A 60,789-nucleotide genomic window follows, 5' to 3' on the forward strand; every position below is an offset into this window, starting at 1 on the left:
GAACGATTTTCTCATTGGCCAGAAAACCAAATAACGACGAGTCGAGTCACCGGAGGAGTCTGTTTCGCAACAACGATGAAATAACAGTCTCCATTCGGTTCCAGTAAAAGCTCAACTTGCCTGGAACAGAAAGCAACAGTAGAGCTGCTGGCGATTTTCCGCGCGGGAAGCGAACACGATCATGACAGCACAGACACTTTGGAAAATTCGGCACTTTCCCACACCGCAGTCAATTCCCCAGGAAGCAAACTCATTTTGCTTCTGTTTTAAACAGAAATGAGGCAAGAATTGAAACAGCATTTAAACCAGCTGTTCCGCAGAAATGGCAGCGGTGGGATACGAACCCACGCCTCTGTTGAGACTGGAGTCTTCATCCAGCGCCTTAGACCGCTCGGCCACACTACCAACACGCTCGACAATCCATTTTCTTGCACTTCCAATTGTGTTCCTGCATAACAACAGATGCAAACTCACGTGAAAAGGGTTCCATGATCCCTCTCCGACTCGCACAGCTGCTGGGATGTGCGCGTCTACAATATCAATTTCTCAGCAGTTAACGATAGCCCATCAATCCAGACAAAAATCACTGGTAAGCTGAGTCTATCTTCTCAGACTGCATTCAGCTACAAATGTATCTGTGAGTGCGTGAGAATATATGATCGGTTATGATTGGGTCAAATTACCATGAGCTACTTGACATTACTGCAGTTTCGATTCTTGCTTTGCTCAATGATTTCACCCATTGTTCGAAACAGGACAACTTTCACGGTGACACGGAACATGAAACACACCGGACTACAGGGAAAATGCACAAAGCTGAGCAGGCCGTGTCCCAAATCATACCGTGCAGCATAGTTTCAGTCACTGTGTCTGTTTTGCAGAATAAGGTTCCCAAAGAATGTTCCACCCTAAAACCGGAGGTAGCATTACAATCCGAGAATGACAGATTACATTGTGAGGAAGGTCTGACCTCGGGGCCGGTTCGAGATGCCACTTTCCTTGCCTTTTACCTTAACCGTGCAATTTGCTGCAGAGATTATCACACCTGGACATGAGCCTCATCGATACCAACTGAGTTGGAAACCTGTGTGGGAATCGATGAGAAAAAGTGACTCAATAAAGTTTAACAAGTTCCATGGTGCTTTTTAGAAATGCAGTTTCTGTTCACCTCAATCCAAAAGGCAGTTTCTGAACATAGTAACAGAAGTCAAAAGGTAATTACCTCACCCCACCCCCACTCCGGAAGAGGTGCTAACTGCCCTTGATTGCTTTTTGTTCACGATGTGAAGAGCTCTCACGCCTGAGTCACCGTCACGTCTCTGGTTGCAGAATGAATCACAAAGAAGGACTTTCTCCAGAGCCGCAACTGCCTCACTTCCCCACTCGCCCTCCCCGTTTACATTTTCCTGCTCGTCAGTGATTTAAAGAAAACCAAATGGATGCGATGTCATTCTGTAGCCTCTCTGTCGATTCCTCCGTTTCAGTTCCAACGTGGCTTAGATCTCGGGGCGCACCTTAATACTAGCGACGCTATGAAAGCACAGGTCCAGAGGTTCCTCTGAGAGTGTAATTTCTTTCATTGCTGTTGCTGATTGAATGAGCCACTGACGTGGGAACTGCTCCAAAACATGTTTCAGGACCTCTGGTGCCAATTCTCGCACGTTGAATAACGACAGACACCTTCCAAATGAGGTCTTTCAGAGACGACTTTGGGATACATTTGACAGACAGACTAGTTGAGGAATCCGTGGTGCACTGTGACACCAGCACATCAGCTTCTTCTCTGTCTTTGAACCGGGCCGCCTGCGCAAGGAATGCGAATGCGGTAATGCTTTTCGTGGAAGGATCAGAAGGGGGTAACTACACTCTCAAACAGAATGGGATATGATCAGAACCAGGTTGGAGAAAAACTTTACAATGCTTTGCACAGTAATTAAATGGAATTGCATTGCATTGCACTGCACTACGAGAGATGATTTGTTCAAGCAAACTCGAAGGCAGGTTTGAAGTTGGGAAATCAAGCAAGAAAGCTGCGTTCTTGTCCATGTAAAAGGCTGCAGTTGAAGAGCAAAACAGTTCCTGCCCAGTTTCAAACCGGGGACCTTTCGCGTGTAAGGCGAACGTGATGACCACTACACTACAGAAACAAGCCGCAGTCGCTCTCGCTGCAGCTCAGTGGCATCCAGCACTGAAAGTTGAAGCCATTCTACCTTTCACCTTTCTGTTTCCGTTAGCTCGTTGTTTAATGGGACTTGTTTAATTTTGGCTTTGTGGTGAGCATGGACGAGATACACCGAAGTATCTGTTTCCACGCGGTGTACCCCAATAACGTTGTGTTGCTTACACCTGCTTTAAAGAATTACGTTTTTGCGGAGCTTACCGTCGCAGTCTGTGGCAAAATCATTTAGTCTGTTCGACTGCTCACGGGAAAGGTAGCATTGTGAAACACTGCAGAAACGAACGACTTCCTTACTTTTGCTCCGACTGACCATACTCGGTGAAAGTTTCCCAGATTCTCAGTTGAGGATTTTTGCAGCTGGAAGTTACCTCAGAAACCCTGTTAATTAGTAATGTATTGAGCGAATCGCAAAACAGAAAGCATTTAACACGGAACACAAACAAAACTGGAAAACCAAATGCATTTTCAGACACAGCGAGCATGAATGCTAAATGTGAGAGTGTCGGGGGGCATGAGCCATAAAGTAATCAAACAACTAACAACAGGGCAATTCCAAACTACTCTTTCAAACATACTGGAGCCTGAGTACACCACCACTTCCCAGACAATGCTGCAAAGAGACAAAGAAAGAACATAATAAGAATGGGCCATAAAAAGTGAATTTCACCAATCACAGTCTCGATTAGATTACCTTTCCCTTCCGATGACTGCAGGACGGAAATGAAGGAAGTGGGAGAAATTTAATAACATATGACATCGAAATACATTGGAACGATTTTCTCATTGGCCAGAAAACCAAATAACGACGAGTCGAGTCACCGGAGGAGTCTGTTTCGCAACAACGATGAAATAACAGTCTCCATTCGGTTCCAGTAAAAGCTCAACTTGCCTGGAACAGAAAGCAACAGTAGAGCTGCTGGCGATTTTCCGCGCGGGAAGCGAACACGATCATGACAGCACAGACACTTTGGAAAATTCGGCACTTTCCCACACCGCAGTCAATTCCCCGGGAAGCAAACTCATCTTGCTTCTGTTTTAAACAGAAATGAGGCAGGGATTGAAACAGCATTTAAACCAGCTGTTCCGTTGGAGCTGTTCAGCAGAAATGGCAGCGGTGGGATACGAACCCACGCCTCTGTCGAGACTGGAGTTTTAATCCAGCGCCTTAGACCGCTCGGCCACACTACCAACACGCTCGACAATCCATTTTCTTGCACTTCCAATTGTGTTCCTGCATAACAACAGATGCAAACTCACGTGAAAAGGGTTCCATGATCCCTCTCCGACTCGCACAGCTGCTGGGATGTGCGCGTCTACAATATCAATTTCTCAGCAGTTAACGATAGCCCATCAATCCAGACAAAAATCACTGGTAAGCTGAGTCTATCTTCTCAGACTGCATTCAGCTACAAATGTATCTGTGAGTGCGTGAGAATATATGATCGGTTATGATTGGGTCAAATTACCATGAGCTACTTGACATTACTGCAGTTTCGATTCTTGCTTTGCTCAATGATTTCACCCATTGTTCGAAACAGGACAACTTTCACGGTTACACGGAACATGAAACCCACCGGACTACAGGGAAAATGCACAAAGCTGAGCAGGCCGTGTCCCAAATCATACCGTGCAGCATAGTTTCAGTCACTGTGTCTGTTTTGCAGAATAAGGTTCCCAAAGAATGTTCCACCCTAAAACCGGAGGTAGCATTACAATCCGAGAATGACAGATTACATTGTGAGGAAGGTCTGACCTCGGGGCCGGTTCGAGATGCCACTTTCCTTGCCTTTTACCTTAACCGTGCAATTTGCTGCAGAGATTATCACACCTGGACATGAGCCTCATCGATACCAACTGAGTTGGAAACCTGTGTGGGAATCGATGAGAAAAAGTGACTCAATAAAGTTTAACAAGTTCCATGGTGCTTTTTAGAAATGCAGTTTCTGTTCACCTCAATCCAAAAGGCAGTTTCTGAACATAGTAACAGAAGTCAAAAGGTAATTACCTCACCCCACCCCCACTCCGGAAGAGGTGCTAACTGCCCTTGATTGCTTTTTGTTCACGATGTGAAGAGCTCTCACGCCTGAGTCACCGTCACGTCTCTGGTTGCAGAATGAATCACAAAGAAGGACTTTCTCCAGAGCCGCAACTGCCTCACTTCCCCACTCGCCCTCCCCGTTTACATTTTCCTGCTCGTCAGTGATTTAAAGAAAACCAAATGGATGCGATGTCATTCTGTAGCCTCTCTGTCGATTCCTCCGTTTCAGTTCCAACGTGGCTTAGATCTCGGGGCGCACCTTAATACTAGCGACGCTATGAAAGCACAGGTCCAGAGGTTCCTCTGAGAGTGTAATTTCTTTCATTGCTGTTGCTGATTGATTGAGCCAGTGACGTGGGAACTGCTCCAAAACATGATTCAGGACATCTGGTGCCAATTCTCGCACGTTGAATAACGACAGACACCTTCCAAATGAGGTCTTTCAGAGACGACTTTGGGATACATTTGACAGACAGACTATTTGAGGAATCCGTGGTAATGCTTTTCGTGGAAGGATCAGAAGGGGGTAACTACACTCTCAAACAGAATGGGATATGATCAGAACCAGGTTGGAGAAAAACTTTACAATGCTTTGCACAGTAATTAAATGGAATTGCATTGCATTGCACTGCACTACGAGAGATGATTTGTTCAAGCAAACTCGAAGGCAGGTTTGAAGTTGGGAAATCAAGCAAGAAAGCTGCGTTCTTGTCCATGTAAAAGGCTGCAGTTGAAGAGCAAAACAGTTCCTGCCCAGTTTCAAACCGGGGACCTTTCGCGTGTAAGGCGAACGTGATGACCACTACACTACAGAAACAAGCCGCAGTCGCTCTCGCTGCAGCTCAGTGGCATCCAGCACTGAAAGTTGAAGCCATTCTACCTTTCACCTTTCTGTTTCCGTTAGCTCGTTGTTTAATGGGACTTGTTTAATTTTGGCTTTGTGGTGAGCATGGACGAGATACACCGAAGTATCTGTTTCCACGCGGTGTACCCCAATAACGTTGTGTTGCTTACACCTGCTTTAAAGAATTACGTTTTTGCGGAGCTTACCGTCGCAGTCTGTGGCAAAATCATTTAGTCTGTTCGACTGCTCACGGGAAAGGTAGCATTGTGAAACACTGCAGAAACGAACGACTTCCTTACTTTTGCTCCGACTGACCATACTCGGTGAAAGTTTCCCAGATTCTCAGTTGAGGATTTTTGCAGCTGGAAGTTACCTCAGAAACCCTGTTAATTAGTAATGTATTGAGCGAATCGCAAAACAGAAAGCATTTAACACGGAACACAAACAAAACTGGAAAACCAAATGCATTTTCAGACACAGCGAGCATGAATGCTAAATGTGAGAGTGTCGGGGGGCATGAGCCATAAAGTAATCAAACAACTAACAACAGGGCAATTCCAAACTACTCTTTCAAACATACTGGAGCCTGAGTACACCACCACTTCCCAGACAATGCTGCAAAGAGACAAAGAAAGAACATAATAAGAATGGGCCATAAAAAGTGAATTTCACCAATCACAGTCTCGATTAGATTACCTTTCCCTTCCGATGACTGCAGGACGGAAATGAAGGAAGTGGGAGAAATTTAATAACATATGACATCGAAATACATTGGAACGATTTTCTCATTGGCCAGAAAACCAAATAACGACGAGTCGAGTCACCGGAGGAGTCTGTTTCGCAACAACGATGAAATAACAGTCTCCATTCGGTTCCAGTAAAAGCTCAACTTGCCTGGAACAGAAAGCAACAGTAGAGCTGCTGGCGATTTTCCGCGCGGGAAGCGAACACGATCATGACAGCACAGACACTTTGGAAAATTCGGCACTTTCCCACACCGCAGTCAATTCCCCAGGAAGCAAACTCATTTTGCTTCTGTTTTAAACAGAAATGAGGCAAGAATTGAAACAGCATTTAAACCAGCTGTTCCGCAGAAATGGCAGCGGTGGGATACGAACCCACGCCTCTGTTGAGACTGGAGTCTTCATCCAGCGCCTTAGACCGCTCGGCCACACTACCAACACGCTCGACAATCCATTTTCTTGCACTTCCAATTGTGTTCCTGCATAACAACAGATGCAAACTCACGTGAAAAGGGTTCCATGATCCCTCTCCGACTCGCACAGCTGCTGGGATGTGCGCGTCTACAATATCAATTTCTCAGCAGTTAACGATAGCCCATCAATCCAGACAAAAATCACTGGTAAGCTGAGTCTATCTTCTCAGACTGCATTCAGCTACAAATGTATCTGTGAGTGCGTGAGAATATATGATCGGTTATGATTGGGTCAAATTACCATGAGCTACTTGACATTACTGCAGTTTCGATTCTTGCTTTGCTCAATGATTTCACCCATTGTTCGAAACAGGACAACTTTCACGGTGACACGGAACATGAAACACACCGGACTACAGGGAAAATGCACAAAGCTGAGCAGGCCGTGTCCCAAATCATACCGTGCAGCATAGTTTCAGTCACTGTGTCTGTTTTGCAGAATAAGGTTCCCAAAGAATGTTCCACCCTAAAACCGGAGGTAGCATTACAATCCGAGAATGACAGATTACATTGTGAGGAAGGTCTGACCTCGGGGCCGGTTCGAGATGCCACTTTCCTTGCCTTTTACCTTAACCGTGCAATTTGCTGCAGAGATTATCACACCTGGACATGAGCCTCATCGATACCAACTGAGTTGGAAACCTGTGTGGGAATCGATGAGAAAAAGTGACTCAATAAAGTTTAACAAGTTCCATGGTGCTTTTTAGAAATGCAGTTTCTGTTCACCTCAATCCAAAAGGCAGTTTCTGAACATAGTAACAGAAGTCAAAAGGTAATTACCTCACCCCACCCCCACTCCGGAAGAGGTGCTAACTGCCCTTGATTGCTTTTTGTTCACGATGTGAAGAGCTCTCACGCCTGAGTCACCGTCACGTCTCTGGTTGCAGAATGAATCACAAAGAAGGACTTTCTCCAGAGCCGCAACTGCCTCACTTCCCCACTCGCCCTCCCCGTTTACATTTTCCTGCTCGTCAGTGATTTAAAGAAAACCAAATGGATGCGATGTCATTCTGTAGCCTCTCTGTCGATTCCTCCGTTTCAGTTCCAACGTGGCTTAGATCTCGGGGCGCACCTTAATACTAGCGACGCTATGAAAGCACAGGTCCAGAGGTTCCTCTGAGAGTGTAATTTCTTTCATTGCTGTTGCTGATTGAATGAGCCACTGACGTGGGAACTGCTCCAAAACATGATTCAGGACCTCTGGTGCCAATTCTCGCACGTTGAATAACGACAGACACCTTCCAAATGAGGTCTTTCAGAGACGACTTTGGGATACATTTGACAGACAGACTAGTTGAGGAATCCGTGGTGCACTGTGACACCAGCACATCAGCTTCTTCTCTGTCTTTGAACCGGGCCGCCTGCGCAAGGAATGCGAATGCGGTAATGCTTTTCGTGGAAGGATCAGAAGGGGGTAACTACACTCTCAAACAGAATGGGATATGATCAGAACCAGGTTGGAGAAAAACTTTACAATGCTTTGCACAGTAATTAAATGGAATTGCATTGCATTGCACTGCACTACGAGAGATGATTTGTTCAAGCAAACTCGAAGGCAGGTTTGAAGTTGGGAAATCAAGCAAGAAAGCTGCGTTCTTGTCCATGTAAAAGGCTGCAGTTGAAGAGCAAAACAGTTCCTGCCCAGTTTCAAACCGGGGACCTTTCGCGTGTAAGGCGAACGTGATGACCACTACACTACAGAAACAAGCCGCAGTCGCTCTCGCTGCAGCTCAGTGGCATCCAGCACTGAAAGTTGAAGCCATTCTACCTTTCACCTTTCTGTTTCCGTTAGCTCGTTGTTTAATGGGACTTGTTTAATTTTGGCTTTGTGGTGAGCATGGACGAGATACACCGAAGTATCTGTTTCCACGCGGTGTACCCCAATAACGTTGTGTTGCTTACACCTGCTTTAAAGAATTACGTTTTTGCGGAGCTTACCGTCGCAGTCTGTGGCAAAATCATTTAGTCTGTTCGACTGCTCACGGGAAAGGTAGCATTGTGAAACACTGCAGAAACGAACGACTTCCTTACTTTTGCTCCGACTGACCATACTCGGTGAAAGTTTCCCAGATTCTCAGTTGAGGATTTTTGCAGCTGGAAGTTACCTCAGAAACCCTGTTAATTAGTAATGTATTGAGCGAATCGCAAAACAGAAAGCATTTAACACGGAACACAAACAAAACTGGAAAACCAAATGCATTTTCAGACACAGCGAGCATGAATGCTAAATGTGAGAGTGTCGGGGGGCATGAGCCATAAAGTAATCAAACAACTAACAACAGGGCAATTCCAAACTACTCTTTCAAACATACTGGAGCCTGAGTACACCACCACTTCCCAGACAATGCTGCAAAGAGACAAAGAAAGAACATAATAAGAATGGGCCATAAAAAGTGAATTTCACCAATCACAGTCTCGATTAGATTACCTTTCCCTTCCGATGACTGCAGGACGGAAATGAAGGAAGTGGGAGAAATTTAATAACATATGACATCGAAATACATTGGAACGATTTTCTCATTGGCCAGAAAACCAAATAACGACGAGTCGAGTCACCGGAGGAGTCTGTTTCGCAACAACGATGAAATAACAGTCTCCATTCGGTTCCAGTAAAAGCTCAACTTGCCTGGAACAGAAAGCAACAGTAGAGCTGCTGGCGATTTTCCGCGCGGGAAGCGAACACGATCATGACAGCACAGACACTTTGGAAAATTCGGCACTTTCCCACACCGCAGTCAATTCCCCAGGAAGCAAACTCATTTTGCTTCTGTTTTAAACAGAAATGAGGCAAGAATTGAAACAGCATTTAAACCAGCTGTTCCGCAGAAATGGCAGCGGTGGGATACGAACCCACGCCTCTGTTGAGACTGGAGTCTTCATCCAGCGCCTTAGACCGCTCGGCCACACTACCAACACGCTCGACAATCCATTTTCTTGCACTTCCAATTGTGTTCCTGCATAACAACAGATGCAAACTCACGTGAAAAGGGTTCCATGATCCCTCTCCGACTCGCACAGCTGCTGGGATGTGCGCGTCTACAATATCAATTTCTCAGCAGTTAACGATAGCCCATCAATCCAGACAAAAATCACTGGTAAGCTGAGTCTATCTTCTCAGACTGCATTCAGCTACAAATGTATCTGTGAGTGCGTGAGAATATATGATCGGTTATGATTGGGTCAAATTACCATGAGCTACTTGACATTACTGCAGTTTCGATTCTTGCTTTGCTCAATGATTTCACCCATTGTTCGAAACAGGACAACTTTCACGGTGACACGGAACATGAAACACACCGGACTACAGGGAAAATGCACAAAGCTGAGCAGGCCGTGTCCCAAATCATACCGTGCAGCATAGTTTCAGTCACTGTGTCTGTTTTGCAGAATAAGGTTCCCAAAGAATGTTCCACCCTAAAACCGGAGGTAGCATTACAATCCGAGAATGACAGATTACATTGTGAGGAAGGTCTGACCTCGGGGCCGGTTCGAGATGCCACTTTCCTTGCCTTTTACCTTAACCGTGCAATTTGCTGCAGAGATTATCACACCTGGACATGAGCCTCATCGATACCAACTGAGTTGGAAACCTGTGTGGGAATCGATGAGAAAAAGTGACTCAATAAAGTTTAACAAGTTCCATGGTGCTTTTTAGAAATGCAGTTTCTGTTCACCTCAATCCAAAAGGCAGTTTCTGAACATAGTAACAGAAGTCAAAAGGTAATTACCTCACCCCACCCCCACTCCGGAAGAGGTGCTAACTGCCCTTGATTGCTTTTTGTTCACGATGTGAAGAGCTCTCACGCCTGAGTCACCGTCACGTCTCTGGTTGCAGAATGAATCACAAAGAAGGACTTTCTCCAGAGCCGCAACTGCCTCACTTCCCCACTCGCCCTCCCCGTTTACATTTTCCTGCTCGTCAGTGATTTAAAGAAAACCAAATGGATGCGATGTCATTCTGTAGCCTCTCTGTCGATTCCTCCGTTTCAGTTCCAACGTGGCTTAGATCTCGGGGCGCACCTTAATACTAGCGACGCTATGAAAGCACAGGTCCAGAGGTTCCTCTGAGAGTGTAATTTCTTTCATTGCTGTTGCTGATTGAATGAGCCACTGACGTGGGAACTGCTCCAAAACATGATTCAGGACCTCTGGTGCCAATTCTCGCACGTTGAATAACGACAGACACCTTCCAAATGAGGTCTTTCAGAGACGACTTTGGGATACATTTGACAGACAGACTAGTTGAGGAATCCGTGGTGCACTGTGACACCAGCACATCAGCTTCTTCTCTGTCTTTGAACCGGGCCGCCTGCGCAAGGAATGCGAATGCGGTAATGCTTTTCGTGGAAGGATCAGAAGGGGGTAACTACACTCTCAAACAGAATGGCATATGATCAGAACCAGGTTGGAGAAAAACTTTACAATGCTTTGCACAGTAATTAAATGGAATTGCATTGCATTGCACTGCACTACGAGAGAAGATTTGTTCAAGCAAACTCGAAGGCAGGTTTGAAGTTGGGAAATCAAGCAAGAAAGCTGCGTTCTTGTCCATGTAAAAGGCTGCAGTTGAAGAGCAAAACAGTTTCTGCCCAGTTTCGAACCGGGGACCTTTCGCGTGTAAGGCGAACGTGATGACCACTACACTACACAAACAAGCCGCAGTCGCCCTCACTGCAGCTCAGTGGCATCCAGCACTGAAAGTTGAAGCCATTCTACCTTTCACCTTTCTGTTTCCGTTAGCTCGTTGTTTAAAGGGACTTGTTTAATTTTGGCTTTGTGGTGAGCATGGACGAGATACACCGAAGTATCTGTTTCCACGCGGTGTACCCCAATAACGTTGTGTTGCTTACACCTGCTTTAAAGAATTACGTTTTTGCGGAGCTTACCGTCGCAGTCTGTGGCAAAATCATTTAGTCTGTTGGACTGCTCACGGGAAAGGTAGCATTGTGAAACACTGCAGAAACGAACGACTTCCTTACTTTTGCTCCGACTGACCATACTCGGTGAAAGTTTCCCAGATTCTCAGTTGAGGATTTTTGCAGCTGGAAGTTACCTCAGAAACCCTGTTAATTCGTAATGTATTGAGCGAATCGCAAAACAGAAAGCATTTAACACGGAACACAAACAAAACGGGAGAACCAAATGCATTTTCAGACACAGCGAGCATGAATGCTAAATGTGAGAGTGTCGGGGGGGCATGAGCCATAAAGTAATCACACAACTAACAACAGGGCAATTCCAAACTACTCTTTCAAACATACTGGAGCCTGAGTGCACCACCACTTCCCAGACAATGCTGCAAAGAGACAAAGAAAGAACATAATAAGAATGGGCCATAAAAAGTGAATTTCACCAATCACAGTCTCGATTAGATTATCTTTCCCTTCCGATGACTGCAGGACGGAAATGAAGGAAGTGGGAGAAATTTAATAACATATGACATCGAAATACATTGGAACGATTTTCTCATTGGCCAGAAAACCAAATAACGACGAGTCGAGTCACCGGAGGAGTCTGTTTCGCAACAACGATGAAATAACAGTCTCCATTCGGTTCCAGTAAAAGCTCAACTTGCCTGGAACAGAAAGCAACAGTAGAGCTGCTGGCGATTTTCCGCGCGGGAAGCGAACACGATCATGACAGCACAGACACTTTGGAAAATTCGGCATTTGCCCACACCGCAGTCAATTCCCCGGGAAGCAAACTCATTTTTCTTCTGTTTTAAACAGAAATGAGGCAGGGATTGAAACAGCATTTAAACCAGCTGTTCCATTGGAGCTGTTCAGCAGAAATGGCAGCGGTGGGATACGAACCCACGCCTCTGTCGAGACTGGAGCCTTAATCCAGCGCCTTAGACCGCGCGGCCACACTACCAACACGCTCGAGAGCCCATTTTCTTGCACTTCCAATTGTGTTCCTGCATAACAACAGATGCAAACTCACGTGAAAAGGGTTCCATGATCCCTCTCCGACTCGCACAACTGCTGGGATGTGCGCGTCTACAATATCAATTTCTCAGCAGTTAACGATAGCCCATCAATCCAGACAAAAATCACTGGTAAGCTGAGTCTATCTTCTCAGACTGCATTCAGCTACAAATGTATCTGTGAGTGCGTGAGAATATATGATCGGTTATGATTGGGTCAAATTACCATGAGCTACTTGACATTACTGCAGTTTCGATTCTTGCTTTGCTCAATGATTTCACCCATTGTTGGAAACAGGACAACTTTCACGGTGACACGGAACATGAAACACACCGGACTACAGGGAAAATGCACAAAGCTGAGCAGGCCGTGTCCCAAATCATACCGTGCAGCATAGTTTCAGTCACTGTGTCTGTTTTGCAGAATAAGGTTCCCAAAGAATGTTCCACCCTAAAACCGGAGGTAGCATTACAATCCGAGAATGACAGATTACATTGTGAGGAAGGTCTGACCTCGGGGCCGGTTCGAGATGCCACTTTCCTTGCCTTTTACCTTAACCGTGCAATTTGCTGCAGAGATTATCACACCTGGACATGAGCCTCATCGATACCAACTGAGTTGGAAACCTGTGTGGGAATCGATGAGAAAAAGTGACTCAATAAAGTTTAACAAGTTCCATGGTGCTTTTTAGAAATGCAGTTTCTGTTCACCTCAATCCAAAAGGCAGTTTCTGAACATAGTAACAGAAGTCAAAAGGTAATTACCTCACCCCACCCCCACTCCGGAAGAGGTGCTAACTGCCCTTGATTGCTTTTTGTTCACGATGTGAAGAGCTCTCACGCCTGAGTCACCGTCACGTCTCTGGTTGCAGAATGAATCACAAAGAAGGACTTTCTCCAGAGCCGCAACTGCCTCACTTCCCCACACGCCCTCCCCGTTTACATTTTCCTGCTCGTCAGTGATTTAAAGAAAACCAAATGGATGCGATGTCATTCTGTAGCCTCTCTGTCGATTCCTCCGTTTCAGTTCCAACGTGGCTTAGATCTCGGGGCGCACCTTAATACTAGCGACGCTATGAAAGCACAGGTCCAGAGGTTCCTCTGAGAGTGTAATTTCTTTCATTGCTGTTGCTGATTGAATGAGCCACTGACGTGGGAACTGCTCCAAAACATGATTCAGGACATCTGGTGCCAATTCTCGCACGTTGAATAACGACAGACACCTTCCAAATGAGGTCTTTCAGAGACGACTTTGGGATACATTTGACAGACAGACTATTTGAGGAATCCGTGGTAATGCTTTTCGTGGAAGGATCAGAAGGGGGTAACTACACTCTCAAACAGAATGGGATATGATCAGAACCAGGTTGGAGAAAAACTTTACAATGCTTTGCACAGTAATTAAATGGAATTGCATTGCATTGCACTGCACTACGAGAGATGATTTGTTCATGCAAACTCGAAGGCAGGTTTGAAGTTGGGAAATCAAGCAAGAAAGCTGCGTTCTTGTCCATGTAAAAGGCTGCAGTTGAAGAGCGAAACAGTTCCTGCCCAGTTTCGAACCGGGGACCTTTCGCGTGTAAGGCGAACGTGATTACCACTACACTACAGAAACAAGCCGCAGTCGCTCTCGCTGCAGCTCAGTGGCATCCAGCACTGAAAGTTGAAGCCATTCTACCTTTCACCTTTCTGTTTCCGTTAGCTCGTTGTTTAATGGGACTTGTTTAATTTTGGCTTTGTGGTGAGCATGGACGAGATACACCGAAGTATCTGTTTCCACGCGGTGTACCCCAATAACGTTGTGTTGCTTACACCTGCTTTAAAGAATTACGTTTTTGCGGAGCTTACCGTCGCAGTCTGTGGCAAAATCATTTAGTCTGTTCGACTGCTCACGGGAAAGGTAGCATTGTGAAACACTGCAGAAACGAACGACTTCCTTACTTTTGCTCCGACTGACCATACTCCGTGAAAGTTTCCCAGATTCTCAGTTGAGGATTTTTGCAGCTGGAAGTTACCTCAGAAACCCTGTTAATTAGTAATGTATTGAGCGAATCGCAAAACAGAAAGCATTTAACACGGAACACAAACAAAACTGGAAAACCAAATGCATTTTCAGACACAGCGAGCATGAATGCTAAATGTGAGAGTGTCGGGGGGCATGAGCCATAAAGTAATCAAACAACTAACAACAGGGCAATTCCAAACTACTCTTTCAAACATACTGGAGCCTGAGTACACCACCACTTCCCAGACAATGCTGCAAAGAGACAAAGAAAGAACATAATAAGAATGGGCCATAAAAAGTGAATTTCACCAATCACAGTCTCGATTAGATTACCTTTCCCTTCCGATGACTGCAGGACGGAAATGAAGGAAGTGGGAGAAATTTAATAACATATGACATCGAAATACATTGGAACGATTTTCTCATTGGCCAGAAAACCAAATAACGACGAGTCGAGTCACCGGAGGAGTCTGTTTCGCAACAACGATGAAATAACAGTCTCCATTCGGTTCCAGTAAAAGCTCAACTTGCCTGGAACAGAAAGCAACAGTAGAGCTGCTGGCGATTTTCCGCGCGGGAAGCGAACACGATCATGACAGCACAGACACTTTGGAAAATTCGGCACTTTCCCACACCGCAGTCAATTCCCCAGGAAGCAAACTCATTTTTCTTCTGTTTTAAACAGAAATGAGGCAGGGATTGAAACAGCATTTAAACCAGCTGTTCCGTTGGAGCTGTTCAGCAGAAATGGCAGCGGTGGGATACGAACCCACGCCTCTGTCGAGACCTGAGCTTTAATCCAGCGCCTTAGACCGCTCGGGCACACTACCAACACGCTAGAGCGTCCATTTTCTTGCACTTCCAATTGTGTTCCTGCATAACAACAGATGCAAACTCACGTGAAAAGGGTTCCATGATCCCTCTCCGACTCGCACAACTGCTGGGATGTGCGCGTCTACAATATCAATTTCTCAGCAGTTAACGATAGCCCATCAATCCAGACAAAAATCACTGGTAAGCTGAGTCTATCTTCTCAGACTGCATTCAGCTACAAATGTATCTGTGAGTGCGTGAGAATATATGATCGGTTATGATTGGGTCAAATTACCATGAGCTACTTGACATTACTGCAGTTTCGATTCTTGCTTTGCTCAATGATTTCACCCATTGTTGGAAACAGGACAACTTTCACGGTGACACGGAACATGAAACACACCGGACTACAGGGAAAATGCACAAAGCTGAGCAGGCCGTGTCCCAAATCATACCGTGCAGCATAGTTTCAGTCACTGTGTCTGTTTTGCAGAATAAGGTTCCCAAAGAATGTTCCACCCTAAAACCGGAGGTAGCATTACAATCCGAGAATGACAGATTACATTGTGAGGAAGGTCTGACCTCGGGGCCGGTTCGAGATGCCACTTTCCTTGCCTTTTACCTTAACCGTGCAATTTGCTGCAGAGATTATCACACCTGGACATGAGCCTCATCGATACCAACTGAGTTGGAAACCTGTGTGGGAATCGATGAGAAAAAGTGACTCAATAAAGTTTAACAAGTTCCATGGTGCTTTTTAGAAATGCAGTTTCTGTTCACCTCAATCCAAAAGGCAGTTTCTGAACATAGTAACAGAAGTCAAAAGGTAATTACCTCACCCCACCCCCACTCCGGAAGAGGTGCTAACTGCCCTTGATTGCTTTTTGTTCACGATGTGAAGAGCTCTCACGCCTGAGTCACCGTCACGTCTCTGGTTGCAGAATGAATCACAAAGAAGGACTTTCTCCAGAGCCGCAACTGCCTCACTTCCCCACACGCCCTCCCCGTTTACATTTTCCTGCTCGTCAGTGATTTAAAGAAAACCAAATGGATGCGATGTCATTCTGTAGCCTCTCTGTCGATTCCTCCGTTTCAGTTCCAACGTGGCTTAGATCTCGGGGCGCACCTTAATACTAGCGACGCTATGAAAGCACAGGTCCAGAGGTTCCTCTGAGAGTGTAATTTCTTTCATTGCTGTTGCTGATTGAATGAGCCACTGACGTGGGAACTGCTCCAAAACATGATTCAGGACCTCTGGTGCCAATTCTCGCACGTTGAATAACGACAGACACCTTCCAAATGAGGTCTTTCAGAGACGACTTTGGGATACATTTGACAGACAGACTAGTTGAGGAATCCGTGGTGCACTGTGACACCAGCACATCAGCTTCTTCTCTGTCTTTGAACCGGGCCACCTGCGCAAGGAATGCGAATGCGGTAATGCTTTTCGTGGAAGGATCAGAAGGGGGTAACTACACTCTCAAACCGAATGGCATATGATCAGAACCAGGTTGGAGAAAAACTTTACAATGCTTTGCACAGTAATTAAATGGAATTGCATTGCATTGCACTGCACTACGAGAGAAGATTTGTTCAAGCAAACTCGAAGGCAGGTTTGAAGTTGGGAAATCAAGCAAGAAAGCTGCGTTCTTGTCCATGTAAAAGGCTGCAGTTGAAGAGCAAAACAGTTCCTGCCCAGTTTCAAACCGGGGACCTTTCGCGTGTAAGGCGAACGTGATGACCACTACACTACAGAAACAAGCCGCAGTCGCCCTCACTGCAGCTCAGTGGCATCCAGCACTGAAAGTTGAAGCCATTCTACCTTTCACCTTTCTGTTTCCGTTAGCTCGTTGTTTAATGGGACTTGTTTAATTTTGGCTTAGTGGTGAGCATGGACGAGATACACCGAAGTATCTGTTTCCACGCGGTGTACCCCAATAACGTTGTGTTGCTTACACCTGCTTTAAAGAATTACGTTTTTGCGGAGCTTACCGTCGCAGTCTGTGGCAAAATCATTTAGTCTGTTGGACTGCTCACGGGAAAGGTAGCATTGTGAAACACTGCAGAAACGAACGACTTCCTTACTTTTGCTCCGACTGACCATACTCGGTGAAAGTTTCCCAGATTCTCAGTTGAGGATTTTTGCAGCTGGAAGTTACCTCAGAAACCCTGTTAATTCGTAATGTATTGAGCGAATCGCAAAACAGAAAGCATTTAACACGGAACACAAACAAAACGGGAGAACCAAATGCATTTTCAGACACAGCGAGCATGAATGCTAAATGTGAGAGTGTCGGGGGGGCATGAGCCATAAAGTAATCACACAACTAACAACAGGGCAATTCCAAACTACTCTTTCAAACATACTGGAGCCTGAGTGCACCACCACTTCCCAGACAATGCTGCAAAGAGACAAAGAAAGAACATAATAAGAATGGGCCATAAAAAGTGAATTTCACCAATCACAGTCTCGATTAGATTATCTTTCCCTTCCGATGACTGCAGGACGGAAATGAAGGAAGTGGGAGAAATTTAATAACATATGACATCGAAATACATTGGAACGATTTTCTCATTGGCCAGAAAACCAAATAACGACGAGTCGAGTCACCGGAGGAGTCTGTTTCGCAACAACGATGAAATAACAGTCTCCATTCGGTTCCAGTAAAAGCTCAACTTGCCTGGAACAGAAAGCAACAGTAGAGCTGCTGGCGATTTTCCGCGCGGGAAGCGAACACGATCATGACAGCACAGACACTTTGGAAAATTCGGCATTTGCCCACACCGCAGTCAATTCCCCGGGAAGCAAACTCATTTTTCTTCAGTTTTAAACAGAAATGAGGCAGGGATTGAAACAGCATTTAAACCAGCTGTTCCATTGGAGCTGTTCAGCAGAAATGGCAGCGGTGGGATACGAACCCACGCCTCTGTCGAGACTGGAGCCTTAATCCAGCGCCTTAGACCGCGCGGCCACAATACCAACACGCTCGAGAGCCCATTTTCTTGCACTTCCAATTGTGTTCCTGCATAACAACAGATGCAAACTCACGTGAAAAGGGTTCCATGATCCCTCTCCGACTCGCACAACTGCTGGGATGTGCGCGTCTACAATATCAATTTCTCAGCAGTTAACGATAGCCCATCAATCCAGACAAAAATCACTGGTAAGCTGAGTCTATCTTCTCAGACTGCATTCAGCTACAAATGTATCTGTGAGTGCGTGAGAATATATGATCGGTTATGATTGGGTCAAATTACCATGAGCTACTTGACATTACTGCAGTTTCGATTCTTGCTTTGCTCAATGATTTCACCCATTGTTGGAAACAGGACAACTTTCACGGTGACACGGAACATGAAACACACCGGACTACAGGGAAAATGCACAAAGCTGAGCAGGCCGTGTCCCAAATCATACCGTGCAGCATAGTTTCAGTCACTGTGTCTGTTTTGCAGAATAAGGTTCCCAAAGAATGTTCCACCCTAAAACCGGAGGTAGCATTACAATCCGAGAATGACAGATTACATTGTGAGGAAGGTCTGACCTCGGGGCCGGTTCGAGATGCCACTTTCCTTGCCTTTTACCTTAACCGTGCAATTTGCTGCAGAGATTATCACACCTGGACATGAGCCTCATCGATACCAACTGAGTTGGAAACCTGTGTGGGAATCGATGAGAAAAAGTGACTCAATAAAGTTTAACAAGTTCCATGGTGCTTTTTAGAAATGCAGTTTCTGTTCACCTCAATTCAAAAGGCAGTTTCTGAACATAGTAACAGAAGTCAAAAGGTAATTACCTCACCCCACCCCCACTCCGGAAGAGGTGCTAACTGCCCTTGATTGCTTTTTGTTCACGATGTGAAGAGCTCTCACGCCTGAGTCACCGTCACGTCTCTGGTTGCAGAATGAATCACAAAGAAGGACTTTCTCCAGAGCCGCAACTGCCTCACTTCCCCACACGCCCTCCCCGTTTACATTTTCCTGCTCGTCAGTGATTTAAAGAAAACCAAATGGATGCGATGTCATTCTGTAGCCTCTCTGTCGATTCCTCCGTTTCAGTTCCAACGTGGCTTAGATCTCGGGGCGCACCTTAATACTAGCGACGCTATGAAAGCACAGGTCCAGAGGTTCCTCTGAGAGTGTAATTTCTTTCATTGCTGTTGCTGATTGAATGAGCCACTGACGTGGGAACTGCTCCAAAACATGATTCAGGACATCTGGTGCCAATTCTCGCACGTTGAATAACGACAGACACCTTCCAAATGAGGTCTTTCAGAGACGACTTTGGGATACATTTGACAGACAGACTATTTGAGGAATCCGTGGTAATGCTTTTCGTGGAAGGATCAGAAGGGGGTAACTACACTCTCAAACAGAATGGGATATGATCAGAACCAGGTTGGAGAAAAACTTTACAATGCTTTGCACAGTAATTAAATGGAATTGCATTGCATTGCACTGCACTACGAGAGATGATTTGTTCAAGCAAACTCGAAGGCAGGTTTGAAGTTGGGAAATCAAGCAAGAAAGCTGCGTTCTTGTCCATGTAAAAGGCTGCAGTTGAAGAGCAAAACAGTTCCTGCCCAGTTTCGAACCGGGGACCTTTCGCGTGTAAGGCGAACGTGATTACCACTACACTACAGAAACAAGCCGCAGTCGCTCTCGCTGCAGCTCAGTGGCATCCAGCACTGAAAGTTGAAGCCATTCTACCTTTCACCTTTCTGTTTCCGTTAGCTCGTTGTTTAATGGGACTTGTTTAATTTTGGCTTTGTGGTGAGCATGGACGAGATACACCGAAGTATCTGTTTCCACGCGGTGTACCCCAATAACGTTGTGTTGCTTACACCTGCTTTAAAGAATTACGTTTTTGCGGAGCTTACCGTCGCAGTCTGTGGCAAAATCATTTAGTCTGTTCGACTGCTCACGGGAAAGGTAGCATTGTGAAACACTGCAGAAACGAACGACTTCCTTACTTTTGCTCCGACTGACCATACTCCGTGAAAGTTTCCCAGATTCTCAGTTGAGGATTTTTGCAGCTGGAAGTTACCTCAGAAACCCTGTTAATTAGTAATGTATTGAGCGAATCGCAAAACAGAAAGCATTTAACACGGAACACAAACAAAACTGGAAAACCAAATGCATTTTCAGACACAGCGAGCATGAATGCTAAATGTGAGAGTGTCGGGGGGCATGAGCCATAAAGTAATCAAACAACTAACAACAGGGCAATTCCAAACTACTCTTTCAAACATACTGGAGCCTGAGTACACCACCACTTCCCAGACAATGCTGCAAAGAGACAAAGAAAGAACATAATAAGAATGGGCCATAAAAAGTGAATTTCACCAATCACAGTCTCGATTAGATTACCTTTCCCTTCCGATGACTGCAGGACGGAAATGAAGGAAGTGGGAGAAATTTAATAACATATGACATCGAAATACATTGGAACGATTTTCTCATTGGCCAGAAAACCAAATAACGACGAGTCGAGTCACCGGAGGAGTCTGTTTCGCAACAACGATGAAATAACAGTCTCCATTCGGTTCCAGTAAAAGCTCAACTTGCCTGGAACAGAAAGCAACAGTAGAGCTGCTGGCGATTTTCCGCGCGGGAAGCGAACACGATCATGACAGCACAGACACTTTGGAAAATTCGGCACTTTCCCACACCGCAGTCAATTCCCCAGGAAGCAAACTCATTTTTCTTCTGTTTTAAACAGAAATGAGGCAGGGATTGAAACAGCATTTAAACCAGCTGTTCCGTTGGAGCTGTTCAGCAGAAATGGCAGCGGTGGGATACGAACCCACGCCTCTGTCGAGACCTGAGCCTTAATCCAGCGCCTTAGACCGCTCGGGCACACTACCAACACGCTAGAGCGTCCATTTTCTTGCACTTCCAATTGTGTTCCTGCATAACAACAGATGCAAACTCACGTGAAAAGGGTTCCATGATCCCTCTCCGACTCGCACAACTGCTGGGATGTGCGCGTCTACAATATCAATTTCTCAGCAGTTAACGATAGCCCATCAATCCAGACAAAAATCACTGGTAAGCTGAGTCTATCTTCTCAGACTGCATTCAGCTACAAATGTATCTGTGAGTGCGTGAGAATATATGATCGGTTATGATTGGGTCAAATTACCATGAGCTACTTGACATTACTGCAGTTTCGATTCTTGCTTTGCTCAATGATTTCACCCATTGTTGGAAACAGGACAACTTTCACGGTGACACGGAACATGAAACACACCGGACTACAGGGAAAATGCACAAAGCTGAGCAGGCCGTGTCCCAAATCATACCGTGCAGCATAGTTTCAGTCACTGTGTCTGTTTTGCAGAATAAGGTTCCCAAAGAATGTTCCACCCTAAAACCGGAGGTAGCATTACAATCCGAGAATGACAGATTACATTGTGAGGAAGGTCTGACCTCGGGGCCGGTTCGAGATGCCACTTTCCTTGCCTTTTACCTTAACCGTGCAATTTGCTGCAGAGATTATCACACCTGGACATGAGCCTCATCGATACCAACTGAGTTGGAAACCTGTGTGGGAATCGATGAGAAAAAGTGACTCAATAAAGTTTAACAAGTTCCATGGTGCTTTTTAGAAATGCAGTTTCTGTTCACCTCAATCCAAAAGGCAGTTTCTGAACATAGTAACAGAAGTCAAAAGGTAATTACCTCACCCCACCCCCACTCCGGAAGAGGTGCTAACTGCCCTTGATTGCTTTTTGTTCACGATGTGAAGAGCTCTCACGCCTGAGTCACCGTCACGTCTCTGGTTGCAGAATGAATCACAAAGAAGGACTTTCTCCAGAGCCGCAACTGCCTCACTTCCCCACTCGCCCTCCCCGTTTACATTTTCCTGCTCGTCAGTGATTTAAAGAAAACCAAATGGATGCGATGTCATTCTGTAGCCTCTCTGTCGATTCCTCCGTTTCAGTTCCAACGTGGCTTAGATCTCGGGGCGCACCTTAATACTAGCGACGCTATGAAAGCACAGGTCCAGAGGTTCCTCTGAGAGTGTAATTTCTTTCATTGCTGTTGCTGATTGAATGAGCCACTGACGTGGGAACTGCTCCAAAACATGATTCAGGACCTCTGGTGCCAATTCTCGCACGTTGAATAACGACAGACACCTTCCAAATGAGGTCTTTCAGAGACGACTTTGGGATACATTTGACAGACAGACTAGTTGAGGAATCCGTGGTGCACTGTGACACCAGCACATCAGCTTCTTCTCTGTCTTTGAACCGGGCCGCCTGCGCAAGGAATGCGAATGCGGTAATGCTTTTCGTGGAAGGATCAGAAGGGGGTAACTACACTCTCAAACCGAATGGCATATGATCAGAACCAGGTTGGAGAAAAACTTTACAATGCTTTGCACAGTAATTAAATGGAATTGCATTGCATTGCACTGCACTACGAGAGAAGATTTGTTCAAGCAAACTCGAAGGCAGGTTTGAAGTTGGGAAATCATCAAGAAAGCTGCGTTCTTGTCCATGTAAAAGGCTGCAGTTGAAGAGCAAAACAGTTCCTGCCCAGTTTCAAACCGGGGACCTTTCGCGTGTAAGGCGAACGTGATGACCACTACACTACAGAAACAAGCCGCAGTCGCCCTCACTGCAGCTCAGTGGCATCCAGCACTGAAAGTTGAAGCCATTCTACCTTTCACCTTTCTGTTTCCGTTAGCTCGTTGTTTAATGGGACTTGTTTAATTTTGGCTTAGTGGTGAGCATGGACGAGATACACCGAAGTATCTGTTTCCACGCGGTGTACCCCAATAACGTTGTGTTGCTTACACCTGCTTTAAAGAATTACGTTTTTGCGGAGCTTACCGTCGCAGTCTGTGGCAAAATCATTTAGTCTGTTGGACTGCTCACGGGAAAGGTAGCATTGTGAAACACTGCAGAAACGAACGACTTCCTTACTTTTGCTCCGACTGACCATACTCCGTGAAAGTTTCCCAGATTCTCAGTTGAGGATTTTTGCAGCTGGAAGTTACCTCAGAAACCCTGTTAATTCGTAATGTATTGAGCGAATCGCAAAACAGAAAGCATTTAACACGGAACACAAACAAAACTGGAGAACCAAATGCATTTTCAGACACAGCGAGCATGAATGCTAAATGTGAGAGTGTCGGGGGGGCATGAGCCATAAAGTAATCACACAACTAACAACAGGGCAATTCCAAACTACTCTTTCAAACATACTGGAGCCTGAGTGCACCACCACTTCCCAGACAATGCTGCAAAGAGACAAAGAAAGAACATAATAAGAATGGGCCATAAAAAGTGAATTTCACCAATCACAGTCTCGATTAGATTATCTTTCCCTTCCGATGACTGCAGGACGGAAACGAAGGAAGTGGGAGAAATTTAATAACATATGACATCGAAATACATTGGAACGATTTTCTCATTGGCCAGAAAACCAAATAACGACGAGTCGAGTCACCGGAGGAGTCTGTTTCGCAACAACGATGAAATAACAGTCTCCATTCGGTTCCAGTAAAAGCTCAACTTGCCTGGAACAGAAAGCAACAGTAGAGCTGCTGGCGATTTTCCGCGCGGGAAGCGAACACGATCATGACAGCACAGACACTTTGGAAAATTCGGCATTTGCCCACACCGCAGTCAATTCCCCGGGAAGCAAACTCATTTTTCTTCTGTTTTAAACAGAAATGAGGCAGGGATTGAAACAGCATTTAAACCAGCTGTTCCGTTGGAGCTGTTCAGCAGAAATGGCAGCGGTGGGATACGAACCCACGCCTCTGTCGAGACTGGAGCCTTAATCCAGCGCCTTAGACCGCTCGGCCACACTACCAACACGCTCGAGAGCCCATTTTCTTGCACTTCCAATTGTGTTCCTGCATAACAACAGATGCAAACTCACGTGAAAAGGGTTCCATGATCCCTCTCCGACTCGCACAACTGCTGGGATGTGCGCGTCTACAATATCAATTTCTCAGCAGTTAACGATAGCCCATCAATCCAGACAAAAATCACTGGTAAGCTGAGTCTATCTTCTCAGACTGCATTCAGCTACAAATGTATCTGTGAGTGCGTGAGAATATATGATCGGTTATGATTGGGTCAAATTACCATGAGCTACTTGACATTACTGCAGTTTCGATTCTTGCTTTGCTCAATGATTTCACCCATTGTTGGAAACAGGACAACTTTCACGGTGACACGGAACATGAAACACACCGGACTACAGGGAAAATGCACAAAGCTGAGCAGGCCGTGTCCCAAATCATACCGTGCAGCATAGTTTCAGTCACTGTGTCTGTTTTGCAGAATAAGGTTCCCAAAGAATGTTCCACCCTAAAACCGGAGGTAGCATTACAATCCGAGAATGACAGATTACATTGTGAGGAAGGTCTGACCTCGGGGCCGGTTCGAGATGCCACTTTCCTTGCCTTTTACCTTAACCGTGCAATTTGCTGCAGAGATTATCACACCTGGACATGAGCCTCATCGATACCAACTGAGTTGGAAACCTGTGTGGGAATCGATGAGAAAAAGTGACTCAATAAAGTTTAACAAGTTCCATGGTGCTTTTTAGAAATGCAGTTTCTGTTCACCTCAATCCAAAAGGCAGTTTCTGAACATAGTAACAGAAGTCAAAAGGTAATTACCTCACCCCACCCCCACTCCGGAAGAGGTGCTAACTGCCCTTGATTGCTTTTTGTTCACGATGTGAAGAGCTCTCACGCCTGAGTCACCGTCACGTCTCTGGTTGCAGAATGAATCACAAAGAAGGACTTTCTCCAGAGCCGCAACTGCCTCACTTCCCCACTCGCCCTCCCCGTTTACATTTTCCTGCTCGTCAGTGATTTAAAGAAAACCAAATGGATGCGATGTCATTCTGTAGCCTCTCTGTCGATTCCTCCGTTTCAGTTCCAACGTGGCTTAGATCTCGGGGCGCACCTTAATACTAGCGACGCTATGAAAGCACAGGTCCAGAGGTTCCTCTGAGAGTGTAATTTCTTTCATTGCTGTTGCTGATTGAATGAGCCACTGACGTGGGAACTGCTCCAAAACATGATTCAGGACCTCTGGTGCCAATTCTCGCACGTTGAATAACGACAGACACCTTCCAAATGAGGTCTTTCAGAGACGACTTTGGGATACATTTGACAGACAGACTAGTTGAGGAATCCGTGGTGCACTGTGACACCAGCACATCAGCTTCTTCCCTGTCTTTGATCCGGGCCACCTGCGCAATCAATGCGAATGCGGTAATGCTTTTCGTGGAAGGATCAGAAGGGGGTAACTACACTCTCAAACAGAATGGCATATGATCAGAACCAGGTTGGAGAAAAACTTTACAATGCTTTGCACAGTAATTAAATGGAATTGCATTGCATTGCACTGCACTACGAGAGAAGATTTGTTCAAGCAAACTCGAAGGCAGGTTTGAAGTTGGGAAATCAAGCAAGAAAGCTGCGTTCTTGTCCATGTAAAAGGCTGCAGTTGAAGAACAAAGCAGTTTCTGCCCAGTTTCAAACTGGGGACTTTTCGCGTATAAGGCGAACGTGATGACCACGACACGACAAAAACAAGCCTCGGTCGCCCCCGCTGCAGCTCAGTGGCATCCAGCACTGAAAGTTGAAGCCATTCTACCTTTCACCTTTCTGTTTCCGTTAGCTCGTTGTTTAATGGGACTTGTTTAATTTTGGCTATGTGGTGAGCATGGACGAGATACACCAAAGTATCTGTTTCCACGCGGTGTACCCCAATAACGTTGTGTTGCTTACACCTGCTTTAAAGAATTACGTTTTTGCGGAGCTTACCGTCGCAGTCTGTGGCAAAATCATTTAGTCTGTTGGACTGCTCACGGGAAAGGTAGCATTGTGAAACACTGCAGAAACGAACGACTTCCTTACTTTTGCTCCGACTGACCATACTCCGTGAAAGTTTCCCAGATTCTCAGTTGAGGATTTTTGCAGCTGGAAGTTACCTCAGAAACCCTGTTAATTCGTAATGTATTGAGCGAATCGCAAAACAGAAAGCATTTAACACGGAACACAAACAAAACTGGAAAACCAAATGCATTTTCAGACACAGCGAGCATGAATGCTAAATGTGAGAGTGTCGGGGGGCATGAGCCATAAAGTAATCACACAACTAACAACAGGGCAATTCCAAACTACTCTTTCAAACATACTGGAGCCTGAGTGCACCACCACTTCCCAGACAATGCTGCAAAGAGACAAAGAAAGAACATAATAAGAATGGGCCATAAAAAGTGAATTTCACCAATCACAGTCTCGATTAGATTACCTTTCCCTTCCGATGACTGCAGGACGGAAATGAAGGAAGTGGGAGAAATTCAATAACATATGACATCGAAATACATATGAACGATTTTCTCATTGGCCAGAAAACCAAATAACGACGAGTCGAGTCACCGGAGGAGTCTGTTTCGCAACAACGATGAAATAACAGTCTCCATTCGGTTCCAGTAAAAGCTCAACTTGCCTGGAACAGAAAGCAACAGTAGAGCTGCTGGCGATTTTCCGCGCGGGAAGCGAACACGATCATGACAGCAGAGACACTTTGGAAAATTTGGCACTTTCCCACACCGCAGTCAATTCCCTGGGAAGCAAACTCATTTTTCTTCTGTTTTTAACAGAAATGAGGCAGGGATTGAAACAGCATTTAAACCAGCTGTTCCGTTGGAGCTGTTCAGCAGAAATGGCAGCGGTGGGATTCGAACCCACGCCTCTGTTGAGACTGGAGCCTTAATCCAGCGCCTTAGACCGCTCGGCCACACTACCAACACGCCCGAGATTCCATTTTCTTGCACTTCCAATTGTGTTCCTGCATAACAACAGATGCAAACTCACGTGAAAAGGGTTCCATGATCCCTCTCCGACTCGCACAGCTGCTGGGATGTGCGCGTCTACAATATCAATTTCTCAGCAGTTAACGATAGCCCATCAATCCAGACAAAAATCACTGGTAAGCTGAGTCTATCTTCTCAGACTGGATTCAGCTACAAATGTATCTGTGAGTGCGTGAGAATATATGATCGGTTATGATTGGGTCAAATTACCATGAGCTACTTGACATTACTGCAGTTTCGATTCTTGCTTTGCTCAATGATTTCACCCATTGTTCGAAACAGGACAACTTTCACGGTGACACGGAACATGAAACGCACCGGACTACAGGGAAAATGCACAAAGCTGAGCAGGCCGTGTCCCAAATCATACCGTGCAGCATAGTTTCAGTCACTGTGTCTGTTTTGCAGAATAAGGTTCCCAAAGAATGTTCCACCCTAAAACCGGAGGTAGCATTACAATCCGAGAATGACAGATTACATTGTGAGGAAGGTCTGACCTCGGGGCCGGTTCGAGATGCCACTTTCCTTGCCTTTTACCTTAACCGTGCAATTTGCTGCAGAGATTATCACACCTGGACATGAGCCTCATCGATACCAACTGAGTTGGAAACCTGTGTGGGAATCGATGAGAAAAAGCGACTCAATAAAGTTTAACAAGTTCCATGGTGCTTTTTAGAAATGCAGTTTCTGTTCACCTCAATCCAAAAGGCAGTTTCTGAACATAGTAACAGAAGTCAAAAGGTAATTACCTCACCCCACCCCCACTCCGGAAGAGGTGCTAACTGCCCTTGATTGCTTTTTGTTCACGATGTGAAGAGCTCTCACGCCTGAGTCACCGTCACGTCTCTGGTTGCAGAATGAATCACAAAGAAGGACTTTCTCCAGAGCCGCAACTGCCTCACTTCCCCACTCGCCCTACCCGTTTACATTTTCCTGCTCGTCAGTGATTTAAAGAAAACCAAATGGATGCGATGTCATTCTGTAGCCTCTCTGTCGATTCCTCCGTTTCAGTTCCAACGTGGCTTAGATCTCGGGGCGCACCTTAATACTAGCGACGCTATGAAAGCACAGGTCCAGAGGTTCCTCTGAGAGTGTAATTTCTTTCATTGCTGTTGCTGATTGAATGAGCCACTGACGTGCGAACTGCTCCAAAACATGTTTCAGGACCTCTGGTGCCAATTCTCGCACGTTGAATAACGACAGACACCTTCCAAATGAGGTCTTTCAGAGACGACTTTGGGATACATTTGACAGACAGACTAGTTGAAGAATCCGTGGTGCACTGTGACACCAGCACATCAGCTTCTTCTCTGTCTTTGAACCGGGCCGCCTGCGCAAGGAATGCGAATGCGGTAATGCTTTTCGTGGAAGGATCAGAAGGGGGTAACTACACTCTCAAACAGAATGGCATATGATCAGAACCAGGTTGGAGAAAAACTTTACAATGCTTTGCACAGTAATTAAATGGAATTGCATTGCATTGCACTGCACTACGAGAGAAGATTTGTTCAAGCAAACTCGAAGGCAGGTTTGAAGTTGGGAAATCAAGCAAGAAAGCTGCGTTCTTGTCCATGTAAAAGGCTGCAGTTGAAGAACAAAGCAGTTTCTGCCCAGTTTCAAACTGGGGACTTTTCGCGTATAAGGCGAACGTGATGACCACGACACGACAAAAACAAGCCTCGGTCGCCCCCGCTGCAGCTCAGTGGCATCCAGCACTGAAAGTTGAAGCCATTCTACCTTTCACCTTTCTGTTTCCGTTAGCTCGTTGTTTAATGGGACTTGTTTAATTTTGGCTATGTGGTGAGCATGGACGAGATACACCAAAGTATCTGTTTCCACGCGGTGTACCCCAATAACGTTGTGTTGCTTACACCTGCTTTAAAGAATTACGTTTTTGCGGAGCTTACCGTCGCAGTCTGTGGCAAAATCATTTAGTCTGTTGGACTGCTCACGGGAAAGGTAGCATTGTGAAACACTGCAGAAACGAACGACTTCCTTACTTTTGCTCCGACTGACCATACTCCGTGAAAGTTTCCCAGATTCTCAGTTGAGGATTTTTGCAGCTGGAAGTTACCTCAGAAACCCTGTTAATTCGTAATGTATTGAGCGAATCGCAAAACAGAAAGCATTTAACACGGAACACAAACAAAACTGGAAAACCAAATGCATTTTCAGACACAGCGAGCATGAATGCTAAATGTGAGAGTGTCGGGGGGCATGAGCCATAAAGTAATCACACAACTAACAACAGGGCAATTCCAAACTACTCTTTCAAACAGACTGGAGCCTGAGTGCACCACCACTTCCCAGACAATGCTGCAAAGAGACAAAGAAAGAACATAAGAATGGGCCATAAAAAGTGAATTTCACCAATCACAGTCTCGATTAGATTACCTTTCCCTTCCGATGACTGCAGGACGGAAATGAAGGAAGTGGGAGAAATTCAATAACATATGACATCGAAATACATATGAACGATTTTCTCATTGGCCAGAAAACCAAATAACGACGAGTCGAGTCACCGGAGGAGTCTGTTTCGCAACAACGATGAAATAACAGTCTCCATTCGGTTCCAGTAAAAGCTCAACTTGCCTGGAACAGAAAGCAACAGTCGAGCTGCTGGCGATTTTCCGCGCGGGAAGCGAACACGATCATGACAGCAGAGGCACTTTGGAAAATGTGGCACTTTCCCACACCGCAGTCAATTCCCCGGGAAGCAAACTCATTTTTCTTCTGTTTTAAACAGAAATGAGGCAGGGATTGAAGCAGCATTTAAACCAAAAAAATGGTTTGGCGCTGTTCAGCAGAAATGGCAGCGGTGGGATTCGAACCCACGCCTCTGTCGAGACTGGAGCCTTAATCCAGCGCCTTAGACCGCTCGGCCACACTACCAGCACGCCAACGTCCATTTTCTTGCACTTCCAATTGTGTTCCTGCATAACAACAGATTTAAACTGACGTGAAAAGGGTTGAATGATCCCTCTCCGACTCGCACAGCTGCTGGGATGTGCCCGTCGACAATATCAATTTCTCAGCAGTTAACGATAGCCCATCAATCCAGACAAAAATCACCGGTAAACTGAGTCTATCTTCTCAGACTGGATTCAGCTACAAATGTATCTGTGAGTGCGTGAGAATATATGATCGGTTATGATTGGGTCAAATTACCATGAGCTACTTGACATTACTGCAATTTCGATTCTTGCTTTGCTAAATGATTTCACCCATTGCTCGAAACAGGACAACTTTCACGTTTACACGGAACATGAAACACACCTGACTACAGGGAAAATGCACAAAGCTGAGCAGGCCGTGTCCCAAATCATACCGTGCAGCATAGTTTCAGTCACTGTGTCTGTTTTGCAGAATAAGGTTCCCAAAGAATGTTCCACCCTAAAACCGGAGGTAGCATTACAATCCGAGAACGACAGATTACATTGTGAGGAAGGTCTGACCTCGGGGCCGGTTCGAGATGTCACTTTCCTTGCTTTTTACCTTAACCGTGCAATTTGCTGCAGAGATTATCACACCTGGACATGAGCCTCATCGATACCAAAAGAGTTGGAAACCTGTGTGTGAATCGATTAAAAAAAGCGACTCAGTTGAGGATTTTTGCAGCTGGAAGTTACCTCAGAAACCCTGTTAATTCGTAATGTATTGAGCGAATCGCAAAACAGAAAGCATTTAACACGGAACACAAACAAAACTGGAAAACCAAATGCATTTTCAGACACAGCGAGCATGAATGCTAAATGTGAGAGTGTCGGGGGGCATGAGCCATAAAGTAATCACACAACTAACAACAGGGCAATTCCAAACTACTCTTTCAAACATACTGGAGCCTGAGTGCACCACCACTTCCCAGACAATGCTGCAAAGAGACAAAGAAAGAACATAATAAGAATGGGCCATAAAAAGTGAATTTCACCAATCACAGTCTCGATTAGATTACCTTTCCCTTCCGATGACTGCAGGACGGAAATGAAGGAAGTGGGAGAAATTCAATAACATATGACATCGAAATACATATGAACGATTTTCTCATTGGCCAGAAAACCAAATAACGACGAGTCGAGTCACCGGAGGAGTCTGTTTCGCAACAACGATGAAATAACAGTCTCCATTCGGTTCCAGTAAAAGCTCAACTTGCCTGGAACAGAAAGCAACAGTAGAGCTGCTGGCGATTTTCCGCGCGGGAAGCGAACACGATCATGACAGCAGAGACACTTTGGAAAATTTGGCACTTTCCCACACCGCAGTCAATTCCCTGGGAAGCAAACTCATTTTTCTTCTGTTTTTAACAGAAATGAGGCAGGGATTGAAACAGCATTTAAACCAGCTGTTCCGTTGGAGCTGTTCAGCAGAAATGGCAGCGGTGGGATTCGAACCCACGCCTCTGTTGAGACTGGAGCCTTAATCCAGCGCCTTAGACCGCTCGGCCACACTACCAACACGCCCGAGATTCCATTTTCTTGCACTTCCAATTGTGTTCCTGCATAACAACAGATGCAAACTCACGTGAAAAGGGTTCCATGATCCCTCTCCGACTCGCACAGCTGCTGGGATGTGCGCGTCTACAATATCAATTTCTCAGCAGTTAACGATAGCCCATCAATCCAGACAAAAATCACTGGTAAGCTGAGTCTATCTTCTCAGACTGGATTCAGCTACAAATGTATCTGTGAGTGCGTGAGAATATATGATCGGTTATGATTGGGTCAAATTACCATGAGCTACTTGACATTACTGCAGTTTCGATTCTTGCTTTGCTCAATGATTTCACCCATTGTTCGAAACAGGACAACTTTCACGGTGACACGGAACATGAAACACACCGGACTACAGGGAAAATGCACAAAGCTGAGCAGGCCGTGTCCCAAATCATACCGTGCAGCATAGTTTCAGTCACTGTGTCTGTTTTGCAGAATAAGGTTCCCAAAGAATGTTCCACCCTAAAACCGGAGGTAGCATTACAATCCGAGAATGACAGATTACATTGTGAGGAAGGTCTGACCTCGGGGCCGGTTCGAGATGCCACTTTCCTTGCCTTTTACCTTAACCGTGCAATTTGCTGCAGAGATTATCACACCTGGACATGAGCCTCATCGATACCAACTGAGTTGGAAACCTGTGTGGGAATCGATGAGAAAAAGCGACTCAATAAAGTTTAACAAGTTCCATGGTGCTTTTTAGAAATGCAGTTTCTGTTCACCTCAATCCAAAAGGCAGTTTCTGAACATAGTAACAGAAGTCAAAAGGTAATTACCTCACCCCACCCCCACTCCGGAAGAGGTGCTAACTGCCCTTGATTGCTTTTTGTTCACGATGTGAAGAGCTCTCACGCCTGAGTCACCGTCACGTCTCTGGTTGCAGAATGAATCACAAAGAAGGACTTTCTCCAGAGCCGCAACTGCCTCACTTCCCCACTCGCCCTACCCGTTTACATTTTCCTGCTCGTCAGTGATTTAAAGAAAACCAAATGGATGCGATGTCATTCTGTAGCCTCTCTGTCGATTCCTCCGTTTCAGTTCCAACGTGGCTTAGATCTCGGGGCGCACCTTAATACTAGCGACGCTATGAAAGCACAGGTCCAGAGGTTCCTCTGAGAGTGTAATTTCTTTCATTGCTGTTGCTGATTGAATGAGCCACTGACGTGCGAACTGCTCCAAAACATGTTTCAGGACCTCTGGTGCCAATTCTCGCACGTTGAATAACGACAGACACCTTCCAAATGAGGTCTTTCAGAGACGACTTTGGGATACATTTGACAGACAGACTAGTTGAGGAATCCGTGGTGCACTGTGACACCAGCACATCAGCTTCTTCTCTGTCTTTGAACCGGGCCGCCTGCGCAAGGAATGCGAATGCGGTAATGCTTTTCGTGGAAGGATCAGAAGGGGGTAACTACACTCTCAAACAGAATGGCATATGATCAGAACCAGGTTGGAGAAAAACTTTACAATGCTTTGCACAGTAATTAAATGGAATTGCATTGCATTGCACTGCACTACGAGAGAAGATTTGTTCAAGCAAACTCGAAGGCAGGTTTGAAGTTGGGAAATCAAGCAAGAAAGCTGCGTTCTTGTGCATGTAAAAGGCTGCAGTTGAAGAACAAAGCAGTTTCTGCCCAGTTTCAAACTGGGGACTTTTCGCGTATAAGGCGAACGTGATGACCACGACACGACAGAAACAAGCCTCGGTCGCCCCCGCTGCAGCTCAGTGGCATCCAGCACTGAAAGTTGAAGCCATTCTACCTTTCACCTTTCTGTTTCCGTTAGCTCGTTGTTTAATGGGACTTGTTTAATTTTGGCTATGTGGTGAGCATGGACGAGATACACCGAAGTATCTGTTTCCACGCGGTGTACCCCAATAACGTTGTGTTGCTTACACCTGCTTTAAAGAATTACGTTTTTGCGGAGCTTACCGTCGCAGTCTGTGGCAAAATCATTTAGTCTGTTGGACTGCTCACGGGAAAGGTAGCATTGTGAAACACTGCAGAAACGAACGACTTCCTTACTTTTGCTCCGACTGACCATACTCCGTGAAAGTTTCCCAGATTCTCAGTTGAGGATTTTTGCAGCTGGAAGTTACCTCAGAAACCCTGTTAATTCGTAATGTATTGAGCGAATCGCAAAACAGAAAGCATTTAACACGGAACACAAACAAAACTGGAAAACCAAATGCATTTTCAGACACAGCGAGCATGAATGCTAAATGTGAGAGTGTCGGGGGGCATGAGCCATAAAGTAATCACACAACTAACAACAGGGCAATTCCAAACTACTCTTTCAAACATACTGGAGCCTGAGTGCACCACCACTTCCCAGACAATGCTGCAAAGAGACAAAGAAAGAACATAATAAGAATGGGCCATAAAAAGTGAATTTCACCAATCACAGTCTCGATTAGATTACCTTTCCCTTCCGATGACTGCAGGACGGAAATGAAGGAAGTGGGAGAAATTCAATAACATATGACATCGAAATACATATGAACGATTTTCTCATTGGCCAGAAAACCAAATAACGACGAGTCGAGTCACCGGAGGAGTCTGTTTCGCAACAACGATGAAATAACAGTCTCCATTCGGTTCCAGTAAAAGCTCAACTTGCCTGGAACAGAAAGCAACAGTCGAGCTGCTGGCGATTTTCCGCGCGGGAAGCGAACACGATCATGACAGCAGAGGCACTTTGGAAAATGTGGCACTTGCCCACACCGCAGTCAATTCCCCGGGAAGCAAACTCATTTTTCTTCTGTTTTTAACAGAAATGAGGCCGGGATTGAAACAGCATTTAAACCAGCCGTTCCGTTGGAGCTGTTCAGCAGAAATGGCAGCAGAGGGATTCGAACCCACGCCTCTGTCGAGACTGCAGCCTTAATCCAGCGCCTTAGACCGCACGGCCACACTACCAGCACGTCCGCGACTTCATTTTCTTGCACTTCCAATTGTGTTCCTGCATAACAACAGATTCAAACTGACGTGAAAAGGGTTGAATGATCCCTCTCCGACTCGCACAGCTGCTGGGATGTGCCCGTCTACAATATCAATTTCTCAGCAGTTAACGATAGCCCATCAATCCAGACAAAAATCACCGGTAAACTGAGTCTATCTTCTCAGACTGGATTCAGCTACAAATGTATCTGTGAGTGCGTGAGAATATATGATCGGTTATGATTGGGTCAAATTACCATGAGCTACTTGACATTACTGCAATTTCGATTCTTGCTTTGCTAAATGATTTCATCCATTGCTCGAAACAGGACAACTTTCACGTTTACACGGAACATGAAACACACCGGACTACAGGGAAAATGCACAAAGCTGAGCAGGCCGTGTCCCAAATCATACCGTGCAGCATAGTTTCAGTCACTGTGTCTGTTTTGCAGAATAAGGTTCCCAAAGAATGTTCCACCCTAAAACCGGAGGTAGCATTACAATCCGAGAACGACAGATTACATTGTGAGGAAGGTCTGACCTCGGGGCCGGGTCGAGATGTCACTTTCCTTGCTTTTTACCTTAACCGTGCAATTTGCTGCAGAGATGATCACACCTGGACATGAGCCTCATCGATACCAAAAGAGTTGGAAACCTGTGTGTGAATCGATTAAAAAAAGCGACTCAATAAAGTTTAACAAGTTCCATGTTGCTTTTTAGAAATGCAGTTTCTGTTCACCTCAATCCAAAAGGCAGTTTCTGAACATGGTAACAGAAGTCAAAAGGTAATTACCTCACCCCACCCCCACTCCGGAAGAGGTGCTAACTGCCCTTGATTGCTTTTTGTTCACGATGTGAAGAGCTCTCACGCCTGAGTCACCGTCACGTCTCTGGTAGCTGAGTGAATCACAAAGAAGGACGTTCTCCAGAGCTGCAACTGCCTCACTTCCCCACTCGCCCTCCCCGTTTCCATTTTCCTGCTCGTCAGTGATTTAAAGAAAACCAAATGGATGCGATGTCATTCTGTAGCCTCTCTGTCGATTCCTCCGTTTCAGTTCCAACGTGGCTTAGATCTCGGGGCGCACCTTAATACTAGCGACTTAATGGGACTTGTGTAATTTTTGGCGATGTGGTGAGCATGGACGAGATACACCGAAGTGTCTGTTTCCACGCGGTGTACCCCAATAACGTTGTGTTGCTTACACCTGCTTTAAAGAATTACGTTTTTGCGGAGCTTACCGTCGCAGTCTGTGGCAAAATCATTTAGTCTGTTCGACTGCTCACGGGAAAGGTAGCATTGTGAAACACTGCAGAAACGAACGACTTCCTTACTTTTGCTCCGACTGACCATACTCCGTGAAAGTTTCCCAGATTCTCAGTTGAGGATTTTTGCAGCTGGAAGTTACCTCGGAAACCCTGTTAATTCGTAATGTATTGAGCGAATCGCAAAACAGAAAGCACTTAACACGGAACACAAACAAAACTGGAAAACCAAATGCATTTTCAGACACAGCGAGCATGAATGCTAAATGTGAGACAGTCCGGGGGCATGAGCCATAAAGTAATCACACAACTAAGAACAGGGCAATTCCAAAATTCTCTTTCAAACATACTGGAGCCTGAGTGCACCACCACTTGCCAGACAATGCTGCAAAGAGACAAAGAAAGAACATAATAAGAATGGACCATAAAAAGTGAATTTCACCAATCACAGTCTCGATTAGATTACCTTTCCCTTCCGATGACTCCAGGACGGAAATGACTGAAGTGGGAGAAATTCAATAACATATGACATCGAAATACATTGGAACGATTTTCTCATTGGCCAGAAAACCAAATAACGACGAGTCGAGTCACCGGAGGAGTCTGTTTCGCAACAACGATGAAATAACAGTCTCCATTCGGTTCCAGTAAAAGCTCAACTTGCCTGGAACAGAAAGCAACAGTAGAGCTGCTGGCGATTTTCCGTGCGGGAAGCGAACACGATCACGACAGCACAGACACTTTGGAAAATTCGGCACTTTTCCACACCGCAGTCAATTCCCCGGGAAGCAAACTCATTTTTCTTCTGTTTTAAACAGAAATGAGGCAGGGATTGAAGCAGCATTTAAACCAAAAAAATGGTTTGGAGCTGTTCAGCAGAAATGGCAGCGGTGGGATTCGAACCCACGCCTCTGTCGAGACTGGAGCCTTAATCCAGCGCCTTAGACCGCTCGGCCACACTACCAGCGCGTCCGCAAGTCCATTTTCTTGCACTTCCAATTGTGCTCCTGCATAACAACAGATGCAAACTCACGTGAAAAGGGTTGAATGATCCCTCTCCGACTCGCACAGCTGCTGGGATGTGCCCGTCTACAATATCAATTTCTCAGCAGTTAACGATAGCCCATCAATCCAGACAAAAATCACTGGTAAACTGAGTCTATCTTCTCAGACTGGATTCAGCTACAAATGTATCTGTGAGTGCGTGAGAATATATGATCGGTTATGATTGGGTCAAATTACCATGAGCTACTTGACATTACTGCAATTTCGATTCTTGCTTTGCTAAATGATTTCACCCATTGCTCGAAACAGGACAACTTTCACGTTTACACGGAACATGAAACACACCGGACTACAGGGAAAATGCACAAAGCTGAGCAGGCCGTGTCCCAAATCATACCGTGCAGCATAGTTTCAGTCACTGTGTCTGTTTTGCAGAATAAGGTTCCCAAAGAATGTTCCACCCTAAAACCGGAGGTAGCATTACAATCCGAGAACGACAGATTACATTGTGAGGAAGGTCTGACCTCGGGGCCGGTTCGAGATGTCACTTTCCTTGCTTTTTACCTTAACCGTGCAATTTGCTGCAGAGATTATCACACCTGGACATGAGCCTCATCGATACCAAAAGAGTTGGAAACCTGTGTGTGAATCGATTAAAAAAAGCGACTCAATAAAGTTTAACATGTTCCATGTTGCTTTTTAGAAATGCAGTTTTTGTTCACCTCAATCCAAAAGGCAGTTTCTGAACATGGTAACAGAAGTCAAAAGGTAATTACCTCACCCCACCCCCACTCCGGAAGAGGTGCTAACTGACCTTGATTGCTTTTTGTTCACGATGTGAAGAGCTCTCACGCCTCAGTCACCGTCACGTCTCTGGTTGCTGAGTGAATCACAAAGAAGGACGTTCTCCAGAGCTGCAACTGCCTCACTTCCCCACTCGCCCTACCCGTTTCCATTTTCCTGCTCGTCAGTGATTTAAAGAAAACCAAATGGATGCGATTTCATTCTGTCGCCTCTCTGTCGATTTCTCCGTTTCAGTTCCAACGTGGCTTAGATCTCGGGGCGCACCTTAATACTAGCGACGCTATGAAAGCACAGGTCCAGAGGTTCCTCTGAGAGTGGAATTTCTTTCATTGCTGTTCCTGATTGAATGAGCCACTAACGTGCGAACTGCTCCAAAACATGATTCAGGACTTCTGGTGCCAATTCTCGCACGTTGAATAACGACAGACACCTTCCAAATGAGGTCTTTCAGAGACGACTTTGGGATACATTTGACAGACAGACTAGTTGAGGAATCCGTGGTGCACTGTGACACCAGCACATCAGCTTCTTCCCTGTCTTTGAACCGGGCCGCCTGCGCAAGGAATGCGAATGCGGTAATGCTTTTCGTGGAAGGATCAGAAGGGGGTAACTACACTCTCAAACAGAATGGCATATGATAGGAAACAGGTTGGAGAAAAACTTTACAATGCTTTGCACAGTAATTAAATGGAATTGCATTGCACTACGAGAGAAGATTTGTTCAAGCAAACTCGAAGGCAGGTTTGCACATGGGAAAGGAAGCAAGAAAGCTTCGTTCTTGTCGATGTCAAAGGCTGCAGTTGAAGAGCAAAGCAGTTTCTGCCCAGTTTCGAACTGGGGACCTTTCGCGTGTAAGGCGAACGTGATGACCACGACACTACAGAAACAAGCCTCGGTCGCCCCCGCTGCAGCTCAGTGGCATCCAGCACTGAAAGTTGAAGCCATTCTACCTTTCACCTTTCTGTTTCCGTTAGCTCGTTGTTTAATGGGACTTGTTTAATTTTGGCGATGTGGTGAGCATGGACGAGATACACCGAAGTGTCTGTTTCCACGCGGTGTACCCCAATAACGTTGTGTTGCTTACACCTGCTTTAAAGAATTACGTTTTTGCGGTGCTTACCGTCGCAGTCTGTGGCAAAATCATTTAGTCTGTTCGACTGCTCACGGGAAAGGTAGCATTGTGAAACACTGCAGAAACGAACGACTTCCTTACTTTTGCTCCGACTGACCATACTCCGTGAAAGTTTCCCAGATTCTCAGTTGAGGATTTTTGCAGCTGGAAGTTACCTCAGAAACCCTGTTAATTCGTAATGTATTGAGCGAATCGCAAAACAGAAAGCATTTAACACGGAACACAAACAAAACTGGAAAACCAAATGCATTTTCAGACACAGCGAGCATGAATGCTAAATGTGAGAGTGTCGGGGGGGGCATGAGCCATAAAGTAATCACACAACTAACAACAGGGCAATTCCAAACTACTCTTTCAAACATACTGGAGCCTGAGTGCACCACCACTTCCCAGACAATGCTGCAAAGAGACAAAGAAAGAACATAATAAGAATGGGCCATAAAAAGTGAATTTCACCAATCACAGTCTCGATTGGATTACCTTTCCCTTCCGATGACTCCAGGACGGAAATGACTGAAGTGGGAGAAATTCAATAACATATGACATCGAAATACATTGGAACGATTTTCTCATTGGCCAGAAAACCAAATAACGACGAGTCGAGTCACCGTAGGACTCTGTTTCACAACAACGATGAAATAACAGTCTCCATTCGGTTCCAGTAAAAGCTCAACTTGCCTGGAACAAAAAGCAACAGCAGAGCTGCTGGCGATTTTCCGTGCGGGAAGCGAACACGATCACGACAGCACAGACACTTTGGAAAATTCGGCACTTTTCCACACCGCAGTCAATTGCCCGGGAAGCAAACTCATTTTTCTTCTGTTTTAAACAGAAATGAGGCAGGGATTGAAGCAGCTTTTAAACCAAAAAAATGGTTTGGAGCTGTTCAGCAGAAATGGCAGCGGTGGGATTCGAACCCACGCCTCTGTCGAGACTGCAGCCTTAATCCAGCGCCTTAGACCGCACGGCCACACTACCAGCACGTCCGCGACTTCATTTTCTTGCACTTCCAATTGTGTTCCTGCATAACAACAGATTCAAACTGACGTGAAAAGGGTTGAATGATCCCTCTCCGACTCGCACAGCTGCTGGGATGTGCCCGTCTACAATATCAATTTCTCAGCAGTTAACGATAGCCCATCAATCCAGACAAAAATCACCGGTAAACTGAGTCTATCTTCTCAGACTGGATTCAGCTACAAATGTATCTGTGAGTGCGTGAGAATATATGATCGGTTATGATTGGGTCAAATTACCATGAGCTACTTGACATTACTGCAATTTCGATTCTTGCTTTGCTAAATGATTTCATCCATTGCTCGAAACAGGACAACTTTCACGTTTACACGGAACATGAAACACACCGGACTACAGGGAAAATGCACAAAGCTGAGCAGGCCGTGTCCCAAATCATACCGTGCAGCATAGTTTCAGTCACTGTGTCTGTTTTGCAGAATAAGGTTCCCAAAGAATGTTCCACCCTAAAACCGGAGGTAGCATTACAATCCGAGAACGACAGATTACATTGTGAGGAAGGTCTGACCTCGGGGCCGGTTCGAGTTGTCACTTTCCTTGCTTTTTAACTTAACCGTGCAATTTGCTGCAGAGATTATCACACCTGGACATGAGCCTCATCGATACCAAAAGAGTTGGAAACCTGTGTGTGAATCGATTAAAAAAAGCGACTCAATAAAGTTTAACAAGTTCCATGTTGCTTTTTAGAAATGCAGTTTCTGTTCACCTCAATCCAAAAGGCAGTTTCTGAACATGGTAACAGAAGTCAAAAGGTAATTACCTCACCCCACCCCCACTCCGGAAGAGGTGCTAACTGCCCTTGATTGCTTTTTGTTCACGATGTGAAGAGCTCTCACGCCTGAGTCACCGTCACGTCTCTGGTTGCTGAGTGAATCACAAAGAAGGACGTTCTCCAGAGCTGCAACTGCCTCACTTCCCCACACGCCCTCCCCGTTTCCATTTTCCTGCTCGTCAGTGATTTAAAGAAAACCAAATGGATGCGATGTCATTCTGTCGCCTCTCTGTCGATTCCTCCGTTTCAGTTCCAACGTGGCTTAGATCTCGGGGCGCACCTTAATACTAGCGAATTAATGGGACTTGTGTAATTTTTGGCGATGTGGTGAGCATGGACGAGATACACCGAAGTGTCTGTTTCCACGCGGTGTACCCCAATAACGTTGTGTTGCTTACACCTGCTTTAAAGAATTACGTTTTTGCGGAGCTTACCGTCGCAGTCTGTGGCAAAATCATTTAGTCTGTTCGACTGCTCACGGGAAAGGTAGCATTGTGAAACACTGCAGAAACGAACGACTTCCTTACTTTTGCTCCGACTGACCATACTCCGTGAAAGTTTCCCAGATTCTCAGTTGAGGATTTTTGCAGCTGGAAGTTACCTCGGAAACCCTGTTAATTCGTAATGTATTGAGCGAATCGCAAAACAGAAAGCACTTAACACGGAACACAAACAAAACTGGAAAACCAAATGCATTTTCAGACACAGCGAGCATGAATGCTAAATGTGAGACAGTCCGGGGGCATGAGCCATAAAGTAATCACACAACTAAGAACAGGGCAATTCCAAAATACTCTTTCAAACATACTGGAGCCTGAGTGCACCACCACTTCCCAGACAATGCTGCAAAGAGACAAAGAAAGAACATAATAAGAATGGGCCATAAAAAGTGAATTTCACCAATCACAGTCTCGATTAGATTACCTTTCCCTTCCGATGACTCCAGGACGGAAATGACTGAAGTGGGAGAAATTCAATAACATATGACATCGAAATACATTGGAACGATTTTCTCATTGGCCAGAAAACCAAATAACGACGAGTCGAGTCACCGTAGGACTCTGTTTCACAACAACGATGAAATAACAGTCTCCATTCGGTTCCAGTAAAAGCTCAACTTGCCTGGAACAGAAAGCAACAGTAGAGCTGCTGGCGATTTTCCGTGCGGGAAGCGAACACGATCACGACAGCACAGATACTTTGGAAAATTCGGCACTTTTCTACACCGCAGTCAATTCCCCGGGAAGCAAACTCATTTTTCTTCTGTTTTAAACAGAAATGAGGCAGGGATTGAAGCAGCATTTAAACCAAAAAAATGGTTTGGCGCTGTTCAGCAGAAATGGCAGCGGTGGGATTCGAACCCACGCCTCTGTCGAGACTGGAGCCTTAATCCAGCGCCGTAGACCGCTCGGCCACACTACCAGCACGCCAACGTCCATTTTCTTGCACTTCCAATTGTGTTCCTGCATAACAACAGATTTAAACTGACGTGAAAAGGGTTGAATGATCCCTCTCCGACTCGCACAGCTGCTGGGATGTGCCCGTCGACAATATCAATTTCTCAGCAGTTAACGATAGCCCATCAATCCAGACAAAAATCACCGGTAAACTGAGTCTATCTTCTCAGACTGGATTCAGCTACAAATGTATCTGTGAGTGCGTGAGAATATATGATCGGTTATGATTGGGTCAAATTACCATGAGCTACTTGACATTACTGCAATTTCGATTCTTGCTTTGCTAAATGATTTCACCCATTGCTCGAAACAGGACAACTTTCACGTTTACACGGAACATGAAACACACCTGACTACAGGGAAAATGCACAAAGCTGAGCAGGCCGTGTCCCAAATCATACCGTGCAGCATAGTTTCAGTCACTGTGTCTGTTTTGCAGAATAAGGTTCCCAAAGAATGTTCCACCCTAAAACCGGAGGTAGCATTACAATCCGAGAACGACAGATTACATTGTGAGGAAGGTCTGACCTCGGGGCCGGTTCGAGATGTCACTTTCCTTGCTTTTTACCTTAACCGTGCAATTTGCTGCAGAGATTATCACACCTGGACATGAGCCTCATCGATACCAAAAGAGTTGGAAACCTGTGTGTGAATCGATTAAAAAAAGCGACTCAGTTGAGGATTTTTGCAGCTGGAAGTTACCTCAGAAACCCTGTTAATTCGTAATGTATTGAGCGAATCGCAAAACAGAAAGCATTTAACACGGAACACAAACAAAACTGGAAAACCAAATGCATTTTCAGACACAGCGAGCATGAATGCTAAATGTGAGAGTGTCGGGGGGCATGAGCCATAAAGTAATCACACAACTAACAACAGGGTAATTCCAAACTACTCTTTCAAACATACTGGAGCCTGAGTGCACCACCACTTCCCAGACAATGCTGCAAAGAGACAAAGAAAGAACATAATAAGAATGGGCCATAAAAAGTGAATTTCACCAATCACAGTCTCGATTAGATTACCTTTCCCTTCCGATGACTGCAGGACGGAAATGAAGGAAGTGGGAGAAATTCAATAACATATGACATCGAAATACATATGAACGATTTTCTCATTGGCCAGAAAACCAAATAACGACGAGTCGAGTCACCGGAGGAGTCTGTTTCGCAACAACGATGAAATAACAGTCTCCATTCGGTTCCAGTAAAAGCTCAACTTGCCTGGAACAGAAAGCAACAGTAGAGCTGCTGGCGATTTTCCGCGCGGGAAGCGAACACGATCATGACAGCAGAGACACTTTGGAAAATTTGGCACTTTCCCACACCGCAGTCAATTCCCTGGGAAGCAAACTCATTTTTCTTCTGTTTTTAACAGAAATGAGGCAGGGATTGAAACAACATTTAAACCAGCTGTTCCGTTGGAGCTGTTCAGCAGAAATGGCAGCGGTGGGATTCGAACCCACGCCTCTGTTAAGACTGGAGCCTTAAACCAGCGCCTTAGACCGCTCGGCCACACTACCAACACGCCCGATATTCCATTTTCTTGCACTTCCAATTGTGTTCCTGCATAACAACAGATGCAAACTCACGTGAAAAGGGTTCCATGATCCCTCTCCGACTCGCACAGCTGCTGGGATGTGCGCGTCTACAATATCAATTTCTCAGCAGTTAACGATAGCCCATCAATCCAGACAAAAATCACTGGTAAGCTGAGTCTATCTTCTCAGACTGGATTCAGCTACAAATGTATCTGTGAGTGCGTGAGAATATATGATCGGTTATGATTGGGTCAAATTACCATGAGCTACTTGACATTACTGCAGTTTCGATTCTTGCTTTGCTCAATGATTTCACCCATTGTTCGAAACAGGACAACTTTCACGGTGACACGGAACATGAAACACACCGGACTACAGGGAAAATGCACAAAGCTGAGCAGGCCGTGTCCCAAATCATACCGTGCAGCATAGTTTCAGTCACTGTGTCTGTTTTGCAGAATAAGGTTCCCAAAGAATGTTCCACCCTAAAACCGGAGGTAGCATTACAATCCGAGAATGACAGATTACATTGTGAGGAAGGTCTGACCTCGGGGCCGGTTCGAGATGCCACTTTCCTTGCCTTTTACCTTAACCGTGCAATTTGCTGCAGAGATTATCACACCTGGACATGAGCCTCATCGATACCAACTGAGTTGGAAACCTGTGTGGGAATCGATGAGAAAAAGCGACTCAATAAAGTTTAACAAGTTCCATGGTGCTTTTTAGAAATGCAGTTTCTGTTCACCTCAATCCAAAAGGCAGTTTCTGAACATAGTAACAGAAGTCAAAAGGTAATTACCTCACCCCACCCCCACTCCGGAAGAGGTGCTAACTGCCCTTGATTGCTTTTTGTTCACGATGTGAAGAGCTCTCACGCCTGAGTCACCGTCACGTCTCTGGTTGCAGAATGAATCACAAAGAAGGACTTTCTCCAGAGCCGCAACTGCCTCACTTCCCCACTCGCCCTACCCGTTTACATTTTCCTGCTCGTCAGTGATTTAAAGAAAACCAAATGGATGCGATGTCATTCTGTAGCCTCTCTGTCGATTCCTCCGTTTCAGTTCCAACGTGGCTTAGATCTCGGGGCGCACCTTAATACTAGCGACGCTATGAAAGCACAGGTCCAGAGGTTCCTCTGAGAGTGTAATTTCTTTCATTGCTGTTGCTGATTGAATGAGCCACTGACGTGCGAACTGCTCCAAAACATGTTTCAGGACCTCTGGTGCCAATTCTCGCACGTTGAATAACGACAGACACCTTCCAAATGAGGTCTTTCAGAGACGACTTTGGGATACATTTGACAGACAGACTAGTTGAGGAATCCGTGGTGCACTGTGACACCAGCACATCAGCTTCTTCTCTGTCTTTGAACCGGGCCGCCTGCGCAAGGAATGCGAATGCGGTAATGCTTTTCGTGGAAGGATCAGAAGGGGGTAACTACACTCTCAAACAGAATGGCATATGATCAGAACCAGGTTGGAGAAAAACTTTACAATGCTTTGCACAGTAATTAAATGGAATTGCATTGCATTGCACTGCACTACGAGAGAAGATTTGTTCAAGCAAACTCGAAGGCAGGTTTGAAGTTGGGAAATCAAGCAAGAAAGCTGCGTTCTTGTCCATGTAAAAGGCTGCAGTTGAAGAACAAAGCAGTTTCTGCCCAGTTTCAAACTGGGGACTTTTCGCGTATAAGGCGAACGTGATGACCACGACACGACAAAAACAAGCCTCGGTCGCCCCCGCTGCAGCTCAGTGGCATCCAGCACTGAAAGTTGAAGCCATTCTACCTTTCACCTTTCTGTTTCCGTTAGCTCGTTGTTTAATGGGACTTGTTTAATTTTGGCTATGTGGTGAGCATGGACGAGATACACCGAAGTATCTGTTTCCACGCGGTGTACCCCAATAACGTTGTGTTGCTTACACCTGCTTTAAAGAATTACGTTTTTGCGGAGCTTACCGTCGCAGTCTGTGGCAAAATCATTTAGTCTGTTGGACTGCTCACGGGAAAGGTAGCATTGTGAAACACTGCAGAAACGAACGACTTCCTTACTTTTGCTCCGACTGACCATACTCCGTGAAAGTTTCCCAGATTCTCAGTTGAGGATTTTTGCAGCTGGAAGTTACCTCAGAAACCCTGTTAATTCGTAATGTATTGAGCGAATCGCAAAACAGAAAGCATTTAACACGGAACACAAACAAAACTGGAAAACCAAATGCATTTTCAGACACAGCGAGCATGAATGCTAAATGTGAGAGTGTCGGGGGGCATGAGCCATAAAGTAATCACACAACTAACAACAGGGTAATTCCAAACTACTCTTTCAAACATACTGGAGCCTGAGTGCACCACCACTTCCCAGACAATGCTGCAAAGAGACAAAGAAAGAACATAATAAGAATGGGCCATAAAAAGTGAATTTCACCAATCACAGTCTCGATTAGATTACCTTTCCCTTCCGATGACTGCAGGACGGAAATGAAGGAAGTGGGAGAAATTCAATAACATATGACATCGAAATACATATGAACGATTTTCTCATTGGCCAGAAAACCAAATAACGACGAGTCGAGTCACCGGAGGAGTCTGTTTCGCAACAACGATGAAATAACAGTCTCCATTCGGTTCCAGTAAAAGCTCAACTTGCCTGGAACAGAAAGCAACAGTAGAGCTGCTGGCGATTTTCCGCGCGGGAAGCGAACACGATCATGACAGCAGAGACACTTTGGAAAATTTGGCACTTTCCCACACCGCAGTCAATTCCCTGGGAAGCAAACTCATTTTTCTTCTGTTTTTAACAGAAATGAGGCAGGGATTGAAACAACATTTAAACCAGCTGTTCCGTTGGAGCTGTTCAGCAGAAATGGCAGCGGTGGGATTCGAACCCACGCCTCTGTTAAGACTGGAGCCTTAATCCAGCGCCTTAGACCGCTCGGCCACACTACCAACACGCCCGATATTCCATTTTCTTGCACTTCCAATTGTGTTCCTGCATAACAACAGATGCAAACTCACGTGAAAAGGGTTCCATGATCCCTCTCCGACTCGCACAGCTGCTGGGATGTGCGCGTCTACAATATCAATTTCTCAGCAGTTAACGATAGCCCATCAATCCAGACAAAAATCACTGGTAAGCTGAGTCTATCTTCTCAGACTGGATTCAGCTACAAATGTATCTGTGAGTGCGTGAGAATATATGATCGGTTATGATTGGGTCAAATTACCATGAGCTACTTGACATTACTGCAGTTTCGATTCTTGCTTTGCTCAATGATTTCACCCATTGTTCGAAACAGGACAACTTTCACGGTGACACGGAACATGAAACACACCGGACTACAGGGAAAATGCACAAAGCTGAGCAGGCCGTGTCCCAAATCATACCGTGCAGCATAGTTTCAGTCACTGTGTCTGTTTTGCAGAATAAGGTTCCCAAAGAATGTTCCACCCTAAAACCGGAGGTAGCATTACAATCCGAGAATGACAGATTACATTGTGAGGAAGGTCTGACCTCGGGGCCGGTTCGAGATGCCACTTTCCTTGCCTTTTACCTTAACCGTGCAATTTGCTGCAGAGATTATCACACCTGGACATGAGCCTCATCGATACCAACTGAGTTGGAAACCTGTGTGGGAATCGATGAGAAAAAGCGACTCAATAAAGTTTAACAAGTTCCATGGTGCTTTTTAGAAATGCAGTTTCTGTTCACCTCAATCCAAAAGGCAGTTTCTGAACATAGTAACAGAAGTCAAAAGGTAATTACCTCACCCCACCCCCACTCCGGAAGAGGTGCTAACTGCCCTTGATTGCTTTTTGTTCACGATGTGAAGAGCTCTCACGCCTGAGTCACCGTCACGTCTCTGGTTGCAGAATGAATCACAAAGAAGGACTTTCTCCAGAGCCGCAACTGCCTCACTTCCCCACTCGCCCTACCCGTTTACATTTTCCTGCTCGTCAGTGATTTAAAGAAAACCAAATGGATGCGATGTCATTCTGTAGCCTCTCTGTCGATTCCTCCGTTTCAGTTCCAACGTGGCTTAGATCTCGGGGCGCACCTTAATACTAGCGACGCTATGAAAGCACAGGTCCAGAGGTTCCTCTGAGAGTGTAATTTCTTTCATTGCTGTTGCTGATTGAATGAGCCACTGACGTGCGAACTGCTCCAAAACATGTTTCAGGACCTCTGGTGCCAATTCTCGCACGTTGAATAACGACAGACACCTTCCAAATGAGGTCTTTCAGAGACGACTTTGGGATACATTTGACAGACAGACTAGTTGAGGAATCCGTGGTGCACTGTGACACCAGCACATCAGCTTCTTCTCTGTCTTTGAACCGGGCCGCCTGCGCAAGGAATGCGAATGCGGTAATGCTTTTCGTGGAAGGATCAGAAGGGGGTAACTACACTCTCAAACAGAATGGCATATGATCAGAACCAGGTTGGAGAAAAACTTTACAATGCTTTGCACAGTAATTAAATGGAATTGCATTGCATTGCACTGCACTACGAGAGAAGATTTGTTCAAGCAAACTCGAAGGCAGGTTTGAAGTTGGGAAATCAAGCAAGAAAGCTGCGTTCTTGTCCATGTAAAAGGCTGCAGTTGAAGAACAAAGCAGTTTCTGCCCAGTTTCAAACTGGGGACTTTTCGCGTATAAGGCGAACGTGATGACCACGACACGACAAAAACAAGCCTCGGTCGCCCCCGCTGCAGCTCAGTGGCATCCAGCACTGAAAGTTGAAGCCATTCTACCTTTCACCTTTCTGTTTCCGTTAGCTCGTTGTTTAATGGGACTTGTTTAATTTTGGCTATGTGGTGAGCATGGACGAGATACACCGAAGTATCTGTTTCCACGCGGTGTACCCCAATAACGTTGTGTTGCTTACACCTGCTTTAAAGAATTACGTTTTTTCGGAGCTTACCGTCGCAGTCTGTGGCAAAATCATTTAGTCTGTTGGACTGCTCACGGGAAAGGTAGCATTGTGAAACACTGCAGAAACGAACGACTTCCTTACTTTTGCTCCGACTGACCATACTCCGTGAAAGTTTCCCAGATTCTCAGTTGAGGATTTTTGCAGCTGGAAGTTACCTCAGAAACCCTGTTAATTCGTAATGTATTGAGCGAATCGCAAAACAGAAAGCATTTAACACGGAACACAAACAAAACTGGAAAACCAAATGCATTTTCAGACACAGCGAGCATGAATGCTAAATGTGAGAGTGTCGGGGGGCATGAGCCATAAAGTAATCACACAACTAACAACAGGGTAATTCCAAACTACTCTTTCAAACATACTGGAGCCTGAGTGCACCACCACTTCCCAGACAATGCTGCAAAGAGACAAAGAAAGAACATAATAAGAATGGGCCATAAAAAGTGAATTTCACCAATCACAGTCTCGATTAGATTACCTTTCCCTTCCGATGACTGCAGGACGGAAATGAAGGAAGTGGGAGAAATTCAATAACATATGACATCGAAATACATATGAACGATTTTCTCATTGGCCAGAAAACCAAATAACGACGAGTCGAGTCACCGGAGGAGTCTGTTTCGCAACAACGATGAAATAACAGTCTCCATTCGGTTCCAGTAAAAGCTCAACTTGCCTGGAACAGAAAGCAACAGTAGAGCTGCTGGCGATTTTCCGCGCGGGAAGCGAACACGATCATGACAGCAGAGACACTTTGGAAAATTTGGCACTTTCCCACACCGCAGTCAATTCCCTGGGAAGCAAACTCATTTTTCTTCTGTTTTTAACAGAAATGAGGCAGGGATTGAAACAACATTTAAACCAGCTGTTCCGTTGGAGCTGTTCAGCAGAAATGGCAGCGGTGGGATTCGAACCCACGCCTCTGTTGAGACTGGAGCCTTAATCCAGCGCCTTAGACCGCTCGGCCACACTACCAACACGCCCGAGAGTCCGTTTTCTTGCACTTCCAATTGTGTTCCTGCATAACAACAGATGCAAACTCACGTGAAAAGGGTTCCATGATCCCTCTCCGACTCGCACAGCTGCTGGGATGTGCGCGTCTACAATATCAATTTCTCAGCAGTTAACGATAGCCCATCAATCCAGACAAAAATCACTGGTAAGCTGAGTCTATCTTCTCAGACTGGATTCAGCTACAAATGTATCTGTGAGTGCGTGAGAATATATGATCGGTTATGATTGGGTCAAATTACCATGAGCTACTTGACATTACTGCAGTTTCGATTCTTGCTTTGCTCAATGATTTCACCCATTGTTCGAAACAGGACAACTTTCACGGTGACACGGAACATGAAACACACCGGACTACAGGGAAAATGCACAAAGCTGAGCAGGCCGTGTCCCAAATCATACCGTGCAGCATAGTTTCAGTCACTGTGTCTGTTTTGCAGAATAAGGTTCCCAAAGAATGTTCCACCCTAAAACCGGAGGTAGCATTACAATCCGAGAATGACAGATTACATTGTGAGGAAGGTCTGACCTCGGGGCCGGTTCGAGATGCCACTTTCCTTGCCTTTTACCTTAACCGTGCAATTTGCTGCAGAGATTATCACACCTGGACATGAGCCTCATCGATACCAACTGAGTTGGAAACCTGTGTGGGAATCGATGAGAAAAAGCGACTCAATAAAGTTTAACAAGTTCCATGGTGCTTTTTAGAAATGCAGTTTCTGTTCACCTCAATCCAAAAGGCAGTTTCTGAACATAGTAACAGAAGTCAAAAGGTAATTACCTCACCCCACCCCCACTCCGGAAGAGGTGCTAACTGCCCTTGATTGCTTTTTGTTCACGATGTGAAGAGCTCTCACGCCTGAGTCACCGTCACGTCTCTGGTTGCAGAATGAATCACAAAGAAGGACTTTCTCCAGAGCCGCAACTGCCTCACTTCCCCACTCGCCCTACCCGTTTACATTTTCCTGCTCGTCAGTGATTTAAAGAAAACCAAATGGATGCGATGTCATTCTGTAGCCTCTCTGTCGATTCCTCCGTTTCAGTTCCAACGTGGCTTAGATCTCGGGGCGCACCTTAATACTAGCGACGCTATGAAAGCACAGGTCCAGAGGTTCCTCTGAGAGTGTAATTTCTTTCATTGCTGTTGCTGATTGAATGAGCCACTGACGTGCGAACTGCTCCAAAACATGTTTCAGGACCTCTGGTGCCAATTCTCGCACGTTGAATAACGACAGACACCTTCCAAATGAGGTCTTTCAGAGACGACTTTGGGATACATTTGACAGACAGACTAGTTGAGGAATCCGTGGTGCACTGTGACACCAGCACATCAGCTTCTTCTCTGTCTTTGAACCGGGCCACCTGCGCAAGGAATGCGAATGCGGTAATGCTTTTCGTGGAAGGATCAGAAGGGGGTAACTACACTCTCAAACAGAATGGCATATGATCAGAACCAGGTTGGAGAAAAACTTTACAATGCTTTGCACAGTAATTAAATGGAATTGCATTGCATTGCACTGCACTACGAGAGAAGATTTGTTCAAGCAAACTCGAAGGCAGGTTTGAAGTTGGGAAATCAAGCAAGAAAGCTGCGTTCTTGTCCATGTAAAAGGCTGCAGTTGAAGAACAAAGCAGTTTCTGCCCAGTTTCAAACTGGGGACTTTTCGCGTATAAGGCGAACGTGATGACCACGACACGACAAAAACAAGCCTCGGTCGCCCCCGCTGCAGCTCAGTGGCATCCAGCACTGAAAGTTGAAGCCATTCTACCTTTCACCTTTCTGTTTCCGTTAGCTCGTTGTTTAATGGGACTTGTTTAATTTTGGCTATGTGGTGAGCATGGACGAGATACACCGAAGTATCTGTTTCCACGCGGTGTACCCCAATAACGTTGTGTTGCTTACACCTGCTTTAAAGAATTACGTTTTTGCGGAGCTTACCGTCGCAGTCTGTGGCAAAATCATTTAGTCTGTTGGACTGCTCACGGGAAAGGTAGCATTGTGAAACACTGCAGAAACGAACGACTTCCTTACTTTTGCTCCGACTGACCATACTCCGTGAAAGTTTCCCAGATTCTCAGTTGAGGATTTTTGCAGCTGGAAGTTACCTCAGAAACCCTGTTAATTCGTAATGTATTGAGCGAATCGCAAAACAGAAAGCATTTAACACGGAACACAAACAAAACTGGAAAACCAAATGCATTTTCAGACACAGCGAGCATGAATGCTAAATGTGAGAGTGTCGGGGGGCATGAGCCATAAAGTAATCACACAACTAACAACAGGGTAATTCCAAACTACTCTTTCAAACATACTGGAGCCTGAGTGCACCACCACTTCCCAGACAATGCTGCAAAGAGACAAAGAAAGAACATAATAAGAATGGGCCATAAAAAGTGAATTTCACCAATCACAGTCTCGATTAGATTACCTTTCCCTTCCGATGACTGCAGGACGGAAATGAAGGAAGTGGGAGAAATTCAATAACATATGACATCGAAATACATATGAACGATTTTCTCATTGGCCAGAAAACCAAATAACGACGAGTCGAGTCACCGGAGGAGTCTGTTTCGCAACAACGATGAAATAACAGTCTCCATTCGGTTCCAGTAAAAGCTCAACTTGCCTGGAACAGAAAGCAACAGTAGAGCTGCTGGCGATTTTCCGCGCGGGAAGCGAACACGATCATGACAGCAGAGACACTTTGGAAAATTTGGCACTTTCCCACACCGCAGTCAATTCCCTGGGAAGCAAACTCATTTTTCTTCTGTTTTTAACAGAAATGAGGCAGGGATTGAAACAACATTTAAACCAGCTGTTCCGTTGGAGCTGTTCAGCAGAAATGGCAGCGGTGGGATTCGAACCCACGCCTCTGTTGAGACTGGAGCCTTAATCCAGCGCCTTAGACCGCTCGGCCACACTACCAACACGCCCGAGAGTCCGTTTTCTTGCACTTCCAATTGTGTTCCTGCATAACAACAGATGCAAACTCACGTGAAAAGGGTTCCATGATCCCTCTCCGACTCGCACAGCTGCTGGGATGTGCGCGTCCACAATATCAATTTCTCAGCAGTTAACGATAGCCCATCAATCCAGACAAAAATCACTGGTAAGCTGAGTCTATCTTCTCAGACTGGATTCAGCTACAAATGTATCTGTGAGTGCGTGAGAATATATGATCGGTTATGATTGGGTCAAATTACCATGAGCTACTTGACATTACTGCAGTTTCGATTCTTGCTTTGCTCAATGATTTCACCCATTGTTCGAAACAGGACAACTTTCACGGTGACACGGAACATGAAACACACCGGACTACAGGGAAAATGCACAAAGCTGAGCAGGCCGTGTCCCAAATCATACCGTGCAGCATAGTTTCAGTCACTGTGTCTGTTTTGCAGAATAAGGTTCCCAAAGAATGTTCCACCCTAAAACCGGAGGTAGCATTACAATCCGAGAATGACAGATTACATTGTGAGGAAGGTCTGACCTCGGGGCCGGTTCGAGATGCCACTTTCCTTGCCTTTTACCTTAACCGTGCAATTTGCTGCAGAGATTATCACACCTGGACATGAGCCTCATCGATACCAACTGAGTTGGAAACCTGTGTGGGAATCGATGAGAAAAAGCGACTCAATAAAGTTTAACAAGTTCCATGGTGCTTTTTAGAAATGCAGTTTCTGTTCACCTCAATCCAAAAGGCAGTTTCTGAACATAGTAACAGAAGTCAAAAGGTAATTACCTCACCCCACCCCCACTCCGGAAGAGGTGCTAACTGCCCTTGATTGCTTTTTGTTCACGATGTGAAGAGCTCTCACGCCTGAGTCACCGTCACGTCTCTGGTTGCAGAATGAATCACAAAGAAGGACTTTCTCCAGAGCCGCAACTGCCTCACTTCCCCACTCGCCCTACCCGTTTACATTTTCCTGCTCGTCAGTGATTTAAAGAAAACCAAATGGATGCGATGTCATTCTGTAGCCTCTCTGTCGATTCCTCCGTTTCAGTTCCAACGTGGCTTAGATCTCGGGGCGCACCTTAATACTAGCGACGCTATGAAAGCACAGGTCCAGAGGTTCCTCTGAGAGTGTAATTTCTTTCATTGCTGTTGCTGATTGAATGAGCCACTGACGTGCGAACTGCTCCAAAACATGTTTCAGGACCTCTGGTGCCAATTCTCGCACGTTGAATAACGACAGACACCTTCCAAATGAGGTCTTTCAGAGACGACTTTGGGATACATTTGACAGACAGACTAGTTGAGGAATCCGTGGTGCACTGTGACACCAGCACATCAGCTTCTTCTCTGTCTTTGAACCGGGCCGCCTGCGCAAGGAATGCGAATGCGGTAATGCTTTTCGTGGAAGGATCAGAAGGGGGTAACTACACTCTCAAACAGAATGGCATATGATCAGAACCAGGTTGGAGAAAAACTTTACAATGCTTTGCACAGTAATTAAATGGAATTGCATTGCATTGCACTGCACTACGAGAGAAGATTTGTTCAAGCAAACTCGAAGGCAGGTTTGAAGTTGGGAAATCAAGCAAGAAAGCTGCGTTCTTGTCCATGTAAAAGGCTGCAGTTGAAGAACAAAGCAGTTTCTGCCCAGTTTCAAACTGGGGACTTTTCGCGTATAAGGCGAACGTGATGACCACGACACGACAAAAACAAGCCTCGGTCGCCCCCGCTGCAGCTCAGTGGCATCCAGCACTGAAAGTTGAAGCCATTCTACCTTTCACCTTTCTGTTTCCGTTAGCTCGTTGTTTAATGGGACTTGTTTAATTTTGGCTATGTGGTGAGCATGGACGAGATACACCGAAGTATCTGTTTCCACGCGGTGTACCCCAATAACGTTGTGTTGCTTACACCTGCTTTAAAGAATTACGTTTTTGCGGAGCTTACCGTCGCAGTCTGTGGCAAAATCATTTAGTCTGTTGGACTGCTCACGGGAAAGGTAGCATTGTGAAACACTGCAGAAACGAACGACTTCCTTACTTTTGCTCCGACTGACCATACTCCGTGAAAGTTTCCCAGATTCTCAGTTGAGGATTTTTGCAGCTGGAAGTTACCTCAGAAACCCTGTTAATTCGTAATGTATTGAGCGAATCGCAAAACAGAAAGCATTTAACACGGAACACAAACAAAACTGGAAAACCAAATGCATTTTCAGACACAGCGAGCATGAATGCTAAATGTGAGAGTGTCGGGGGGCATGAGCCATAAAGTAATCACACAACTAACAACAGGGTAATTCCAAACTACTCTTTCAAACATACTGGAGCCTGAGTGCACCACCACTTCCCAGACAATGCTGCAAAGAGACAAAGAAAGAACATAATAAGAATGGGCCATAAAAAGTGAATTTCACCAATCACAGTCTCGATTAGATTACCTTTCCCTTCCGATGACTGCAGGACGGAAATGAAGGAAGTGGGAGAAATTCAATAACATATGACATCGAAATACATATGAACGATTTTCTCATTGGCCAGAAAACCAAATAACGACGAGTCGAGTCACCGGAGGAGTCTGTTTCGCAACAACGATGAAATAACAGTCTCCATTCGGTTCCAGTAAAAGCTCAACTTGCCTGGAACAGAAAGCAACAGTAGAGCTGCTGGCGATTTTCCGCGCGGGAAGCGAACACGATCATGACAGCAGAGACACTTTGGAAAATTTGGCACTTTCCCACACCGCAGTCAATTCCCTGGGAAGCAAACTCATTTTTCTTCTGTTTTTAACAGAAATGAGGCAGGGATTGAAACAACATTTAAACCAGCTGTTCCGTTGGAGCTGTTCAGCAGAAATGGCAGCGGTGGGATTCGAACCCACGCCTCTGTTGAGACTGGAGCCTTAATCCAGCGCCTTAGACCGCTCGGCCACACTACCAACACGCCCGAGAGTCCATTTTCTTGCACTTCCAATTGTGTTCCTGCATAACAACAGATGCAAACTCACGTGAAAAGGGTTCCATGATCCCTCTCCGACTCGCACAGCTGCTGGGATGTGCGCGTCCACAATATCAATTTCTCAGCAGTTAACGATAGCCCATCAATCCAGACAAAAATCACTGGTAAGCTGAGTCTATCTTCTCAGACTGGATTCAGCTACAAATGTATCTGTGAGTGCGTGAGAATATATGATCGGTTATGATTGGGTCAAATTACCATGAGCTACTTGACATTACTGCAGTTTCGATTCTTGCTTTGCTCAATGATTTCACCCATTGTTCGAAACAGGACAACTTTCACGGTGACACGGAACATGAAACACACCGGACTACAGGGAAAATGCACAAAGCTGAGCAGGCCGTGTCCCAAATCATACCGTGCAGCATAGTTTCAGTCACTGTGTCTGTTTTGCAGAATAAGGTTCCCAAAGAATGTTCCACCCTAAAACCGGAGGTAGCATTACAATCCGAGAATGACAGATTACATTGTGAGGAAGGTCTGACCTCGGGGCCGGTTCGAGATGCCACTTTCCTTGCCTTTTACCTTAACCGTGCAATTTGCTGCAGAGATTATCACACCTGGACATGAGCCTCATCGATACCAACTGAGTTGGAAACCTGTGTGGGAATCGATGAGAAAAAGCGACTCAATAAAGTTTAACAAGTTCCATGGTGCTTTTTAGAAATGCAGTTTCTGTTCACCTCAATCCAAAAGGCAGTTTCTGAACATAGTAACAGAAGTCAAAAGGTAATTACCTCACCCCACCCCCACTCCGGAAGAGGTGCTAACTGCCCTTGATTGCTTTTTGTTCACGATGTGAAGAGCTCTCACGCCTGAGTCACCGTCACGTCTCTGGTTGCAGAATGAATCACAAAGAAGGACTTTCTCCAGAGCCGCAACTGCCTCACTTCCCCACTCGCCCTACCCGTTTACATTTTCCTGCTCGTCAGTGATTTAAAGAAAACCAAATGGATGCGATGTCATTCTGTAGCCTCTCTGTCGATTCCTCCGTTTCAGTTCCAACGTGGCTTAGATCTCGGGGCGCACCTTAATACTAGCGACGCTATGAAAGCACAGGTCCAGAGGTTCCTCTGAGAGTGTAATTTCTTTCATTGCTGTTGCTGATTGAATGAGCCACTGACGTGCGAACTGCTCCAAAACATGTTTCAGGACCTCTGGTGCCAATTCTCGCACGTTGAATAACGACAGACACCTTCCAAATGAGGTCTTTCAGAGACGACTTTGGGATACATTTGACAGACAGACTAGTTGAGGAATCCGTGGTGCACTGTGACACCAGCACATCAGCTTCTTCCCTGTCTTTGAACCGGGCCGCCTGCGCAAGGAATGCGAATGCGGTAATGCTTTTCGTGGAAGGATCAGAAGGGGGTAACTACACTCTCAAACAGAATGGCATATGATCAGAACCAGGTTGGAGAAAAACTTTACAATGCTTTGCACAGTAATTAAATGGAATTGCATTGCATTGCACTGCACTACGAGAGAAGATTTGTTCAAGCAAACTCGAAGGCAGGTTTGAAGTTGGGAAATCAAGCAAGAAAGCTGCGTTCTTGTCCATGTAAAAGGCTGCAGTTGAAGAACAAAGCAGTTTCTGCCCAGTTTCAAACTGGGGACTTTTCGCGTATAAGGCGAACGTGATGACCACGACACGACAAAAACAAGCCTCGGTCGCCCCCGCTGCAGCTCAGTGGCATCCAGCACTGAAAGTTGAAGCCATTCTACCTTTCACCTTTCTGTTTCCGTTAGCTCGTTGTTTAATGGGACTTGTTTAATTTTGGCTATGTGGTGAGCATGGACGAGATACACCGAAGTATCTGTTTCCACGCGGTGTACCCCAATAACGTTGTGTTGCTTACACCTGCTTTAAAGAATTACGTTTTTGCGGAGCTTACCGTCGCAGTCTGTGGCAAAATCATTTAGTCTGTTCGACTGCTCACGGGAAAGGTAGCATTGTGAAACACTGCAGAAACGAACGACTTCCTTACTTTTGCTCCGACTGACCATACTCCGTGAAAGTTTCCCAGATTCTCAGTTGAGGATTTTTGCAGCTGGAAGTTACCTCAGAAACCCTGTTAATTCGTAATGTATTGAGCGAATCGCAAAACAGAAAGCATTTAACACGGAACACAAACAAAACTGGAAAACCAAATGCATTTTCAGACACAGCGAGCATGAATGCTAAATGTGAGAGTGTCGGGGGGCATGAGCCATAAAGTAATCACACAACTAACAACAGGGCAATTCCAAACTACTCTTTCAAACATACTGGAGCCTGAGTGCACCACCACTTCCCAGACAATGCTGCAAAGAGACAAAGAAAGAACATAATAAGAATGGGCCATAAAAAGTGAATTTCACCAATCACAGTCTCGATTAGATTACCTTTCCCTTCCGATGACTGCAGGACGGAAATGAAGGAAGTGGGAGAAATTCAATAACATATGACATCGAAATACATTGGAACGATTTTCTCATTGGCCAGAAAACCAAATAACGACGAGTCGAGTCACCGGAGGAGTCTGTTTCGCAACAACGATGAAATAACAGTCTCCATTCGGTTCCAGTAAAAGCTCAACTTGCCTGGAACAGAAAGCAACAGTCGAGCTGCTGGCGATTTTCCGCGCGGGAAGCGAACACGATCATGACAGCAGAGGCACTTTGGAAAATGTGGCACTTTCCCACACCGCAGTCAATTCCCCGGGAAGCAAACTCATTTTTCTTCTGTTTTTAACAGAAATGAGGCAGGGATTGAAACAGCATTTAAACCAGCTGTTCCGTTGGAGCTGTTCAGAAGAAATGGCAGCAGAGGTATTCGAACCCACGCCTCTGTCGAGACTGCAGCCTTAATCCAGCGCCTTAGACCGCACGGCCACACTACCAGCACGTCCGCGACTTCATTTTCTTGCACTTCCAATTGTGTTCCTGCATAACAACAGATTCAAACTGACGTGAAAAGGGTTGAATGATCCCTCTCCGACTCGCACAGCTGCTGGGATGTGCCCGTCTACAATATCAATTTCTCAGCAGTTAACGATAGCCCATCAATCCAGACAAAAATCACCGGTAAACTGAGTCTATCTTCTCAGACTGGATTCAGCTACAAATGTATCTGTGAGTGCGTGAGAATATATGATCGGTTATGATTGGGTCAAATTACCATGAGCTACTTGACATTACTGCAATTTCGATTCTTGCTTTGCCAAATGATTTCATCCATTGCTCGAAACAGGACAACTTTCACGTTTACACGGAACATGAAACACACCGGACTACAGGGAAAATGCACAAAGCTGAGCAGGCCGTGTCCCAAATCATACCGTGCAGCATAGTTTCAGTCACTGTGTCTGTTTTGCAGAATAAGGTTCCCAAAGAATGTTCCACCCTAAAACCGGAGGTAGCATTACAATCCGAGAACGACAGATTACATTGTGAGGAAGGTCTGACCTCGGGGCCGGTTCGAGATGTCACTTTCCTTGCTTTTTACCTTAACCGTGCAATTTGCTGCAGAGATTATCACACCTGGACATGAGCCTCATCGATACCAAAAGAGTTGGAAACCTGTGTGTGAATCGATTAAAAAAAGCGACTCAATAAAGTTTAACAAGTTCCATGTTGCTTTTTAGAAATGCAGTTTCTGTTCACCTCAATCCAAAAGGCAGTTTCTGAACATGGTAACAGAAGTCAAAAGGTAATTACCTCACCCCACCCCCACTCCGGAAGAGGTGCTAACTGCCCTTGATTGCTTTTTGTTCACGATGTGAAGAGCTCTCACGCCTGAGTCACCGTCACGTCTCTGGTTGCTGAGTGAATCACAAAGAAGGACGTTCTCCAGAGCTGCAACTGCCTCACTTCCCCACTCGCCCTCCCCGTTTCCATTTTCCTGCTCGTCAGTGATTTAAAGAAAACCAAATGGATGTGATGTCATTCTGTCGCCTCTCTGTCGATTCCTCCGTTTCAGTTCCAACGTGGCTTAGATCTCGGGGCGCACCTTAATACTAGCGACTTAATGGGACTTGTGTAATTTTTGGCGATGTGGTGAGCATGGATGAGATACGCCGAAGTGTCTGTTTCCACGCGGTGTACCCCAATAACGTTGTGTTGCTTACACCTGCTTTAAAGAATTACGTTTTTGCGGAGCTTACCGTCGCAGTCTGTGGCAAAATCATTTAGTCTGTTCGACTGCTCACGGGAAAGGTAGCATTGTGAAACACTGCAGAAACGAACGACTTCCTTACTTTTGCTCCGACTGACCATACTCCGTGAAAGTTTCCCAGATTCTCAGTTGAGGATTTTTGCAGCTGGAAGTTACCTCGGAAACCCTGTTAATTCGTAATGTATTGAGCGAATCGCAAAACAGAAAGCACTTAACACGGAACACAAACAAAACTGGAAAACCAAATGCATTTTCAGACACAGCGAGCATGAATGCTAAATGTGAGACAGTCCGGGGGCATGAGCCATAAAGTAATCACACAACTAAGAACAGGGCAATTCCAAAATACTCTTTCAAACATACTGGAGCCTGAGTGCACCACCACTTCCCAGACAATGCTGCAAAGAGACAAAGAAAGAACATAATAAGAATGGGCCATAAAAAGTGAATTTCACCAATCACAGTCTCGATTGGATTACCTTTCCCTTCCGATGACTCCAGGACGGAAATGACTGAAGTGGGAGAAATTCAATAACATATGACATCGAAATACATTGGAACGATTTTCTCATTGGCCAGAAAACCAAATAACGACGAGTCGAGTCACCGTAGGACTCTGTTTCACAACAACGATGAAATAACAGTCTCCATTCGGTTCCAGTAAAAGCTCAACTTGCCTGGAACAGAAAGCAACAGTAGAGCTGCTGGCGATTTTCCGTGCGGGAAGCGAACACGATCACGACAGCACAGACACTTTGGAAAATTCGGCACTTTTCCATACCGCAGTCAATTCCCCGGGAAGCAAACTCATTTTTCTTCTGTTTTAAACAGAAATGAGGCAGGGATTGAAGCAGCATTTAAACCAAAAAAAAGGTTTGGAGCTGTTCAGCAGAAATGGCAGCGTTGTGATTCGAACCCACGCCTCTGTCGAGACTGCAGCCTTAATCCAGCGCCTTAGACCGCACGGCCACACTACCAGCACGTCCGCGAGTTCATTTTCTTGCACTTCCAATTGTGTTCCTGCATAACAACAGATTCAAACTGACGTGAAAAGGGTTGAATGATCCCTCTCCGACTCGCACAGCTGCTGGGATGTGCCCGTCTACAATATCAATTTCTCAGCAGTTAACGATAGCCCATCAATCCAGACAAAAATCACCGGTAAACTGAGTCTATCTTCTCAGACTGGATTCAGCTACAAATGTATCTGTGAGTGCGTGAGAATATATGATCGGTTATGATTGGGTCAAATTACCATGAGCTACTTGACATTACTGCAATTTCGATTCTTGCTTTGCTAAATGATTTCACCCATTGCTCGAAACAGGACAACTTTCACGTTTACACGGAACATGAAACACACCGGACTACAGGGAAAATGCACAAAGCTGAGCAGGCCG

At 45.5% G+C, this 60,789-nt stretch overlaps 12 non-coding genes across 12 annotated transcripts; all 12 read right to left on the bottom strand.

The window, feature by feature from the left end:
• Positions 1 to 3,285: 3,285 nt before the first annotated feature.
• Positions 3,286 to 3,367, bottom strand: trnaf-aaa (transfer RNA phenylalanine (anticodon AAA)). Its single transcript has one exon. It is a non-coding gene; the product is annotated as a tRNA-Phe (tRNA).
• A 10,378-nt stretch (positions 3,368 to 13,745) lies between these two features.
• On the bottom strand, positions 13,746 to 13,818 carry trnav-uac (transfer RNA valine (anticodon UAC)). The gene has a single exon. It is a non-coding gene; the product is annotated as a tRNA-Val (tRNA).
• A 5,777-nt stretch (positions 13,819 to 19,595) lies between these two features.
• On the bottom strand, positions 19,596 to 19,668 carry trnav-uac (transfer RNA valine (anticodon UAC)). Its single transcript has one exon. It is a non-coding gene; the product is annotated as a tRNA-Val (tRNA).
• A 7,062-nt stretch (positions 19,669 to 26,730) lies between these two features.
• trnal-aag (transfer RNA leucine (anticodon AAG)) lies at positions 26,731 to 26,812 on the bottom strand. The gene has a single exon. It is a non-coding gene; the product is annotated as a tRNA-Leu (tRNA).
• Positions 26,813 to 29,690: 2,878 nt separating this feature from the next.
• Positions 29,691 to 29,772, bottom strand: trnal-aag (transfer RNA leucine (anticodon AAG)). Its single transcript has one exon. It is a non-coding gene; the product is annotated as a tRNA-Leu (tRNA).
• Positions 29,773 to 31,247: 1,475 nt separating this feature from the next.
• On the bottom strand, positions 31,248 to 31,329 carry trnal-aag (transfer RNA leucine (anticodon AAG)). Its single transcript has one exon. It is a non-coding gene; the product is annotated as a tRNA-Leu (tRNA).
• Positions 31,330 to 36,460: 5,131 nt separating this feature from the next.
• trnal-aag (transfer RNA leucine (anticodon AAG)) lies at positions 36,461 to 36,542 on the bottom strand. The gene has a single exon. It is a non-coding gene; the product is annotated as a tRNA-Leu (tRNA).
• A 6,681-nt stretch (positions 36,543 to 43,223) lies between these two features.
• trnal-aag (transfer RNA leucine (anticodon AAG)) lies at positions 43,224 to 43,305 on the bottom strand. Its single transcript has one exon. It is a non-coding gene; the product is annotated as a tRNA-Leu (tRNA).
• Positions 43,306 to 46,185: 2,880 nt separating this feature from the next.
• Positions 46,186 to 46,267, bottom strand: trnal-aag (transfer RNA leucine (anticodon AAG)). Its single transcript has one exon. It is a non-coding gene; the product is annotated as a tRNA-Leu (tRNA).
• Positions 46,268 to 49,147: 2,880 nt separating this feature from the next.
• Positions 49,148 to 49,229, bottom strand: trnal-aag (transfer RNA leucine (anticodon AAG)). Its single transcript has one exon. It is a non-coding gene; the product is annotated as a tRNA-Leu (tRNA).
• A 2,880-nt stretch (positions 49,230 to 52,109) lies between these two features.
• Positions 52,110 to 52,191, bottom strand: trnal-aag (transfer RNA leucine (anticodon AAG)). The gene has a single exon. It is a non-coding gene; the product is annotated as a tRNA-Leu (tRNA).
• Positions 52,192 to 55,071: 2,880 nt separating this feature from the next.
• On the bottom strand, positions 55,072 to 55,153 carry trnal-aag (transfer RNA leucine (anticodon AAG)). The gene has a single exon. It is a non-coding gene; the product is annotated as a tRNA-Leu (tRNA).
• Positions 55,154 to 60,789: the final 5,636 nt, after the last annotated feature.

Source organism: Chiloscyllium punctatum, chromosome 18, assembly GCF_047496795.1.
Source record: "Chiloscyllium punctatum isolate Juve2018m chromosome 18, sChiPun1.3, whole genome shotgun sequence".
Taxonomy (NCBI): Eukaryota; Metazoa; Chordata; class Chondrichthyes; order Orectolobiformes; family Hemiscylliidae; genus Chiloscyllium; species Chiloscyllium punctatum.